A 72089-nucleotide genomic window follows, 5' to 3' on the forward strand; every position below is an offset into this window, starting at 1 on the left:
GGTTTACATTGAACAAATGGACTAAACCCACAGACATCTTACAAGATATATCAGAGCTATGTTATTCCCCGATTGCTATATGGAATGGAAATACTCCCTCTTAACCAATGCCAACTTGATATTTTGGCACGTTTTCACACAAAAGCATTGCGAAATATTCAGTCTCTACCTACACGAACAGCCACTGGATCAGTATTTATGCTGTTGGGAGCGCTAACAATTGAGGCAGAAATACATAAAAGGCAACTATAATTTCTATACAGTGTTCTTTCATGCAACAATTCAACAATCCAAGGTTTAGTTGACAGACAAGTCGTTATGAATATTGATAACAATCTCAGCTTCTTCTGTAAGGTCACAGGTGTACTAACTTTATACGATCTGCCAAGTATATCTACACTTAGTCAAAATTTACCGTCAAAATTAAAATGGAAAGCAACAGTTAAAATAGCAATTCAGGATTATTGGACTAAAACTCTCATTAAAGAAATAGAAACAAAGTCCTCATTAACATACTTGGACAAAACCATGTTAAGAATTGGGCATACACATCCGGTTTGGACAAGTCTTTCCTCAACTGTATCAGATGTTAAAAAGGGAGCGATAAAAGTTCGTCTATTAACTGGGACTTATATTCTTGAATCTCACAGATCTAAATTTAGTGGTGGCAAGGAATCGGCATTATGTAAATGCTGTGGAACATCAGATGAAGATATAATTCATTTCCTTCTATTGTGTCCGGCTCTACACAAGCAGAGAAAAGAAACATTTAGCAAACTCAAGTCTTATGTGATCTCAGTCATTGGCACGAAATATTGGTCTGAGAATTTTAAAGGACATTTGGATCTGATAAAACTTATTGTTGACAGCTCTTTTCTGCTGCCAATGCTTAGAAATAGGACTGAACTGGACAAAATTCATCGATTGGCTACGGACATGTGTTATAGGCTCCATGCTCAGCGTATATGGAAATTACAAGGAAAATAATATCTCTATACTCAAAGATAAATATGTATAGGCAATACATTCAGTGCAATAAGGAAAGATATGAAATGAACATTATGTACATATGCGTATAGGTAGAGGCAGGGTGTCCTGCTTTCCATTGTATAAAGCACCATATATTTTTAGATTTTAGTTGTGTACAGTAAATCTTAGTAAATGTTGATAGGGCTTAGATATTTTTACCTTTTATTGCGTAAACTTTTTTATCAGTCCTTACATATTTTTGACTTTATCTAATAGGGCCTAGATATTTTTACCTTTTATTGCGTAAATTATTTTGTCAGTCCTTAAATATTTTAGATTATCCGTGTACAGTGAATTTAGAATTTTAAGGTAGTTGGGAAATTTTTTTTTTTAGTGTATAAATTTTAATTAACTCCCGTCTGGATGATATCTGATGAGGAGGTGTTCCATAACTGGAAGGATTTACGTATAGAAGAAGAAGAAGGGAAAAACTAAGAGTAACAGCACAAAAAGCAAAAATAAAACTATTCTGAAATGGGAGGAAACAAACATTGAAAACTACCAACAGAAAGTAAATCAAGTAAGGAAGAAGAATGAAATGCAAAACGAAACTGATGTAGAACAACAAGCAATTAATATCATAGACATTCTACAAGAAGCTACTGAAATGAGTGTTGTCAAGAAAATAGTGGCCTTGAAAGGACCAAAGTGGAAAGCCTCACCAAAAGTAAAGGAATGTATAGAAAAGAACAAAAAAGCATTCTATGCATGGAAGCAGAAAGATAGACCAAAGAATGAAGGAAATACAGAATATCAAGAAATGAAAAAACATAAAAGAGAGCTAAGGAAACAAATAAGAAAAGAAGATCATAATGATAAACAAAACTTTTATAACAAGCTTGTGAATAAACCTGATCCAAAAGCCTTTCATAGACTGATCAGGAGAAACAAGCATGAATCCAAAGATGCAAACTCCAAAGTCATTTAGAATGAGAAGGAAGAAGAAATCATGAATCCAGAAGAACAGTCACGTATATTTGCAGACTACTACGAAAAGCTAGCAGTTCCATCAAAGGAGGAGCACTATGACGAAGAATACTTAGGAGGATAGCAAGCACAAGCTGGAGCTAATGAACAACATTATGAAACATCAAATAGATACCTGTAATATTACAACATTTAGTGAGGAGGAAATAATAAAAGCTGTAGGCAAGCTCAACCCAGGAAAAACAGCAGATGAATACTCACTCACAGCAGAACATTTCATCTATGCAGATAAAAGCATAAGCCAAAATATAGTGTCTCTATTTAACAACATAATGCTTACTGGAGAAATACCTAAAGTGTTCAAAACAGGAATTTTGACACCGGTACACAAAAAAGGAAAGGACTCCACCCTACCAACACATTACAGGGGAATAACTGTTACATCAGCCCTAGGGAAAGTATTTGAATATGCCTTACTTGACAAAATGATAGATCTCAACAATAACTAATCCGAGCTACAATTCGGATTCACTCAAGGACTATCTCCAATTATGGCAGCATTAATAGTGTCAGAGGGCATAGTCCATGCAAAGCAACAACACCTGAACCTGTTCTTAGCTACACTTGACAGTCAGAAAGCATTTGATGTGGTCCACCACATGATTCTCATGGAAAAACTATTCTATGAACTACCACCAGACATCTGGAGAGTGGTTCAAGATTTATATACCAATATGTCATCAAAAATTAAGTGGAACAGCCATCTAAGCAAGCAATTCTCAATAAAACAAGGAGTAAGACAAGGGGGAGTTTTATCAACCCATTTATACAAGCTATATATAAATGAACTACCTGAGGAGCTAGAAAGAAGAGGTTTAGGATTAGATATAGGTCTTGATTACTGTGGAAGTCCATTATGTGCTGATGCCATTGTTTTAATGACAACAGATGAAACAGAAATTCAGGCAATGCTAAATATTGCCTACAAATTTTCCTGTCAGCATCGATACAATATTCATCCAGAAAAGAGTACACTTATCAAAACAGAGAGGATAAAAACAACCAAACAACAACATCCTATAACTCTGGGAGAAAAACCAATAAAAGAAGACCAACAGACAACCCATCTTGGCATCATCAGAGCTAGTAAGAACGAAACAAAACTAAATATTCAAGAGCATATCAGTGTAGCCAGACGGACACTATATACTCTAATTCCTGTTGGACTGAATGGACAAGAAGGACTAAACCCTATTACAGCATACAAGATATATCAAGCCTATGTACTCCCAAGACTACTATATGAATTAGAAGTACTGTCACTAAATATCACCCAAATGTCAGAGCTGAAGCAATTCCACCTCAAAACTCTCAGATGCTTCCAATCATTACCAATTAGGACATCTAGTGCAGCAGTTCTCATGCTAATTGGAGCCCTTCCAATTGAGGCAGAGTTACACAAAAGACAGTTGAGTCTTTTGTATTCCATACTAGCATCAGAAAATACAAAACTGAAAAGTGTAATGGAAAGACGGATGACCATTAATGCAGGGAATGCTGATAGCTTCTTTTCAAGAGTACAAGAAATCCTGAATTTCTACAATCTACCTTCAATAGCAGAATTCAAAGAACATCTGCTCTCAAAAATTCAGTGGAAAAAAGATACTAACAGGAGCATTGCTGAGAAATGGATAAACCTCCTACAAAAAGAATGGAAGAAAAATCTACACTGAAACATTGTAACATCCAAAGCCTTAAGATACATGGAGTCCATCCAGTATGGAGAACATTACCACCAGTAAGATACGAGGTCAAAAAGGCAAATATTAAAGCTAGGTTACTGACAGGAATATACCTTTTACAAGAACATATTCAAAGGTTTAATGGAAATAGTGATGATCAAAAATGCCTGCTTTGTCAAATAGAACAGGAAGACTTAAAACATTTCTTACTCAGATGCCCAGCATTAAATGAACAACGTCAAAAAGTGTTTCCTGCACTGAAACAAGCTATTATATGCAATATAGGCCAGAATAAATGGCAAGAGAACTTCGATGGAAACAAAGAACTATTAATGCAAGTAATTATTGACTCAACCAAAGTACGGGAAAATATTCAAATTCTCAATGAAGAAATTTCAACAGAGATAGAAAGAATAAGCAGAAAACTGTTCTATGACCTCCATTGTGGCAGAACATTATTACACAAAAGGATGGCAGTATCAAAGCAGTCTGAGGCAAAAGACCCCGGGTGCAATGTCTAAATAACCATTAATTTATCAATTAACTTTTACCCCCCCCAAAAAAAAAAAAAAAAAATGAGTTGATTAATTATCAGACATATATATCCTAAATGGAAGCCTAAGAGTAAACATAAATGGACAATGTAACACAAAAAGAGGAATATTCCTTATTTTATTTTTTAAAAGGCCTTAATTGGTAATGATTCAGATCAAATATTTTAGATTTTATAAAAGTTTTATGATTCCATATAATCAACCTCTATTTTAACTGTCGAACAACTAGTTAAATAGAAATAAACTGATATAAATTCTACAGTAACATAACAGTTAATTTTAACTTTAGTGATGTAAATAGAAATGCTAAATCCCAGACCATTAATAGCAATCTATATTTTTTATCTTTTTATTTTTTTCTGTCAATAAATAAATAAACTATGTCCTTTTACCTCTCAACAGTAAATCTATTTCACTCCTTTTTAATCTGTGCGTTTTAAGATATTATGACTACATTATTATATGCTTAATGTACATAGAATAGTAGGTGTAAATATTTTTATGTTAGCTTTAACATTAATAAACGGTTTTAAGACAACGATAATCTTTTAAGGATTGTATATATTTTAACCTAATCTGCTCCATATTTTTAAACAGTAATATAGAAATAAGGGATTTCTTTTTACCGTGTGACACGGGTGCTCCGTTGCGGAGGAATACTTAGAGAAGAAGATCTGTATCTGTATTTCCCACTTGTGTAATTATGATGGGTACGTCACAGATTCCTTTCGGCTATTATGTGACGGGTTGGTAAAATTGGTATTTTAAAAACATTTCAAATAATGTTCTGTTAATATAATGTTTTAAAGAAATATCCAAACGATATTTTTCAAACAATTTGCATACACGTTGATGATAAAACAAAAACATAAAATTTAATCAAATGACAGAAATTTTAAAGATTTTTAAATTTGTTTTTGTCGGATACGGAGCATAATGCTTGTTGTCCGGATTTACTGTTCCAGTGCAGTTAGCGGACAGCATTTACCGTACGACTGTTCCCAACGCCTCACAGACAAACGCCGAAGAAATTATGGAACCAGTTACCGGAAGTCTAATTTACCGCCTTTTTGACAAGACAAAGATTCTAAAGAAAATACGCTGAATAAAAGAATTATCTCTATAACGACCATATAACGCTGGTAAGAATAACAAAAAGCATACATTTGCGACCCATTTTATGATTGCTCATGATAATCATGATGATTCGATGAACATTTATCTAGAAATCTAGGATTACAAAAAAGGGGGAGCCGCCTGCATGGCATTTTTACTTTTCACAACAATTTGAAGTTACACGTCTTTATAGTCTTTGCATTTTGTTTTTGGCTTCATATCCCTGAATCCAGCTCATGAAATAATAAAAGAGCGTTTTATAAACACAAATCAGCGGCGGATCCAGAATATTTCATTAGTGGGGCCCACTGACTGACCTAAGAGGGGGACCCGCTCCAGTGATTCCCTATATAAGCAACCAAATTCCCCCCCCCCTTAAATCCGCCTCTGCAAATTGCTAAAGGAAGTCTAGCTTACATGTTTGTGCTCCATTCAGTTCTGCAACCCAAAACAATGGTATCAGGTCTGTTCGCCCTAATGAAATGTAAGCTCTAGTTCTGTTTGCCCTGAGCTCCTTCAATTCGCATGTAGAGTCCATTGCCTTACTAAAAAAAATATAAAAAATCCTATTTGAAAACGTTTTGAATTGCGACCCAGGTTCAGATCGCACTTTGATATTTCCCCAAATTTATAGTTTATAATCAATGCAATTTTAAATTTAAATATTTCGTTTTGTTGGATATTATTCATTTCCTAAACACTATTAGTATTATCTAATTATTTCCATTTGTATACATTCTCCGCCTATTTTGTTCGGCCATATTGAATCTTGATGTGACGTCACAAAAAATAAGAAAAGATTACTCTTATTGGAAAACACGTGTTGGTTTGTTGACGTTGTCTTTTATTTTATTTTCATGACTTCTTTGAATGAAAATATGTTTGATAAACGGAAATAATAATTCTTTCAAACAATTTAAATATTAATCATGAATTAATGTTGTAAAGTCCTAAACACTTGATTCTCACCTAGAAATAAGTAAACAAACCATGCAACCCCTTTATTTTTAAAAAGAGATATCTGTTCTTGTTTTTCGTAGGCGTTCCCCACCTCCAACATGTGAGATTGAAGATATTTTAGTTATCTTTTCTTGATTTCGTGAACAAAATAAGTGGAGAATGTATACAAATGAAAATAATCAAATAATAGTGTTAAGGAATGAATATTCAAACATAAATAGGTACATCATATCCTAGAAAAATATCTAACGAAACAAACTTTTTATATTAACAAGCTATTATTATAAACAATAAAATTTTGGAAAATAAGTGCGACCTGAACCTGGGTCGCAATTCAGAATGACAAATAGATAAATACATTGTATTCCAGTATTCTACTTTATAAAAAAATAAGATGTGGTATGATTGCCAATGAAATGACAATTTATTTACAAATAATTACATTAGATGTATGTTTCGCTTGGCTGCGCGGGATGTATCAAGTTCGCGGTCACGTCCGGTCAGAAGGGGGACGTTAAATCCGATGCCTCGTGTGAAGAGAGTGCCACGCTCTTGCACGTTAAGAACCCTTGCAACAACTCTTTGAGGGGTCCGTAGGTGGCCTGTTGCAAGGCCAAATTTCTGTCCTTATCCAATATACCCTCATTTTACAGTGGCAGTCCAAATTTTCCCAACCATCATCCTAGATGGCCTTTATTACAACAACCTACCTATTGTATTTATTGTTTAACTTGTTCTCGTCCTGAATATGCATGAAATATTTGCCACTGGACGTTAAGCAACCAACAATCAATCAATCAATATTGATTGCATGTCTGATATTTTTAATCCCAACATTATTTGAAGTTGCAATGATTGGTACCAAAACTTACATAGAAGAGCTAACTGATTAATAATTTCTTTTCATATGACACCGCATGATTTCTGCATTATCATGCACAGCAAACTAAGTGTAAGTGTGATGTAGTTGAATTAATAGCATGTAGTTTAGTTTGAGCACATGAACAGTGCAATGTTTTGATAACAGTATATAAAAGGTAGAATAAATGACTAAGAATATATTGAAATGACAATTTATTTACAAATAATTACATTAGATGTATGTTTCACTATGATACGTTATTCTTATTGGCTGCACATCACATGTTATTCCTTAAGCAATTGCATAACTCAGTAAAACTTCATTCATGATAACATCAGGTCCCAAAAAAAGTGCACAGGTGAATTAAAAAAATAATTAATAAAATTCATGTTTTCATGATCTTTGCTAAAGAATGTAGTTATAAGTATTGAATAATTCTTTTTGTAACTTCATAGGGTTGAATGTGTGCACAATATTAGAATGAAGCGCTTCCAGGTTTCATACAAAATGTACTTAGGTCAACGCTTTTAGGTCATGTGCAAGGGGGCATTCCTGTACTACAAATGTACATGTTAAATATCGTGTATCATATGAATTTTAGGCGTACACCATGTACATTCAAGAACTAATAACATATATCTGTTATTTTAAGTATTAAGAGGGGTTGTCATATGCATGTTCATGGTACATTCATGTATCTTTTATTTTTTATTTATTTTTTCAAATTTTTAGAGTTCGTAATGAGTTCAAGTCCAAACCAAAGTAGCTGCATGTAAAAAACGGTTAAAACGTTTGGAGTATAACGGAAAATTGATTTCAGAAAAGAGAAAGGTTCACAAACAAAGCATTTCTAAAAATACTGAAAGCTCAGATGAAGATATAGAGTCATTCAATTCCCATCAAAAGTTGTATGCAAATTCTAAACCTGAGCTAGAGTGTCATTCTGGACAAAAGAAATGTAGGAAGACAATCGCAAATGCTCAATCTGAAACAAACACTGAAACCGATTCTTCTGAAAAGGATTACACACCTTCTTTAGAGGAAAATGAATGGGACATAGTAGATTCAACAGAGAATATGTTACCGATTAGTAAATCTGATACTGATGAAGGTGAAAAATCACTAGCTGATGACTTAAAGACATGGGCAAACCAGTTTGAAGTCAAACAAAACTGTCTTGATGCTCTACTTAGGATTTTAAAGAACAATGGACTTACAGATGAGTTACTTTCTTGTGCACGTACTTTATTGAAAACACCCAGAATAGTGGAATTAAAGACAGTTTCAGAAATGAGCTATTACCATTTTGGACTAAGGAATATGATCGATCATAAAATGAAAAAAATATCGAAATATTTTAATCTTGACCAGGTTCAGAACCTTAATCTTTCTTTTAATATTGATGGCTTGCCATAATTTAAAAGTAGTAATACAAGTGTTTGGCCAATTCTCTGTTTAATTAACAACATCAAAGAAAGTAAAGTGTTCCCCCATCTCATTTGCTTTAGGTACTAGTAAACCTGCAAACCTGGATTTTCTGAATGATACTGTCCGAGATTTATTAGAAATTTGTCGAGATGGATTTGAGTTTGATGGAAGAAATTTTACAGTCTCTATTTCTTGCAGGGTCCGTAGGTGGCCTGTTGTAAGGCAAAATTTCTGTCCCTATCCAATATACCCTCTTTTTCCGGTGGCAGCCCAAATTTCTCCGACCATCATCCCAAATGGCCTCTATTGTATCGACAACCTACCTATTGTATTTATTGTGAACTTGTTCTCGTCCTGAATATGCATGAAATATTTGTCACTGGACGTTAAGCAACCAACAATCAATCAATCAATCCCTGTCTCGCTATGTATTATCTTAATATGTTTGAATATATTGTCCTCTTGTACACAAATAGTGTCTGCGGTTATGAATAAAATCTTGAATCTTATCATTTCTGCAGGGGATAATGATTAATTTTGATGAAATGGTGCACAAAAACTTGACTATACAACATGTATTATTCATAATTAACAAATATTTAAAAAAAAAATGTACGTTTTCGAATATCATAAATATAGTTGTGAAAATGAATGATCAGTCCCTTGCTTTAATGTAAATGAAAAATATTGCTTTAATAGTGCAGAAAATGAATAATATGTCCTCTCAGTTTATAAAAAATAAATTACTCATCAAAAACAACTCCTCCCCCAACCCCCTCCAAAATATCAAATGATCGTCCCCGTGAGTAAGAAAAGCTGTTTTTGTATGTTTGCTGTTTTCGTGATATGAAACTTCTTAGTTCTGAATATCAAAGGAAAAATGAGAAAAAGGACGTACAACACCTTTAGTTTCAAAGTGTCTTTGTTACGAGCGGAAACAAATAACACAAAAACTGTCAGATTAATTTAAGATTTCTTGTAACCTCTAACCAGGTGAGCTAACTTATGATATAACTGTTACATTATTTGTCTATACCAATAGTGATTTAATGCAAATCAAGTCGTCTAGCAGGCTTCCTGATTTTTAGGAAAATTAAAAAAATTATCAAATGCCCATTTGCATTTAGTGAAAGTACATACGAGATCACAATCTTTTTTGGTATATATCTGAGGATACGTCAACGTATATAATATAAAATAACCGACACCTAGTAGAAGTACAATACAATTCATTGTTATCTCAATTCATAAAAATAATATTTCAAATGCATCACTTTCCAGACTCACTTTTCGTATTGAATTTAGTGTCGAAACTTGACTGTTATACTGGATATTGATGACATATTTAAACCAGAAAGTTCTGAATGTTGAAGGGAGATACCCGTTACTCTTATATATGACACTAATCTTCTAAGCGAAACTCTTCCTGAACTTTTTATTTATTTATATTTAAAAGTTTGTGGGAAAAGTTAAGGGAGAGAGAAAAAGGGCGGGAGCAGGGAGAAACTTATTCCCTGTCCAACCCCTCTATACTGTAAACGACAAATTTATTTTTCATTACCTTTAAGAAATATTATTATTTAAGCGATCAGCAAATTACGAATACCTTAATCACCACAAGTATTTTCATTACAACTGTATTTGTACTGATCCTCGGGGCGTCTTAATTGACAAATATAAATTGTTGTTGTTATTGTTTTTAAGGAAATACTCAATGAAAATGATTAGCTATCAAAAGCAACATCACGTAGACATGCGCCGGGAAGTAATCTTCAGTTTATTGATGGTTTTCTATAAGAAAACTACTGTTATGAGTGAACGAAAGGCATAGAGAGGTATTTCTTTTGAATCTTCTGTATCTGTATGATTCTTTGTGATCGTGTAAATATAAGTTACAGCACAGGAAGTGTCTATTATTTTTTTCCCGTCACAAAAGTAATGGCATATAAATTTGTCGTTTATAGTATAACGTTATAATCCTAGATAAATTATAAGACTCAAATATTCCTTCTTGCCATTGGCTGGTAATTAAAGATCTATATTCTAATCTCTCAACAAAAGTGAAATGGCAAGGCGATCTTAGTGAAAAATTTTCGGTCCACCAAGGGTGGGATTTTGTCTACTCATCTCTACGAAATATTTGTACAAGACCTACTTTTAGAACTAGAAAGAAACTCTCTAGGTTTAAATACTGGAAATAGTTTTGTCGGTACTCCTACATGCGCTGATGAGACCTAAAAGTAAATGAAAATGTGATCAGAAAAGCTGTATGGAAACTGTCCAACGGAAAAGCTCCAGACCACCTTGGCTTAACTGCAGAACATCTTAAGTTTGGGGGTGAAACTGCAATCACATATATAACATCTATCATCCTGAACATTATCACATACTGCTATATCCCAGAAAAACCTACAGACAGGCTTGTTAACTCCAGTATTAAAGAAGGACAAAGACTCTAAACTGCCTGGTAACTACAAAGGTATTGCAGTTACTCCAGTACTGAGTAAGATACTTGAAACTGTTCTCCAAGATGACACAAATGATGAACTCAAAGCCACACAAAGTAGATTACAGCGGGGGTTTACAGAAGAGACATCACCCGTTAATGCTGGACTTGTAGTAACAGAAGGGATTAATGAAGCTTGTGACCAAAACATCTCTGTTGGAGTGGTAACCCTGGACGCAGAAAAGGCATTCGATAAACTCGACCACCAAATACTCCTCAGAAAAGTATTCCACTCTGGAATTAAGGATACAAGATGGCTACTCATTAAGCTGTTACAAACAGAAGCTAATACCAAGGTCAAATGGAAAGGCAACCTGAGCAAAATATTCCAGTCCAGACAAGGCATTAGACAGGGAGCAAAACTTTCACCGTCCCTGTACAAAAGATACAACAACCAACTATTACAAACATTACAATTACATGATGCTGGGGCAAGAATTGGAACAACATTTATTGGGGCACCCACAGTAGCTGATGACATCGCTCTGATCTCTTTCAATCCTATAGACCTACAATGCGCACTAAATATAGTGAACGACTCAACCAAAATAGACAAAGTCACAATAAACTCCTCCAAAAGTGATGCAGTGATCTTTAACACCAAAAGAGGAAGAGAGCCACAGGAATGGAAAATTGGAAACGAAACAATAACAGAAGTCCAGGAAACAACTCATATTGGGATAGTGAGAAATGTCAACAAGAAAAATGATATTGAAAGCAGAATAGAAAAAGGGCGACGTACAATGTATGCCTTACTAGGAGCTGGTCTACACGGGAAAAATGGTATCAATCCTGTAGTAACGAATAAAATATTTACAACATTCAGCAGGCCTAGAATAACATATGGACTTGAAGTAGTAAAATTACAGCAGAAAGAACTTAACGCTTTGGAAATCTACGAGCGAAAACTACTGAAACAGATCCAAGGGCTCCCTGACAGATGCGCTAACGTTGCAGTCTATGCTTTACTAGGGACAACTCCAATTACAGTCCATATAGAGCGAAACTCCTTGACCACCTTTTTCAACATTGCTTCACATCCAGAGTTTATAGAACATGAGATTGCCAGACGTCAGTTAGCAATGAAGGATGAAACAAGTAATAGCTGGTTTACACATATAAGGATCATCCTACAGAAATATAGCCTTCCAACAGCATTCGAAACTATGAACTATCCACCAAGTAAAACCCTATGGAAGAAGCAAATCGACTCAGCAATCAACAACTACTGGGAAGAGTACTGGAGAGATGAGATTGAACAGAAAAAATCATTAAAATATCTAAACCTACAAGAACTGGCTACCAAACATCCACACAACATATGGAAAACAACTCAGAACAACATCAGGGACATTTCAAAAGCCACAATCAAAGCTCGACTTCTAACAGGTACCTATACTCTCCAAGCTGATAGAAAAAGATTCAATCAACATGCAGTGTCTGAAACATGCCTTGTCTGAAACATGCCTTCTCTGTAAAACACACACTGAGGACAGATGCCATTTCATCCTTAAATGCACAGTTCTAGAATCACCACGTTCAAAGCATTTAGCTCTACTAAAGCAGCTCTTGGCTAGAAAAATCAGCACCGACACAGCAGAAGAAATATTTAACGACGAAGAGCTTCTCATGCACTGTATTCTGGACTGCTCAATGTTAACCAGAATGGGATATACAGAAATACAAAGTGACATTATCAGAGACATTGAAGAAATCAGCAGAAATTTGATTTATGAATTGCACAATCTTAGGGCAGTGAACCTTAATAAAGTATAATAACAATCTATGAACTTAATATTATGTGAGACAATAGTTTAGACAAAGGAACTTTTTAATGATATATTTGAATTTTTTTTTCCGAACACCACCACCAATCTTTTCGATTGGTAACCATATACCTGTTTACGACAGGGTGCTCCGAAGTCAACGGAGGAATATACCAGCACAACAACAACAACAATATGGCTTTTATTTAAACAAATAGAGACAATCTTCAAATTATGCTCAACGTTTCGGAAAGATATTCCAAACAACATCACTACAAAATTCATCCAACAAAAACAAAAATTGTTACATGTGGAAAGGTAACAAATGCTGATTGGACTCTATACGATACTCCGGTTACAGTATCAAAAGAAGCAACTCATTTGATGTATAACTAGAAGTTCGAAAAAGGAAGGAGAAATAAATGTGGCCACTAGAATAAAGCTCGCAAGACGAACTTTGTATGCATTAATGGGCTCTGGGGTGCATGGAACAAACGGCTTAGATCCAGTAAAATCTTATAAAATCTACACAACATACGTTCTACCAAGACTCCTTTATGGTTTGGAAGCCATTCCTCTAAAAAGGACTAATATATCACAGCTGGAATCTTTTCATCGAAAGAATTTAAGACATTTTCAATAGCTGCAATATATCTTTTAATTGGTGGATTGCCAATAGAAGCTGAACTACACAAAAAGCAACTGTCTTTTCTCCATAATTTACTGTCTTCAAATGTTCAAAGAGATGATATCATCACCAGACAAATGTCGGTCAACACTGACAACCCGAACAGCTTCTTCTCAACATTTCGATAAATCCTGTTAAAGTATGGACTGCCTCCAATTATTCTTCTCCAAGAAACTCTTCCCTCAAAATTGAAATGGAAATCTCTTGTAACGAAGCATCTGAACACATACTGGCAAAATACATTAAGGGACAACGCAGAATCTTAATTAACTCTAAAACATATGGATACTAGACATCTTCTTGTTGGCAAAAATCATCCAGTATGGACTATATTTGACAAGACAAAAGCCGAAGTTCGGAAAGCTATTATTTAAGCTAGAATAGTTTCAGGAACCTTTATCCTGAATTCTGATCGAGCGAAATTTAATCAAGCACCTTCTTCAGTCTGCCAATTATGTTATCTTTCTAAGGAAAATATCTCTCATTTTCTGCTGGAGTGTCCGATTTTATCAAATACTAGAATTACATACTTTCAACCAATCAAGACCTATGTTACTCAACATACAACAGCTGAAGTCTGGCACAGTGTCTTTCAATCTAAATCAAGTATCATCAGGCAAAATATAGACTGTAGGCATTTCTCACAAACACTAAGAGACAACAAGATAATGAACATGATAGAAACCAAAACAAGGATGTGTTATGAACTGTATATCAAACGCTTAAAATTGCTGGAGGCAATGGATGGTTGACGGTCTGAAACAAACAGTTTTTATTCCGTATAAGTTGTGTTTTAACGTTTATAAAAGACACTCGGATTTTATGTGTAAATAGAACAGTTTTTTTTACTGTGTATTATACTGGTGGATATTAACTTTTAGAATATATATAACATACATATATTTTAATGGGTAAATAGTACTTTTACTATGAGATTATCCTTGGTGTTCCTTATAAAGGAAGCTTATACGGAGAGAAGAAGAAGAAGCATGAAAAATTAAGCAGTGTCGAAAGTGTATACGAGCAGTGTTTTGTCGCTCAGGAATTCCATGATTAAACAAGTAAGCTTTATGCATTTAAAAACAAATGTGGTCACTTGCTCTTATCCCGACTGGCAGTTAAACGTTTGTCGAAATGGGGCGTCCGTTTGGCTGTGCGGAATGTATCGAGTTCACAGTCACGCCCGGTGACATTAAATTGGGACGTTAAATCTGATACCGTGTTTAAAGAGACTGCCATGCAAAATTACCCGAGCCAACGGTTATCCTTATTCTATTGATTTCTAACCTTGTGTTCACCGGAGACTGGCTCTGCCACTTTCACCAGACTGTCGAGCACGCCAGTATCAAGAAGTTTGTGTTTTCTCTTGAGATGGTCCCTCAGACGAGTTTTCTCTTTCCCACACTTTGGACAAATCTTCATTATGAGTACTTCATTCGTTAGTTTTCTATGTTGTGTCATGTGTACTATTGTTTTTCTGTTTGTCTTTTTCATTTTTAGCCATGGCGTTGTCAGTTTGTTTTAGATTTACGAGTTTGACTGTCCCTTTGGTATCTTTCGTCCCTCTTTCATTATGAGTAGTGTAGTATCACTGAACACCCAAAGCCCCTGGAGTGTGGGTGCATAATTATAACCCCCCTTTCAAATGGGGCCATAAATATGAGGGGTTATAAAATATTGGGGTCAAAGTTTTTTTCTTTTTTAAATAAGAGGGGTTATAAATATTTTGAGGTGTAAGTGTAAGCACTTTATAAAATTTCACTTTTAAACACTCTAATAATACACTGATGCAATGCGAACCTTCACACCCTATTTTGAATATCTGTCACTCCTTATAGATTTACACTTAAAAGCATAAGCTACATAAACAGATGTTCCAACACCTGTGTGAACCCCCTCCTATATACGTTTTATCAGAAACAGGCGCCTAAGCAAATGACAAACCCAATCCTTTAAAGGAACGTATTGTATTTTTCTTTCCAAGAAGCACAAGTTAAAACAGATGTCCTAAAACCATAGCAAACCACTCCTAAATACACTGTCAGAAACCAGTGTAAAAGCACACGTTAAAATCATATAAACAGGTGTCTTTAAACACTTATGCAACCACTCCTTAAATATACTACAGGTGTTTAAACATCTACGGAACCCACTCCTTTTAAATGATTCAACACCTGAAGTTGGCCCATCCTTATATACTAAGAAGTATAAATAGTTGTGGGTTCTATTTAAGAAAACAAATAAAATCGTGTAGCGACTAAACTATAATGTAAGTATGATTTTGTAATGTGTCTAGTTGTTTACGTTCGATATTTTCAAGTATGAGCAAATGACTTATTGAAATTAACGTAATGTAATCTTTGAGCAATACATTTCTAGTACTGAATGTGTTATTAAAAACTAGAGGCTCTAAAGAGCCTGTGTCGCTCACCTTGGTCTATGTGAATATTAAACAAAGGACACAGATGGATTCATGACAAAATTGTGTTTTGGTGATAGTGATGTGTTTGTAGATCTTACTTTACTAAACATTCTTGCTGCTTACAATTATCTGTATCTATAATGAACTAGGTCCAGTTAGTTTCAGTGGAAAATGATAGTGAAAATTTACAAATTTTATGAAAATTGTTAAAAATTGACTATAAAGGGCAATAACTCCTAAGGAGGTCAATTGACCATTTTGGTCATATTGACTTATTTGTAAATCTTACTCAGCTGAACAATATTGCTTTTTACAGTTGCTCTCTATCTATATGTAATATTCAAGATATTAACCAAAAACAGCAAAATTTCCTTAAAATTACAAATTCAAGGGCAGCAACCTAACAACGGGTTGTCCGATTCATCTGAAAAATTTAAAGCATATAGATCTTGACCTGAATAACAATTTTATCCTGTCAGATTTGCTGTAAATGTTTTGGTTTTTGAGTTATAAGCCCATACTGCATTTTACCCCAATGTTCTATTTTTAGCCATGGCGGCCATCTTGGATGGTTGGCCGGGTCATCGGACACATTTTTTAAACTAGATACCCCAATGATAATTGTGGTAAAGTTTGGTTAAATTTGGCCCAGTAGTTTCAGAGGAGAAGATTTTTCTAAAAGATTACTAAGATCTACGAAAAATGGTTAAAAATTGACTATAAAGGGCATAACTCCTAAAGGGGTCAACTGACCATGTCGGTCATGTTGACTTATTTGTAAATCTTACTTTGCTTAACATTATTGCTGTTCACAGTTTATCTCTATCTATAATAATATTCAACATATTAACCAAAAACAGCAAAATTTTCTTAAAATTACCAATTCAGGGGGAGCAACCTAACAACGGGTTGTCCGATTTGTCTGAAAATTATGGGCAGATAGATCTTGACCTTAATAACAATATTACCCCATGTCAGATTTGCTCTAAATGCTTTTGTTTTTGAGTTATAAGCCAAAAACTGCATTTTACCCCCTATGTTCTATTTTTAGAGATGGCGGCCATCTTGGATGGTTGGCCGGGTCATCGGACACATTTTTTAAACTAGATACCCCAATGATGACTGTGGCCAAGTTTGGTTAAATTTGGCCCAGCAGTTTCAGAGAAGAAGATTTTTGTAAAAGTTAACGACGACGACGACGGACTACGGACGCCAAGTGATGAGAAAAGCTCACTTGGCCCTTCGGGCCAGGTGAGCTAAAAAACCAATACAAATACAAGTACTAATACTTTATTCATAATGTTATAATGTTCTGCCTTCTTGGCTTTTCTTTCTCCAACTGGAGTATCATACCCTGCAAGATGTGAACAGTATTAGTATGGTTTTCCTCCATTTTCCTTATCACTTCTTGTAATTGTTTTATCTGGGAGGATTTTTCCCCCCAACACATCGGTCTAATACTTTCTGTATGTCTATCCAGTTGTTCTCTGAAAAACAAATATTATAAAAATAAAAAGAACAAAGCAGACATATATAAAACAAACACTGATCCAACAAAACAGTTATATCATTGTCTATTAATTTAAGACAGAAAAAGCATATTGAAGAAATAACACCTTTATCAAAAAATGATTTTTATATATAATTGAGACTATGTATAAAGAAAGATACCTCGATATTTTTTTCCTATAAACAATGTAGTTGTGTGTATCTGTATCGTTGATGGTTACTATATCTTTTCCTTTTAATGCTTCTTTCTCTATTTTTCTCACTGTTACACTCTAACAACGTTCAAAGATAATCATTGATTATCAGCCAGAGAGTTTTTTTTTGTTCAGCGCTTAATCTTAAAGTATCCTACCCCATTTTTTTACTTGAAATAATGATTAAGGTCATATCTCGTGTTAGTTTCATATGTTTTATAAATATACTACGTTATGACATTACATCTTGATTTTTGGTTTGTAAAAAAAATAAAAAATACAATAAAAAAGCAACTTACCTTTTCATCTTCTGGTCATTTTCTTTATCCTCTGTTATTAACTGTCTTTTTACTCCTTTTTTGCTGAATAAAAACAATCATATACAATATATACAAAATTGATTCATTGGTTGTTGGCAAATATTTCATGTATATTAGGTCAAAAATATATTAACAATAAACACAATAGATAGGTTTTGTAATAGGGTGGTCCGCGGGAGATCCAGGTCGGAGAAATTTAGACTACCACGGGAAATCGGAGGGTATATTGCATAGGGACAGAAATTTAGCCTTGCGACAGGTCACATATGGATCCACTGGTAGAGCTGTTGCAAGGTTTCTTAACGTGCAATAAGCGTGACACTTTCTTTACACGAGACATCATATTTTCGGCCCTATTCTGACTCGACGTATCTGCAAATTTGTACATCATATACCGAAAAGTCACATAACTAAAACTTATCTCGGTGATTTCTTTTTTTCTTCAGGTGACAAAAGTAAACTCTCTCTTGAAGAGTCCACCTCATCGAATCTCTTTACACCACTACAAAATTAAACGTCCAGTTCTGAATATCAACGAATGGTTAATTTTTATGTTTATTCTTGGAATGAAAATGAACTAAACAAATTGGTTTTTACATAAATGTTAACAGCACATTCCCAGTTGGGACATAAAAAGGATATTTTTTGTGAAATCAGTCACGAGTTACAAAAAAATAATGTTATTGTCGATACATTCGTGTCCCTACTTCTTAATTTCGTTTAGTTAGGTACAATATTCCTACAAAAAATACAAGAAGAGACAAGGACACTTACGATATTTGTTCTTCTTTAAAGACCGTGCCAAAATGAATGGGGCTACTCTCCTCCCCTCTCTCATCTCCCCCACTCCATGGGAATTCTTGTAAGAATAAATCAGTCTGCGAACTAAAAAGAGATAAATCATTAATGTTTTCTTGTACATAAACTAAAATATGTTATAGGTAATTGAAAGATATCAAACTTCCATTATTCAAATTGATTATTTAAAAGAACTTTAATTGAAAAAAAACATGAATGTTTATGAAATAAATCAAAAACGAAAAAAATCGATGGTAACGATTTTAGAATGAACTTAGAATGTTTATAAATCAAATAATTACTCACTCGGTCCGGTCCAGTTGTATACCGAATTCTCGTCTGGTAACAAATTTGCCATTTTTCTTTTCTTTTGTAAAAAAGTATAAAACATCAGAACTTTCGTAAATTGACACATACGCACACATCTACGTATAAATTTAAAGTTAAAAAATTAATTAGAAATAAAGTTTATTCTAAATTAAGCAAGTCAGTTGTTTAACCACAAAAAATATTTTTGTTTCACATATTCTTATAATTGATTGGAATCAAAACTATTTTGTCTAAAACTGTATCGAAATTGATTTAAAAAAAAAATTAAAACCCTTATTTTAAGACAAAAAAAATAAGTAAAGTTATCAATAAATGCACATACCTTTCTCGGAATCAAGATTTAGCTTTAAGGTGAGTCGAATGTAGTTTGAAATTCTTACTTTTTAACAGTTGTTTTTATATCAAGTTAAGGCCACCTGGTCCTTAATACAGTCTAATTAAATTCCTCTCGTTTTTTCCCCATCATGAAACATCAATCAAAATTGTGATTAACCTAAATTTTGGGAAAAAAACAGATAAAAAAAAATATGTGTAAAAGTTAGATTCGAATAGTTTTTCCGTAAACATATAATTCATTTATTCACTTTTTATTTTTAAAATCATATAATAATAAAAAATAAATAGTAAAAAATGCATGCATCGTGTATCCGTCCTCCCTCGTTATCACATATTGACCGCGAAATACTTATTGACCGCGAAATAAAAATGGCAGGACGTGTGATTTTTTCATTAGGACTATTCATATAGTTAAAGGAAGAGAAATGTGTCCGTGGATTTCGAGTCTGTAATAGAGTATCTGAGACAATGCTGAGATGTGGAAGGATTGTGAGGTGCATCACAGTGCACCACCCCACCACCTTTGTGATATGTCAGTCCCCATCAACTGTAGTAAAATCCACTAGCCCGACGCCCGGGGCTGCAGCATTTAGGCCTCGGGCAACAAAATTTGTAACCCAATATGCCCGACGGACTAGTGACAGAAAATTCTTGGCGTTTCTACAATTGAAAGGGGTAACTCCCCTCATGACCTTTCTATCTTAGTCAATCAGATTCGACTACGTCATCAGAATGTTAACTTATTTTGTACAAGTTTGAAATAGAAATAACTATGAATGGATCCCGAACTTTCAATATCGATGTATCAGTACAGGCTTTAGATGCAACCTGATTGTACCTCCTTCTAAATAATGTATTGCAATATAAATGTGAATCCTTTTTGACAGCAGAAACCTGACTTTTGTCAGAAGTAACTTTTGAAACATGTGCACATGTTATGGACGCCATATTTTTATTGTTTACATACTGTAAAGAAGCCTCCAGAACCATGATCTAAACATAAACAGTCTCCGGAGAACAACTACATAACACTGAAATGTAACACACAGAGAAACAGACCAAGCATCAGACTAATTCCCACGTGAATAACAAATATAACATCAAAACCAAATACATGAATTTGGGATAGATAAGTACCGTGACACGTCTTATCGCAATGTGAATGTACACTAAAAAATAAGAGAAAACAAACGACGCAACGTTAAAATGTAACACACACAGAAACGGACAATATAAACCCTCCAATCCTTTATATACCCCTGTATAGCAGTGTTAAAGGCTTGTATCATGTCGGGATTTGGGAAACTCATTATTACAGAATATTCAGTAAATATTCAATTATCAATCTGCTAATGCCAGTAATTGGATAGTTTTTGCCAAGTTTTGGGTATCCAATTTGCACAAATCTACTGTACATGGATAAAAATTGTTAACTTTGTATAGTTCATCGTTATTGCAGCAGACTCTGAATTTGTGAGGTATACTAGGGCTAGCAGTTCTTCCAACAGGGCTAGTAAAATCGTGCTACCAATTAGCCGTGGGCTAGTGAGCTAATACAAAATTTCTTAACCCCTGAGTACGGGTTGGGTCGGGGGCTGGCATAAGCATCAATGGATGCAAAGTTGAAGGTAAGATTTATTATGAATCTCTGTCTAAATATATATATATATTGTATCTTTTGATGTCTTTAATCATTCCCCCCCTTTTTTTTTTCTTTCTGTTTATTGCATATAGACACAAAAGTATATTTATTTCTCAAAGTATCTTCGAAACCACTGTTAAATTACAACCTAAATACTTCAACGTATGCCCAGAAAATTATACAAAAATATTTATTTTAATTTATTGTTAAATTTACCAACAAAAATCATTTTAAGAACGAGTGTATCCAACAAATAAATTTCATTTGTCATAAAAACGATGATAGAAAATGTCCCAGTCGTAGGTAAACAATTAAAAGTTTTAACAACATCCAAGAAGTGATGACAGCTTATATCAACATCAAAATGAATTTTGAGATGACCCCTTACCGATAAACTTCCGAAGTGTTTAGAGGAGTGGTAAGGGATTTTTATATTTTAATTTATTTTTATTCCTGATTGCTACTATACAAACAAGTTACATAAAAAAAACCTGTATAAACTGAATATACCAGCTAGATTCATAATAAAGAAGCTGTATTTATAAATTGAATATGATACAAGCCTTGTATATACATACAAATTGTTTTGAAACGGCTCCTCGATTTTATTAGAAACATCCGGTTTTTACATCATAACCATCTATATTCGAACAAGTGGAATGTATAGTTAATTCTTACACTTTTCTTAAAACAGTTCTTGGAAAGAAGATAGGTGAAGAGAGAACAGAGGAGATTCTTGTGAAGAATATAACAGAAGAGAGCACAGAGCCAGAGGAGGAAGCACAAGAAGAGGCCACATTTGTCTTCAGGTGGTCTGTGTGGCAACCCCACCTCCATGTGAGGAGAAGGAGACCATTCTTGGTATGTTAATGATGAAGAAAGAATAAATAAAATGTGAAAAGCAAGAACATATACATCTCATCTACAACCATGTTATAAAAAAAGATATATTTCCCGCTACAATTTTATAATCATGTAGGAAAATCCTGAGTGAGACTTTATTATAAAAAATAAGAAAGATGTAGTTAGCGATGAGGGTTCCTGGTGTAACTACAAATGCATTGGATGTTGAAGACAAGACTACTTAAAGTTTTACACATTTTTAGTGGCCTCCTGTTTTTAAATGAATTAATGTTATGTACATCTGTAAAAGTCTCTGATCTAGAAGAAAGTCTTTTATCAGAGACATATATATACACATATGTCTCTAACTTTATATAGATATATCAAATGTGTATGAAAATGTGGTATGAGTGCCAATGAGACAACTCTCCATCCAAGTTACCATTTTTATAAAAGTAAACCGTAATAGGTCAAGGTACAGCCTTCAACACGGAGCATTTGAAATCAAATATCAGAACAAAAAAAACTTATTACACATGAGAGAGTAAAACGTTCATGAGAAAAAAGTTGAAAATCATACACAGTGTTTTTATTTTTAACACAAAACTATTGAGTTTCTCTTATCATAAATATTTTTTTCCCAGATAAACTCATCAGTGCAGTGGCGGGGATAACAGTCACTGTCATAACCATTCTGATTATAAGAGTGGTCAAGAGGAGGCAAAAGGTGGCCAGGAGAAGGGTCTCACTGAGAACACCTCACCGACCCATCATGAGGAGGTGGACCTCCACACCGAACTTGTGATTTTTCATGTTAAATGAAATGTAAATATATTTAGACTTAAAATATAAATTATATCTGTGGTTTTTTTTAACAAACTCTTTTGTGAAATGCAATAAAATAAAGGATGTCTCATATTATTATACTAATGACTGGGTCATTGCATGCAATACCTATAATTTTTTTAATCACAATCATGCCCCCTTGTATAAAAGTAAAAATTTTAAAAAGGGGGGAGACCATCATTTTGGGATTTCTTCCGTTGGTACAGTATCTATTAATATTTTCAAATATATTGATATTCAGATTTTTGATAAAATAAAACATAATAAAAACATTAATATGTATAAATATAAGGGTTAAATGTATGTATATACACTTTTCTTTATATCTTTTTTATATCTTCAATCAAAATTGTTATTACAACCACAGATATAATTTCAATATAGTGTAGAATAGTTTTTTGTATGTACATATTTGTGTGTGTGTGTGTGTGGTTTTGGGTTAAAATATTTGTTTAGGGTTACATTTATAAAGATTAGATGTGGTATGATTGGTAATGAGGGAGCTATTCACCAAGTGAAGGGATCCGATATGTAACTATTGATCAACATATTGTACTGTCTTGAACACTGAACAAATTACAATTGCAATTAGTCCAGTCAATCTAGCATATATTTGACCCTAACCCGAAAGTAATTGCAACAGAAGATATTAAAGTTTTAATCTTTAGTATTATACTCCAAATATACATAGAAAAAAGTCCCAAAAAATCTAACTTGAGGAAGACTAAAAAATTCACCATTTAAAATTCCTATGGAGATTTGCATTGAAAAGGGAGATAACTCTAGCAAAAAAGGCAGAAATATCAATAAAAATTGATACAAAATTATAACTTTACCGCTTCTATTCATCAAAATGTATTGCTTTTTGAATTTTTAGCGGTGTTTAGAGTATAACAAAGAACTCTAAGGGTGTTTTCATATATTTTATCTAGCTATAATCTTGATTTCGTAATTCATTATTTTACCATTTATTGAATATTTCAACATGTCAAGGTAAAGAATCTCAGATTAAATAAAAACGATTAAGCATGTATCCTTTTTTTTGTGGTTTAAAGTTTCTTTAGACTAGTGAGTTGCTGAAAAAATAGAATATACAGATATAAACAATACCAAATTTTCATATTATTTTTTCAAAATGGTTACAAAGCTTCAAATTTGCAATTTCTTTAATGAAAAATGCATGAAAAAAATAAAACTACCCATAAGACTTCGGTTTTGTACATTTCATGGGCAGAAGATTATATAGTTTAGTCATATACAAACTTATAACCCCATCAAAGTATAATACTTTACATAAATTTCAAGAAAAACAACCAAAAACTGACCAAAAAAAGACTAATTTTTGTAAGAGTTATCTCCCCTTCCAATGTTAATTTCCATAGGAAATTAAAAATGCTGATTTTGAGTTTTCCTCAAGTTAGATTTTATGGGACTTTTTTCTGTGCTTATAATGGGCATAATGCTATAGATTAGAACTGAAACATTTTCTGTTGCAATTAGTTTGGGGTTAAATCTTAGTTTGACTGGACTAAATGTACAGAACATCCTTTAGTGTTTTTAATTTGACTATTATTAATTTCAAATATTTAAGTAGAACACAACTGGATTTTTATTTATTATTTTACCAAATATTTTCACACAGGTTCCCCCCTCTTATATTGATACAATTGAACCACTTTTTTACTGTTTTTATTTTAGAAAGTAAACATTGATATCCTTTGAAAAAAGTCCTTCAAATTAATTTTACAGTAAATAATATAAGCAATTTTACTCTGTCATAATGTTACCTTGAATAAATATTTTATCTGTGTGTAATAATGTTGTTTTTATTTTGTGGTAAACGTTTATTTTATTTCATGATTAGAAGCTTTTTATACGACCGCAAAATTTGAAATCTTTTCGTCGTATATTGCTATCACGTTGGCGTCGTCGTCGTCCGAATACTTTTAGTTTTCGCACTCTAACTTTAGTAAAAGTAAATAGAAATCTATGAAATTTTAACACAAGGTTTATGACCACAAAAGGAAGGTTGGAATTGATTTTGGGAGTTTTGGTCCAAATATTTTAGGAATTAGGGGACAAAAAGGGCCCAAATAAGCATTTTCTTGGTTTTCGCACTATAACTTCGGTTTAAGTTAATAGAAATCTATGAAATTTTGACAAATGGTTTATGACCACAAAAGAAAGGTTGGGATTGATTTTGGGAATTTAGGTTTCAACAGTATGGGAATTAGGGGCCAAAAAAGGGCCCAAATAAGCATTATTCTTGGTTTTTGCACAATAACTTTAGTTTAAGTAAATAGAAATCAATGAAATTTAAACACAATGTTTATGCCCACAAAAGGAAGGTTGGTATTGATTTTGGGAGTTTAGGTCCCAACAGTTTAGGAATAAGGGGCCAAAAAGGGACTCAAATAAGCATTTTTCTTGGTTTTCGCACCATAACCTTAATATAAGTAAATAGAAATCCATGAAATTTGAACACAAGGTTTATGACCATAAAAGGAAGGCTGGTATTTATTTTGGGAGTTTTGGTCCCAACAGTTTAGGAATAAGGGGCCCAAAGGGTCCAAAATTGAACTTTGATTGATTTCATCAAAATTGAATAATTGGGGTTCTTTGATATGCCGAATCTAACTGTGTATGTAGATTCTTAACTTTTGGTCCCGTTTTCAAATTGGTCTAAATTAAGGTCCAAAGGGTCCAAAATTAAACTTAGTTTGATTTTGACAAAAAATGAATCGGTTGGGTTCTTTGATTTGCTGAATCTAAAAATGTACTTAGATTCTTGATTATTGGCCCAGTTTTCAAGTTGGTCCAAATCGGGGTCCAAAATTAAACTTTGGTTTGATTTCATCAAAAATTGAATAAATGGGGTTCTTTGATATGCTAAATCTAACTGTGTATGTAGATTCTTCATTTTTGGTCCTTTTTTCAAATTGGTTAACATTAAGTCCAAAGGTAAGTTTAATTTTAACAAAAATTGAAATTTTGGGGTTCTTTGATATGCTGAATCCAAACATGTACTTGTATTATTGAGTATGGGCCCAGTTTTCAAGTTGGTCCAAATCAGGATCCAAAATTATTATATTAAGTATTGTGCTATAGCAAGAAATTTTCCATTGCACAGTATTGCGCAATGGCAAGAAATATCTAATTGCACACTATTGTGAAATAGCATTTTTTTTTTAATTAGAGTTATCTTTCTTTACTTAATCAACTTAAATCTTTGTTATATACAATATACAATGTATATTCACTTTTTACTACCAACTGATAAATTAAAATGATCTTTACCATTCAGTGATAACAAGCAGTTTTTTTTACATCTTAATATTTTATGATGTATCTAAATGAGTAGTTATTGTTGCAAACTCCAGAAATTTGAATTGAGATTAGTTTTGAAATAAGGGAAAGGGGGATGTGATTAAAAAAATTGGGTTCAATTTTTCTCATTTGAAATTTCATAAATAAAAAGAAAATTTCTTCAAACATTTTTTTGAGAGGATTAATATTCAACAGCATAGTGAATTGCTCTAGGAGAAAACAACAATTTTAAGTTCATTAGAACACATTCCTTCTGTGTCAGAAACCTATGCTGTGTCAACTATTTAATCACAATCCAAATTTAGAGCTGAATCCAGCTTGAATGTTGTGTCCATACTTGCCCCAACCGTTCAGGGTTCAACCTCTGCGGTCGTATAAAGCTACGCCCTGCGGAGCATTTGATTTTTTATGTATGAATAAAACAGTATCTGGGTGTACCTTTTTTATGATTAGTTTAGTTAGTATTATATGATGTTATGCTTTGTTATGTGTGATTCAGTACCAGGTGTACTTTTTGTGTTTTATAAATGTTATTGTAGTTGTATTTGTTGTATTATCACATGTTTTATTTAAATGGTTAAAGGAGAGTATTGTGCCAAACATGTGGGGAGGGAGAGATAACTTTGTTTTTCACGGGGGTGTGATACTTTCAAAAATTTTCGAAAAACTAAGGATTTTCTTACCCCAGGAGTAGATTACCTTAGCCGTATTTGGCACAACTTTTTTGGAATTTTAGGTCCTCAATGCTCTTCAACTTTGTATTTATTTGGCTTTTTAACTATTTTGATATGGGCGTCACTCATGAGTCTTATGAAGACGAAACGCGCGTCTGGCGTATAAAATTATAATCCTGGTACTTTTGATAACTATTTACACCACTGGGTCGATGCCACTGCTGGTGGACGTTTCGTCCCCGATGGTATCACATGCCCAGTAGTCAGCACTTCGTTTTGGCATGAATATCAATTATATGGTCATTTTCATAAATTTCTGTTTACAAAACTTAAATTTTTTCGAAAAACTAAGGATTTTCTTACCCCAGGAGTAGATTACCTTAGTCGTATTTGGCACAACTTTTTGGAATTTTGGGTCCTCAATGCTCTTCGACTTTGTATTTATTTGGCTTTTTAACTATTTTGATATGAGCGTCACTGATGAGTCTTATGAAGACGAAACGCGCGTCTGGCGTATAAAATTATAATCCTGGTACTTTTGATAACTATTTCAGTAATATACAAATGTGATTTTTTTTTAACAATCAATAAGTATAAAAAGCATAACCCATGTTTTTTTTCTCTCTTTCGCTTATTTCTTATTAAAATATTCTAACATATTAATTTATCTTTACACAACTTAGTTATTTTCTTCATTTTTTTTATTAGACATGATTATACTGATTAATTTTCATTTTGAGTCTTTGTAATGTATTTTTTGTTTTTGTTATATGTAATAAACATATTTTTGAATGTACAAAATGTGATGTTCCATCCCATAAAAAAGAACAGTAACAATTGTATATAACTAAAATCACCAGTTTATTAGTCCATTCATCAGGAAAGTTTATGCTACGTACACATTAATTATCTAAGCGTTATAGGAATTTTTACACCGTGGGATTATAATCATTTAAACAAGCCGAATCACAAAAATCATATGAATCAAAACTTACAGGGCTGAAGAAGATGCCTCATCAAAGATTCTATTTTCATAGAACCCTTTCCCGGTACTGTAAAAATAAAAAAAGAAGTTTTGAATATCTACGATCGGAAAACATACATGTTGAAACATAAGATAAAATGTATGCACATCCTTTTTTTTAAGATAATAAATACAAATTTATCATCCGAAAACGAAAAAAAAAAAACCATAAAAGAATAAATAATGTGTTGCATGTTGAAAAGAAACATTTTCATTCCAAGAATAAACTTGGGAATTGTTGACCAAAAAAAAAACCTCCAATAGTAAGTAAAATGCTGTTCATATTGACATATCAAGTTACAAGAAAAGCAAATGAAACTTACGAAACTTTTGGTTTGAAAGTCGTTCCGAAATGGATGGGACTGCTCTCCACTCCCATCTCCTCAGTCACCAAATCCTGGCATATCCTCGAGAAATCGATTCATTTGAGAACTGTAAGGAATAAGAAGATAAATCATTCATCTTTATCGTTCACACTTACTGTAAACCGGGAAATTTTCGCGCCGTCTTTATTTCGCGATTTACTTACACGATCCTAATTCGCTCCGTTTTGAATTCGCGATTTTCCAGTGGCCTCGATAAATATTTTCATAAATGATTTGGAAAGTGAACAGCTTTACATATATCTTAAATTAAAATGATAAAATCAATCAGAAATCTTCTGTTTTCGGTTCATTAATGTTAAAGAAGATTAAAAGCTAAGCATGTTTCAATGCACGTAAAAACAAATACACAATAATAGAAAAGTAAACCTAATGAAGAATTAATTAAAATAAATAGCTGTCAGGATTATTGCTAATTAATCGATATTTTGATCAATCTGTGTAGTAGATTCAACGAGGTGATATCTTTATTACTGATTGACAGGTGTCGTTAACATAATTTTAATGAGTGTTGTTTACATAGCAATATCCGTAATGTTCGCTTCAGTAATATAACTGATTTGAGTTAAAGACATGACTTTTAACATTGCTTTTCATTAAGAGATACATTTATAATTTAAATTATATAGTTGTCGTCTTTGAAATCAGTGTTATACAGTAGTCCTATAGATATTATATTCATATACATAGATATAAGAAGATGTGGTATGATTGCCAATGAGGCAACTCTCCATCCATGCACAATTAGTAAAAGTTAATGTATTTAAAAGAGTTTTTCCTTGATATTTTCGCGGTCGTTTTATTTCACGTTTCATTTCTTACCGCGTAAATAGCGAAAATAAAACTACCACGAAAATTTCCCTGTTTACAGTATTGAAATATATTTGATAATCCTGGTACCTTTGATATCTAATTATGATATTGAAAAGACAAATTGTTTCAATCGTTCAAAAATTTAAATTGATTATTAATGAGACTTTAGATTGAGTAAAACGAATGTGTGCAAAATAATTTCAACAAAGGAAACGTTTTTTTTTTTAATTTCCGCTCAAAAAATTTCTTGAAAACCAAAATTTAGCAGGTGATTTGAAACATATGCTAAATAAGGGCGATCGAGTTATAGAAAGTAACATGGTTCATTCGGGGTCATTTAATACTGAAACCCTCACCCGTCATTTACTATATGAAACAGAGCAAGAAAACAATATATTTAAAAAAAATACTACAGGTCATATGACTTGAAAATCAATTAACGTATCTTATTCAGAAATATAGACATACTTATAACACTCACCAGCATTCTTCAATTGTAATTTGTGGAATTTTGCGATTTTTGAAACAGCTGAGAGGAGCGGAAAGGGGCACGAATAATAGCTTTATTCCAAAAAGTGAAACTTCTACTGGTTGCAAGGTAGACATAATATACACAAGTGACAGGAAATATACATTACACGATAAAAATGTTAAACATGTCAATTTGATATTTATTGTGACAGATATTGACAAACATTCGTTTATGGGATAATAACCAACTAAAATGTTGACCTCAATTTGGACAATAACCATGTTTGTTAATTTCTAATGTTATACTGATAAAGAAAGGAACGTGGGCGTAACATCAATTGAATGATAGCTATACCAGTGGAATTTCTACTTTGAGACGTCTTGTATTTCTGAATTTGTTAGGCAAGTCACGATTTTGACATTCTTAAGATTTAAAGTAAAATGATTTCTAAACAAGTTAAACAAAAGTAAAGATAGTTAAAGGTGTTCATGAAAAAAGTTTCCTTAAACCATTTAACTGTTTTCTTACAGGGAAATAATTTAAACAAAAATGTTTTTCTTTATTGTTGTTGTAAAAGAGGAACGAAAGATGCCAAAGGGACAGTCAAACTCAGAAATCAAACTGTCAACAACATGGCTAAAATGAAACAGTCATACAATAGTTCACATGAAACACATAGAAAACTAAAGATTAAACAACACGAACCCCACCAAAAACTAGAGGTGATGTGCTCCGGAAGGTTAGCAGATTCTGCTCCACATGTAGCACCCGTCGTGTTGCTTATGTTGATTGATTGATTGTTGGTTGCTTACCGTCCAGTGGCAAATATTTCATGCATATTCAGGACGAGAACAAGTTAACAATAAATACAATAGGTGGGTTGATATAGTAGAGGCCATCTGGGATGATGGTCGGGGAAATTTCAACAGCCACTTGAAAATGAGGGTATAATGGATAGGGACAGAAATTTTGCCTTGCAACAGACCCCTCAATGACTTGTTGCAAGTGTTCTTAACGTGCAAAAAGCGTGGCACTCTCTTTACACGAGGCATCGGATTTAACGTCCCCCTTCTGACCGGACGTGACTGCAAACTTGATACATCCCGCACAGCCAAACGGACGCCCCACTTCGGCAAGCGTTTTACTGCCGGTCGGGAGAAGACCAATTGACCATATTTCTATACCCCAGTCACCCTTGGGGATGCTTATGTTATGTAAAGGTTTTGTAATCGCTTTTAATTTATTTTAGTAAAAGCAGCGAGAAATGGTATATGTATACCCACTCCTTTTGACTTCAGTATTACCTATGTTCGAATAAATTTTGGGACAAACAGGAATACCTATTATAAATGACCTCCTGTATACCCTCGTAGTATTCTCAATCTTCCCGCAAAAGTTGACACACTTTATTGTTGAGTTCTTTGATATACGTCAGAAAGCTGGTTTATAAAATTAGGTATGTCGGTACCAAGCACCTGGTGGGCGCAGGGTAAATCATGTAAAATGAAGGAAGCTGTCAAAATACCTAACATAATAGCCAAACTCATATTAAGTCAACCTGGCCTGAAAGAGTTGAAACCTTTTACCAGTTGTGATTTGTAATAAATTCATACAGAAATCACCGTTTTTATAATTCTTTCTTTAGGACATCAGGGTAAAACGAGTGACGTCTTTAAACCGCCGCCCGACAGCATATGGCCAAATTGGCAATACTAATGTATGTTTGATTGATTGAATGTTGGTTGCTTAACGTCCAGTGGCAAATATTTCATGCATATTCAGGACGAGAACAAGTTAACAATAAATACTATAGGTAGGTTGTTATAATAGATGATGGTCGGGGAAATTTGGACTGCCACTGGAAAATGAGGGTATATTGGATAGAGACAGAAATTTTGCCTTGCAACAGGTCACCTACGGACCCCTGAAAGAGTTGTTGCAAGGGTTCTTAACGTGCAAAGAGCGTGGCACTCTCTTTACACGAGGCATCGGATTTAACGTCCCCCTTCTGACCGGACGTGACTGCGAACTTAATACATCCCGCACAGCCAAACGGACGCCCCACTTCGGCAAGCGTTTTACTGCTGGTCGGAAGAAGACCAAGTGACCATTTTTCTATACCCCAGTCACGTGCACCCTTGGGGGTGTATATTTGAACAGCAATCTGTACAAACTTACAGTAAAAGAAAAATTATTCCAAACCATGAGGAAGGGACAATATTTCAGGATCAAAGGACACACGATCAACAACCAAAATCTGTTCATTAACACAGATTATGCCACAGTAAGTAATATTACACTTAGGTTATAGATGTCTGGACATCTACTATCATAAATGTCAGATGTATAAAGACTATTTTCAAAACTTACTACGTACTATATTTGACCTTAAGATTTATTTATTCAAGCTTCATTGGCGAGCCTTGTGTATACGCACGTAACGCACATCTGGTGTACAAAGTTGTAATCTAGGTACTACTATCATCATAAGATAATTACTATATATATATTATGTAAATGTTGCAAAAAAGAATTTCAGTAAAAATCTCTGGTTTTGAAACAGCTACTGGCACTGAAAAGAAACACATGACCTATATTTACGTACACAAGTTGGTTTCGAATTGGACAATTGGTCGCCAAAAACCCGTATACACATAATTGCCCATCCCTTCCAACCGTGATATATCGTTTTGACAATAAATATAATTTGATTTTTTTTAAACTTTACTTTTTTAATTTTTGAATACAAGAACCAGATGCTCCGCAGGGCGCAGCTTTATACGACCACAGAGGTTGAACCCTGAACAGTTGGGGCAAGTATGGACACAACATTCAAGCTGGATTCAGCTCTAAATTTGGATTGTGATTAAATAGTTGACACAGCATAGGTTTCTGACACAGAATGAATGTGGTCTAATGAAGTTAACATTTTTGTTTTGTCTTTGAGCAATTCACTATGCTGTTGAATATTAATCCTCTCAAAAAAGTTTGAGAAATTTTCTTTTTATTTATGAAATTTCAAATGAGAAAAATTGAACACCCCCGAATTTTTTTTTTTCCACATCCCCCTTTCCTTTACTCATTTAAATACATCATAAAATATTAAAATGTAAAAATACTGCTTGTTATCACTGAATGGTAAAGATTTAATTAATCAAAAATCTAAGTAGATATAGGAAGATGTGGTGTGAGTGCCAATGAGACAACTCTCCAGCCAAATAACAATTTAAAAATTAAACCATTATAGGTTAAAGTACGGCCTTCAACACGGAGCCTTGGCTCACACCGAACAACAAGCTATAAAGGGCCCAAAAATTACTAGTGTAAAACCATTCAAACGGGAAAACCAACGGTCTAATCTATATAAACAAAACGAGAAACACGTATATATTACATAAACAAACGACAACTACTGTACATCAGATTCCTGACTTAGGACAGGTGCAAACATTTGCAGCGGGATTAAACGTTTTAATGGATCCAAACCTTCTCCCTTTTTCTGAAACAATAGCATAACATCACAACACAGAAAAACATACGATAAAATATCAATTGGCAGACTTAACTCAATCAAAAAACGTATGATTACACAATGAACGAATAAATTTGATCTGCGATATCTGAATACAAACGCACAGTTAATTAAATATTAGAGACAAACATTCATGACCAAAAGGCTAACAAACAAATTCAAATACATGTTTGGATTCAGCATATCAAAGAACCCCAAGAATTCAATTTTTGTTAAAATAATACCAAGTTTAATTTTGGACCAATTTTGGACTCTTTGGACTTTAATGTAGAACAATTTGAAAACAGGACCTTGTGTTTAAATTTCATAGATTTCTACTCACTTATACTAAAGTAATGGTGCGAAAACCAAGAAAAATGCTTGTGTGGGGCCCTTTTTGACTCCTAATTCCTAAACTGTTCGGACCTCAACTCCCAATATCAATACCGACCTTCCTTTTGTGGTCATAAACCTTGTGTTTTCATTGATCTCAATTTATTTAAACTAAATTTATTGTGCAAAAACCAAGAATAATGCTTATTTTGGCCCCTATTTCCTAAACCTTTTGAACCAAAACTCCCAAAATCAATCCCAACCTTCCTTTTGTGGCCATAAACCTTGTGTCAAAATTTCATAGATTTCTACTTACTTAAACTAAAGTTATTGTGCGAAAACCAAGAAAATGCTTATTTGGGCCCATTCCTAAAATGTTGGGAAAAAAACTTCTATTCACTTTTACTAAAGTTAGAGTGCAAAAACTAAAAGTATCCGGACGACACCAACGTGATAGCAATATACGACGAACAAAATTTCAATTTTTGCGGTCGTATAAAAATTCTATGAATTATTTATCTATTTATTGTTTGCACAATTTAGTAATAATGACACATTTATTCTAAAAACAGTTGTTGGCATGACACGGGTTATGTTCTTCTCATATATGTTATGATGGTATGCGTATAAAAATTCTATGAATTATTTATCTATTTATTGTTTGCACAATTTAGTAATAATGACACATTTATTCTAAAAACAGTTGTTGGCATGACACGGGTTATGTTCTTCTCATATATGTTATGATGGTATGATACTAAACCCCTAACGGGAAGGATTGTGCCTGATGTTCATATGATGAAATCATAATCTTTCAGTCAGTCTAATTGAAGTCGGGACCTGGCATGTCAGTTAACTGCTAGTAGTCTGTTGTTATTTATGTATAATTGTCATTTTGTTTATTTTCTTTGGTTACATCTTCTGACATCAGACTCGGACTTCTCTTGAACTGAAATTTAATGTGCGTATTGTTATGCGTTTACTTTTCTACATTGGTTAGAGGTATAGGGGGAGGGTTGAGATCTCACAAACATGTTTAACCCCGCCGCATTTTTGCGCATGTCCCAAGTCGGGGCCTCTGGCCTTTGTTAGTCTTGTATTATTTTAATTTTAGTTTCTTGAGTACAATTTGGAAATTAGTATGGCGTTCATTATCACTGAACTAGTATATATTTGTTTAGGGGCCAGCTGAAGGACGCCTCCGGGTGCGGGAATTTCTCGCTACATTGAAGACCTGTTGGTGACCTTCTGCTGTTGTTTTTTATTTGGTCGGGTTGTTGTCTCTTTGACACATTCCCCATTTCCATTCTCAATTTTATGTAAAGTTGATCATGCGTTTCTGTATCTTTTATTTTTAAATCGAATTCCAGATTATGGAAATAGACCCATTTGAAGTGGACGAGACCCACATTAAGGCGCTTATTGGGGGATGTCGACAAAAAAAATTTGTTGCTCCAAGACCAACTAGTTGCCATTTAAGGCTCATTGGTTAACATTGCTTTTCATTAAGAGATACCTTTATAATTTAAATTATATAGTTGTCGTCTTTGAAATCAGTGTTATACAGTAGTCCTATATATATTCTATTCATATACATAGATATATGAAGATGTGGTATGAGTGCCAATGAGGCAATTCTCCATCCATGCACAATTTTTAAAAGCTAATGTATTTAAAAGAGTTTTTCCTTGATATTTTCGCGGTCGTTTTATTTTCACGTTTCATTTCTTACCGCGAAAATAGCGACAATAAAACTACCGCGAAAATTTCCCTGTTTACAGTATTGAAATATAATTGATAATCCTGGTACCTTTGATATCTAATTATGATATTGAAAAGACAAATTGTTTCAATCGTTCAAAAATTTAAATTGATTATTAATTGGACTTTAGATTGAGGTTCGTGTTGTTTATTCTTTAGTTTTCTATGTTGTGTCATGTGTACTATTGTTTTTCTGTTTGTTTTTTTTTATCATTTTTAGCCATGGCGTTGTCAGTTTGACTGTCCCTTTGGTATCTTTCGTCCCTCTTTTAAAGTAAGTATCGTAATAAATTTGATATATCTGTAGTTTATAAACCACCAATTAATCATTCGTTTTTTAACTAATTGATATTTTATTTTAAGACATGATATTTAAATAAGTAGTTGATATCTTGATTCTCTGGATATCTTAGTAACCGCGACTTTTTAGATCTGTACGAATTCGATAAATACCCTACCATATTCGTTCATTTGTTTATGGTTTATATTTTTTTGTATCGATCTGATGGATCAAATATTTTTCGATTGTTTCTATAGCACTTTTGTTGTCCTGTTTATCACTGTATCGTGCGTGAGAGGTGTTGGGAGGTTGAGCGCCCGCAAACATGGTTAGCCCCACCATATTCATTAATCAGTAGCATGTACTTCGATGGTTGTCGTTGGTTGATTGGTTTCTCATAGTATAAGTATTTACTTGAAACGGACTTCCGATTATTATTATCAAGATACTGCTTGAATACTTACAACTTCGTATCAAGTATGCCATTTTTGCACGTATCTTAATCATTTCTTATTATTAAATCTTTCAATTTTTTTAGTATATATTTGTTTAGGGGCCAGCTGAAGGACGCCTCCGGGTGCGGGAATTTCTCGCTACATTGAAGACCTGTTGGTGACCTTCTGCTGTTGTTTTTTATTTGGTCGGGTTGTTGTCTCTTTGACACATTCCCCATTTCCATTCTCAATTTTATGTAAAGTTGATCATGCGTTTCTGTATCTTTTATTTTTAAATCGAATTCCAGATTATGGAAATAGACCCATTTGAAGTGGACGAGACCCACATTAAGGCGCTTATTGGGGGATGTTGACAAAAAAAAATTGTTGCTCCAAGACCAACTAGTTGCCATTTCAGGCAATGAAAATATAGATTTTTCCGTTGATCCAACTGCCAAAGTAAGTGCATACATGTTGATATTCCTAATTTTGATCATGCACTTCTTGTTTTTGTCACACGGAAATACTATTATGATTCAGTTGCAATACTGGTTTAAAATAATCCATCAGTTGTATCCCCATAAGAGAAATTGGTTATTTCTAAATATTACAAAGGATGAAACATATAGGCGAGGGATACCTGATGAGAATAAGTTTGGTTTTCAAGACCATAACTGAAACACAAATTCTTTTTTTAGAAAACTCACAAAAGATATAACAAAAAGTATGAGTTTATAGAAAAATATGGAAATAAATGCAGAAGAATGTATACCATAACCGGAAATATTTATCATACACTCAGCTAATCAGCTCTTATAATTATTTTAAAAGTATGCACATAGAAAATTGAATTACAAACAAAGGATTATGATAAGATATACTGAACCCGATTGATTTTAAAAGATCAAACAAGATGAGAGATTCGTGCTCTATATAGCCTCTTGTTCAATAATATTTAACTTTAAGAAACAAAAAGTCCTGAATCCCATAAACAATAAAGATTAACAACTGTTATCTAAAGGAACCAACTGAAACACCAGAACGTCCAGAGGAAACATCAGATCAACAAACTGAAGCACAAGAACAACCACAGGAAACACAAAAACAACAAATTGAAGCACAAGAACAACCAGAGGAAACGCTAAAACAACAAATTGAAGCACAAGAACAACCAGACGAAACACAAAAACAACAAACTGAAGCACAAGAACAACCAGAGGAAACACAAGAACAACAAATAGAAGCACGAGAACCAGAGGAAACACAAGAACAACAAACTGAAGCACAAGAACAACCAGAGGAAACACATGAACAACCAAAGGAAACACAAGAACAACAAACTGAAGCACAAGAACAATCAGAGGAAACACAAGAACAAACTAAAACATTTAACATTATTGTAAGCAACTGTAATTCCTCGTTCCCTATCTTGAGTCATGTTAGTGATATTGTTTTATCTGTGTAACATGATGAACTCATTGCACTTATATTACATAACATAAATAACCTTTGACCGTTTTCCTTACCTGACATGGACTTTGGATCTATTTACGAAATATATTTCATGTTCTTGATTGTGGCGAGATTTTCTCACAGTTTTCTAGGATCTACGGACTTCTGGTGTGAGAAGCTCCTGTCAAGGCCCCCGACAGGATGGTTATGCTGGCCTTGAACTATATAAGTAATGAGCAATGCCATATTAAATACATTGGCCGAACTTTGATTTCAATGTTGCACTAGTAGAAACTAGTAAATGCCCTCCGTGGCAACTTCTCAAACCAAAACTGATTTTTTTTTATCTCCGTAAGTACAAAAAAATAGAGGCTCTTAAGAGCTTATAACGCTCACCTTGGTCTATAGTATATGAAAAACAGACCAAAACACAAAAACTTAACTTTAACCACTGAACCATGAAGATGAGGTCAAGGTCAGACTACACCTGCCAGTTGGACATCTTACAGTCCTTCCATTCACCGAATATACTAGACCTATTCCTTATAGTATCTAAGATATGGACTTGACCACCAACACTTAACCGTGTTCACTGATCCATGAAATGAGGTCGAGGTCAAGTGAAAACTGTCTGACGGGCATGAGGTCCTTGCAAAGTACGCACATACCAAATATAGTTATCCAATTACTTATAATAAGAGAGAATTTAACATTACAAAAAATCTTAACTCTTTTTTCAAGTAGTCACTGAACTATGTAAATGAGGTCAAGGACATTGGACATGTGACTGACGGAAAGCTTGTAACAAGAGGCATCTATATACAAAGTATGAAGCATCCAGGTCTTCTACCTTCTAAAATTTAAAGCTTTTAAGTAGTTAGCTAACGCCTCCGCCGCCGGATCACCATCCCTATGTCGAGCTTTCTGCAACAAAAGTTGCAGGCTCGACAAAAATCGTTAAGCTGACAAGAGCAACCTAACTGAATCTGCTCTCATGCGCCGGAAAGTAATCTTCATGATGTTAATGGTTCTTTCAGTAAACTTTATGATAAGGGTGAATATTAGGTAATTTTATTGCAATTTTTAACAATTCAGGAATGTATCTGACTATAAATAATAAACTCATCATAAATATCAGAACTAAATTTAGTATATACGCCAGACGCGCGTTTCGTCTACAAAAGACTCATCATTGACGTTCGAATCCAAAACAGTTAAAAAGGCCAAATAAAGTACGATGTTGAAGAGCATTGAAGACCAAAATTCCTAAAAGTTTTGCCAAATACAGCTAAGGTAGTCTATGCCTGAGGTAGAAAATCCTAAATGTTTCAAAATATTCAAAAAACGATTTTTCTTCACTGTTGATCGTTTTAATGATGAAACTATCAGACTTCAAGTAACAGCACATGAAGTGACAATTTTATTTTTACGTCACACAGGTAATGAAAAAATAATTTGTCGTTTACATTACGAAGAGGTGCAGCTAACGATTTTTCCAATACAGCTCTGATGCGGAGGATTGTAGGATGTAAATGTTAAAACTACTTTTTTAGGTTCTAAAACGGAGTACATATACACGAAATACTGAAACATACAACTCAGTTATTACAAAATCGTCTAAAGAAATAATGACCAGAAACTTTGCCCGACATCTGTGGATATACGTAGCAGCAGTTGCGGGGTTCACAATAAACCCCAGTGCGATGTAATTCTTCTTGCCATTTTTTTTTTTATTTAGTTGAACAACTAAAATCCAGTAATTCAATGGATGAAGCACATCACTTTATCCTTTTTCACACTTCTGAATAGTATACATCTCTTTTCCAAATTATAGGCTTTGTTTTTCAAGATGTGCGCATTCTACTGCCATAAAGCTGCGTCTCTTAAAGCCATATTTATGCCCCACCTACGATAGTAAAGTCTATGCCTGAGGGAAAAGAAGGGGGGGGGGGGGTCCGGGTCCGTAGGTGGCCTGTTGCAAGGCAAAATTTATGTCCCTGTCCTACATATCCTGATTTTCAAGATGCAGTCCAAATTTCCCCGACTATCATCCCAGATGGCTTCTTTTGTATCAACCCACTTATTGTAATTATTGTGAACTTGTTCTCGTCCTGAATTAGCAAGAAATATTTCCCACTGGACGTTAAGCAACAAACAATCAATCAAGCCTTATTTTCTTTAGTTGTGATGCAGTCACAATATCGTTACCCTGGTTAAGGAAATGTCTTTATCCAGACTTCAGTGTTGTAGCAATACGATCACCTGGACCATCCTGTGCTTCACAACAGTTATTTGAGGTAATTTCTTCGATATGGAACAGTGCACTTATTGTTTTATTGCTTTTATAACATCCTGCATTGTCGAACCATAAATGCAATCCATCTATCTTTGTCTAAAATCACTGGGATGATGTGATATTTGATTTTGAAATGTGTGGACAAATCCAAAACTTTTAAAATAATTTCCTATTTGGGGAAACACAATTCTAATGTGCAAATTATTACCCCTCTTAGCAGTCCAGTTGTTTCGATACTCACAGTACCTACTGGGTAGATATTTCATTGCCCAACCAAAGTCTAGGGACACCTCTGAAGTTGACATATTTTCTAATAGTTAAGATGCATCACCATCTTGATTCCTAGATCTTACAAAGTGTTGCTGATGACCGCCTGATTGACTTTGTAATAGTTTCTTTTTCAATCTTTTCTTAGATTCTTGACCTAGTTGCATTGATAAAGGGATCAAAATGGGGTTAACATGTTAACAACACCTCAGCTTTAGCGAAAACAGTTAACACCAATTTTTACTTGATATCAGATGACAGTGGTGTTAAAATTTCAATAACATTTAAAAACCATATTGAACAATTTTAAGATCTGAAAAGGTATTTTGATTGTTCTGATTGATAATGGGAACTTTTATATCAAAACGGCGGGTGTACATGTGCAACCTTTAAAAACACAAGAGTTCGTTAATCTTCATTCCAGTTTTAATGTACTTGTATACATAACGAGTTCTGAAAAAAAATCCGGAGTTTACCGAGGTCTCAATTTTCTCAACCCCTCTGTATTTTGAGCATAGTAAGCGAAAGAATAAAGTATTTTTGTCGTTTTTCAAATACACAGATTGACGTCTCTTCGTTTTGTGTAGAAAATTCAGATTGAACACAGTGACTCTTATAAGTGAAAACCATGTGTGTGTGACTTGGGCGCAACTGGCTGTGAAATGTTTTGTCCCGTCATAGGCAAATTGGTTGAAAGTATGAAAGAAAACACATCACGCACTTGGTCCTCTGGAAGACGATTGGTAGAATGGGGAGCTCTTTTGGACATTTTAGAGTTCTGCAAACAGTGCAAAATGGGTCTTTATCTGCCAACCGATGAATTTGTGAAAAGGGAAATGAAATGCGTTTTTTTTCTGGGTACATGTATGTTCAACTTTGTACTTGTTTTGCTTTATAAATATATTGATATGAGCGTCACCGACGAGTCTTATGTAGACGAAACGCGCGTCTGGCGTACTAAATTATAATCCTGGTACCTTTGATAACTATTCAATGTTGTCCATGCATGGAGTTTGACTCATCAGATAATATTCCACGGTAAAAAGTATATTGTGAAGAAAACACTGATATCCCATTAGGTAAGAATACAACCAATAAGATTCAAGTAGCCTATTCCTTCTGCTGTTGTTTGTTTATCTGCTCTCGCCGCGATATAGCCTTTTTGTGCTAATGCGGCGCAAATCAACCAACAATCAATCAATCAATCAAACGGTGTATTTCAGATTTTGCTCTATATAGTCCAGCTGATTGGTGCATTTTTTCAAAATAATTGTGGGTTTGATGATAAAAGCATGTAACTTTGCACCATGGTAGATCTATATATGGTAGTCAGTTTCAGCTATTGATCCACCCTGAAAAATCGAATACGGTGGCCACATTTAAGAAGGCTGACAATCAGTTAACTGTTTTAAATTACAGCAAATAACATTCAACGTTTAAAGTAAGTCATGGTGGTATATAAACGTTAAGCAAATTAAATGGTGGACATTTCAAAATGACCGCCAAAAATGTAAAAAATAAATAAAAAAATGACTCTGTTGATATTCATTTCGAATTGCTATTTGCAGTTAATACTTCGTTCTAAGGATTGTGTCTCCATAATCCATGGCTTGCACGATATTTTAATCAAATATCCCTTAAATGGAAACATTCGATCGTTTTCGTGACGCCTTTGTGATTTGTTCAACTGTGTACCATCTAAATCACAAATGATGATTTAAATAAATAAGAAGTGGTATGATTGCTTATGAGACAAATCTCAACAAGAGACCAAATATCACAAAAATAAACTATAAGTCATCAGACGGCCTTCAACTATGAGTAAAGCCCATATACCACATGTTCGACCCCCTCTTGTCCGATTCATAGTACATGTATTTTTTTCCCAAAGAAAATTTGTCAATGCTGTGTGATTTGATCCTTATTTTTTCATATGTGATGTCTACAAATGAGTTTTTAAAGCAGTTGTTGACATGTTATGTTCTTCTCATATATGTTATAATGGTATGATACTAAACCCCTAATGGGAAGGGTTGTTTCATTTCATTTCAAACTTTCACATTTGATAAAATTTAAGATAACAAAATTAAAAAGATGTTGGTATACTTAACATATACCAACATGTTTCTAATTTGACTTATCAAGCTATTTAACCAATAACACCTGCTGACCCTCCTTGAACACTTTAGATTATCCCCTTGTTCTATAAAAGGGTTTCCTCAAGGGTGACTGGGGTATAGAAGTATGGTCACTTGGTCTTCTCCCGACCGGCAGTAAAACGCTTGCCGAAGTGGGGCGTCCGTTTGGCTGTGCGGGATGTATCAAGTTCGCAGTCACGTCCGGTCAGAAGGGGGACGTTACATCCGATGTCTCGTGTAAAGAGAGAGCCACGCTTTTAGCACGTAAAGACCCTTGTAACAACTCTTTGAGGGGTCCGTAGGTGGCCTGTTGCAAGGCAACATTTCTGTCCCTATCCAATATACCTTCCTTTTCCGGTGGCAGTCAAAATTTCTCCGACCATCATCCCACGCCCAGATGGCCTCTATTGTATCAACCTACCTATTGTATTTATTGTGAACTTGTTCTCGTCCTGAATATGCATGAAATATTTGCCACTGGACGTTAAGCGACCAACAATCAATCAATATAAAAGGGTTCGATCCCCAAGGGTGACTGGGGTATAGAAATATGGTCACTTGGTCTTCTCCCGACCGGCAGTAAAACGCTTGCCGAAGAGGGGCGTCCGTTTGGCTGTGCGGGATGTATCAAGTTCGCAGTCACGTCCGGTCAGAAGGGGGACGTTAAATCCGATGCCTCGTGTAAAGAGAGAGCCACGCTTTTAGCACGTAAAGACCCTTGTAACAACTCTTTGAGGGGTCCGTAGGTGACCTGTTGCAAGGCAACATTTCTGTCCCTATCCAATATACCTTCCTTTTCCGGTGGCAGTCAAAATTTCTCCGACCATCATCCCATGCCCCAGATGGCCTCTATTGTATCAACCTACCTATTGTATTCATTGTGAACTTGTTCTCGTCCTGAATATGCATGAAATATTTGCCACTGGACGTTAAGCAACCATCAATCAATCAATACAAAAAAGGGTTCATGTTGCTCATGGTGCCTTCCTCATCTTCTTTAAGGTGGTACTCTGTAAAATCAGAATGACGTTGTGTTGTTAAGGGAATATTAAGCTTCTCATTGCTCAAAATAAGTGTTCGTCAAACTGCTATATAACCAGTGTATTTTTTTCTGATTAAACGGTTGGTTCAAATTTTTGGAAAATTTTATATTTTTTTCAAAAGGTCAAAGTGAATGCTTTGCCAAAATTTTATGAAAATTAAACGAGCCAAACTATTTTTAGTGAAAGTGTTGGGTACCACCTTTACATTTAAACAACAACATATTTTCACAGCGGTTTTCAAAAATGGTTGCCAAGTACCCTTTTAGTCTTTGCACAACTCTTCACCACATTTGAAAAAGAACAGTCTATAAAATCATAATCCTCCCACATTTGTTTCTACCGCTAGAGTATCTTTCAACCTTATTGCATGAGCTCATGAAAAATGCTGCTACCTTAGTGATAAATATCCAATAGGGTATATATCCATTTCTGTCAAAGACTTCCTATTTATGTGCTGTATTTGTACGTTATTATTAATAACATTAATACTGTGCAGTTGAGTCGTCAACTAGGAAGCAAATACTGGATAATGGCAAGTGATAAATATACCGAAGATCGTTAAGAACAGCCTATAGAAAGAATAGTGAACTGTCTGATAAGAATATAGAACCAGACAGAAAGAATAAAAGGTTACAGAAGAGAATAGAGCGTTTGATTAAAAAGAAACCTTCAATGATGTTAATATCTACAGATGCGGAGGCAGCAGACATTTCCAGTATGGATAATGAGAAGGGCACTTCTGCTGAAAACGATAAAAATAATTTTCAAAACTGCAAACAGGGAAACGGGAACGTCAGATCAGCACAAAAACTGCAATGGATGCTGCAACAAAATGGATTGAAGAACATGTCACTAATGTAAGCATGGAAACAAATGTTGAGATAACATTAATAGCAGTGCCATGAACAATTTCCCTGGTTATATATTGTTAAACGTATATCAACACTGTGAGCTGATTTCACAAATCAATGTACAAGATCGTTCAAAATGGACAGAAGCAGGATATTAGATGTGCTATGGCATCGAATTCAAAGATGCATAGGTCCTGCTGTACAGTGGCCTAGGTCGACGTCATTTATTCTGGACCGAGAAGTTGCAGTATAGTGATAGAATTAACATTTCAACTTCTGTGTATGTGAACTCTCTTCCATTTGCCTTATTTTATCAATGGATTATAATGATAGGACTATGTGAAAATACGGAAGCCGTTCGACATTTTAGCGCATTGTTTAAGCTATACAATAGATACCAATCAAGACAGTTTGCATGGAATGTAGAGAGAAACGCTATGAACATGTAGATGGAACAGAGAAGGTTTTGGGGTGAGTATGTATATTATAGTAACACAGTATTTTATTTCAGTATCATATACTTTAACATTATTTGTTTATGTTGAACATGGGACGCAAACTGTTGAAATTATCGGTACAAGTGCTTACATGTTTTACTTATATCGCATTGCTATACACCCCGTATAAATACGCCGTTGTAAGATATTCAAGCGCAGAATGATCTTATTTTTTTTAAATGATGAAAACTAAACTACTTAAAAGTTTCAGATATGATAGATTAAAAGAATATTTCGGATTTAATTAAATGAAAGAGAGATTGGGAAAGTATAGATGTGAATACACATCGTGTTATAAATAAATGCTTCGTTTTAAAACCAAAAATACCGTATTAATTACCGTAAACTCGACTTTGAATAGATGTTTATAACCAAGTTGAAACTTAATTTGCATATCCAAAAATAGTTTTTTTTTATTGTTTAAAGCCTCAAGTTTGAGTGTTCGGTCACCAGAGTTAACTCACTTAGGCTTTTTTGGTACAAATGTTTTCATTTTCGTTATGATAATGGCTGAAGGAGGAGCGAAAAAAGATAAAACAAAGATATTCAAAATGTTAGTAACTTTAATAATAGGAAATTAGGGGATGGCATCTGATTTCACTAATCCTTGGACCTTTTCTGATCTTTGTAGCACTCCCCAATGGTGACTGGGGGCACTCCCCAATGGTGACTGGGGAATAGAAATATGGACAATTGGTCTTCTCCCGACCGGCAGTAAAACGCTTGCCGAAGTGGGGCGTCTGTTTGGCTGTGCGGGGTGTATCAAATTCGCAGTCACGTCCGGTCAGAAGAGGGACGTTAAATCCGATGCCTCGTGTTAAGAGAGTGCCACGCTCTTTGCACGTTAAGAACCCTTGCAACAACTCTTTTGAGACAACTCTTTGAGGGGTCCGTAGATGGCCTGTTCCAAGGCAAAATTCTGCCCTTATCCAATATACCCTTATTTTCCAGTGGCAGTTCAATTTCCCCTACCATCATCCCAGATGGCCTCTATTATATCAACCTACCTATTGTATTTTTTGTGAACTTGTTCTCGTCCTGAATATGCATGAAATATTTGCCACTGGACGTTAAGCAACCAACAATCAATCAATCTTTTTAGCAAAGATGATAAGTTTGTTAACAATTGGCTAAGGCAAGCAAATCTCCTAGCAGAATATGACTGCATGAAATGTAGTAAGCCATGCAGGATAGGTGACTGAAAGGACAAACAAGGAAGTCAGAGCTTCCGATGCCTACAGAATAAAAACCATGAATACTCGGTTTTTACCCATTCATATTTCAGCAAATCCCATGCAGACTGTAGGGATGTCTTGCAATTTATTGGGGGATATCTTGAAAGAAATTCATTACATTTGTGTTTTGTAAACGCCGGTATTTCTTATAATACTACTGCAGTGTTTTGGGCAAAACAGTTGAGACATATTTACTACCACTGGGTCGATGCATCTGCTGGTGGACTATTAGTCCCCGAGGGTATCACCAGCCTAGTAGCCAGTATTTCGGTACTGGCATGAAAATACGGATTTATTGTGTTATTAAAATTTACTGTTACAAAATATAAGAAACAATACATGTCTCTTCAGTGATGCTCGTGGCCAAAATATTTGAAATCCAAAGCTTATATAAAAGATGAAGTGCTATAATCCAAAAGGTCCAAAAAGTTTAGCCAAATCCGTGAAAGGAATCAGAGCTTTGCATGAGGGAGATACATTCCTTAATTTATAATAATTTCTTATATTTTGTAACAGTAAATTTTTATAACACAATAAATCCGTATTTTCATGCCAGTACCGAAATACTGGCTACTAGGCTGGTGATACCCTCGGGGACTAATAGTCCACCAGCAGATGCATCGACCCAGTGGTAGTAATAAAGTTAACGGTACCAATTTTCTTGCACCAGATGCGCATTTCGACAATACATGTCTCTTCAGTGATGCTCGTGGCCAAAATATTTGAAATCCAAAGCTTATATAAAAGATGAAGAGCTATAATCCAAAAGGTCCAAAAAGTTTAGCCAAATCCGTGAAAGGAATCAGAGCTTTGCATGAGGGAGATACATTCCTTAATTTATAATAATTTCTTATATTTTGTAACAGTAAATTTTAATAACACAATAAATCCGTATTTTCATGCCAGTACCGAAATACTGGCTACTGGGCTGGTGATACCCTCGGGGACTAATAGTCCACCAGCAGAGGCATCGACCCAGTGGTAGTAATAAAGTTAACGGTACCAATTTTCTTGCACCAGATGCGCATTTCGACAATACATTTCTCTCCAGTGATGCTCGTGGCCAAAATATTTGAAATCCAAAGCTTATATAAAAGATGAAGAGCTATAATCCAAGTGTTTCATTCATACCTTTATCCATAGTTTGTGTAGCAATCTGCAGTTTTTCAAAGTTTTGCATAGCATGTACATTCTCATTCAAATCTTCTAAAAATTTTATTTGTATATAATAAATTTGCTTTAGTCAAGAGTTTTAGTATATTGAAGGATCTTTTGTCATATTTTAAAATATGCTTTAAATTGTAAACATTTTTCGAATTAGCTCTCACCGCGATATAGCCTTTTTGTGATAATGCGGCGTAAAGCAAACAACAATCAATCAATCAATCTAAAACGCTGGTATCATTTATATGGCTCATTTGTGTATCAGATAGAGGAATGCTTTTATTGTTATCAACATTTAATTCATACGTTAAAAGAGGTCTTCTTGTTTTAATTTCCTTTTGAGGCTTTGATGGAAATCTTGTTGGTAATGATTGGTCTGTGAATAAACCCTCAAAATGTTTACTGCAAATTCTTGAACTACCATTTACCACGAAATTAGCCCTTACATTATTTACTCTGGTTATCCATTGCCTCTTGACGTGAGATTTCTTTTCTGACATTGGAAATCTGTGGAGAATCACCTTGAGCCATTTTCTGAAACAGTGTCTGATGTATTGTGACAAAGTGGGACACAGCAATACTTTTTTTCCCATACTGCCAAAAAAAAGGATGGATATTTATAAATTAGATATACAGGTAGATAAAGTCGTCATAGATAGCAGGACTACGTTAGTATATAAGCCAGACGCTCGAATCCAAAAAAAGTTAAAAGGCCAAATAAAGTACGAAGTTGAAGAGCATTGAGGACCAAAATTCCTAAATGTTTTGCCACAGACAGCTCAGGTATTCTTTGCCTGAGGTAGAAAAGTCTTTGTATGTCAAAATAATCAAAAAATTGTAAACAGTAAACCATTGTGCTAATACGACCACTCTCAGTCCAAGTAATAATTTAGAAAAGTAAACCACGGCCATGATAATTTAAGGTAGTCTTCAATACGGAGCATATACTCGCACCTAGTAGCAAGTTATAAAGGGCTTAAAAATACTAGTGTTAAACCATTCGAATGGGAAAACCAATGGTCTAATCTCTATAATAAAAAGTAAAAACACAAAAATACTGAACTCCGAGGAAAATTCAAAAAGGAAAATCAAAATCAAGAGTCCAAACACATAAAACGAATGGATAACAACTGTCATATTCCTGACTTGGTACAGGCATTTTCTAATGTAGAAAATGGTGGATTGAACCTGGTTTTATAGCTAGCTAAACCTCTCACTTTTATGACAGTCGCATCAAATTCCATTACATTGTCAACGATGCATGAACAAAACAAACATACTCAAAGAGTAAAAATGTCCAAAATAGGGTTACAACAGTCAATATTGTGTTATCATCTTAATATCACTACATAAACAACAAATGTAACAAAGAAGCACAAAAAGACGTACATCAAATTTTACATTCTCATTTTGCTTTTCTTTTACGGCTGAATTTAACTATGTAAAGTCAACCCATAAATGAAAGAAGGTTTTCATTACTGGTGTAAAATTGCGCGTTTGAAATTTGCACAGGTAGACATAAAAATAATTTTGTCGTATGACGGCATACATAAATGCAGACTCACGTAAAGTAGATATAACAAAAACAGACTTAACAGTAAAAATAATAAATAAAATAATGGTGTAGTTCAAAGTATGACGGGATACATAAGTACAGTTTCACGTCAAATACGGTTGAATTTATCTATGTAAAGTCTACCAATAAATGATAGAAGGTTTTCATTACTGGTGTAAAATTGCGCGTTAGAAATTCGCACAGGTAGACAAAATAATTTTGTCGTATTGACGGCATACATAAATGCAGACTCACGTAAAGTAGATATAACAAAAACCAGACTTTAGACTTTACAGTAATTGTCTATGGCTTGCCTTAATTTATTATATGTTTTTGGATAACTTTGTGTCACTGATGCTTTTAAATGTGGAAGAAGTCCATTTAAGGCAAGATCAACGATTGTGCTTTCTCCTAATTATTTATTCATAACAAGTCTTTGCACTTTTGTTAGGTAATCATTACCATTTTTCTCTAGGTAACTGTTGCAATTTGTATACTAACTTATTTGACTTATTGTTCGAAAATCGTAGCAATAATGCTGCTTTAAGTGCTGCCATATCATTTCTAACTTCTTGATCACTTGGTCTTTTCCCGACCGGCAGTAAAACGCTAGCCGAAGTGGGGCGTCCGTTTGGCTGTGCGGGATGTATCAAGTTCGCAGTCACGTCCGGTCAGAAGGGGGACGTTAAATCCGATGCCTCGTGTAAAGAGAGTGCCACGCTCTTTGCACGTTAAGAACCCTTGCAACAACTCTTTGAGGGGTCCGTAGGTGGCCTGTTGCAAGGCAAAATTTCTGTCCTTATCCAATATACCCTCCTTTTCCGGTGGCAGTCCAAATTTCTCCGACCATCATCCCAAATGGCCTCTATTGTATCAACCTACCTATTGTATTTATTGTGAACTTATTCTCGTCCTGAATATGCATGAAATATTTGCCACTGGACGTTAAGCAACCAACAATCAATCAATCAATCAATCTAACTTCTGGAGCAAGGAATAATTTAAAAGATTCGAATCAATACCACCATTCTACAGGCATGTTATTGAATTCATTATAGAATTTTGGAAGGGCAACATCTCAAGACGCCATTATATCTGAATCAGTGTTTGTTTCTATATTGTTTATAAGATTTTCTGGTTCTATGATTTCGTTAACATTTTCTAATGGTTGATTATTTAGGTTTTTTAATAGCCTGCTGAACATGTATTATTACATCAATATGATCTGGTGTACCTATATTAATTAATTTTGGTGCGCCTGAATCATTACTTGAATTGCTTATCAAACCTATATGATTCGGTTCGTCTTCTGTTGGTATTGTATCTCTAATTTCGCAAGTGGCGGCAAAGGATCTTGTATTTGGGTAGAAGTTCAAAGGCGTTGATCCTCTCTTCTTCGACTCTGCACTCCCTGGCATCGGTAGAGACGGGAAATTTCTGGGTTCCACCAAGCTGTGAACGAGGTTTTGGGTGTGTTCTGCCGGTTATGACAACTGAATGTAGGGACGATGTTCTTGTTTGCATGTTTGCTGATGTTCTGCTGCTTGCGGGACTGTAAGAATACAACTTTATTCAGGGCTGGTCGAAATGAAACTAATACAATACAATACATAATGTTCGACATATTCACATACATAACATCATATATAAACGTCTTGTCTTTAATTAACTAATCCCCAGTTATCCCACTGTAAAATAATAAAAACACCCCAAAACATGTTCACTTTAACCAAGAAGGTGGAAATCTAGCTCACACATATATTATTAGAATAATGTTGCCTGGATGTTATGGAGTGCCTAGGGCAAACTATTTAATGTCATTGCCTTGTAAACAATTAAAATAAAAAGAACTTGCTATATACATGTTTAACTAGAAGAACCGAGGGCTATTTAATGTCTGAAAGTAAATCATATCTGAACGCCCCACTTTTTTCCTCAACTTTCACCTATCACTTAATTTACACAAAGTAAAATATAATCATTGGATGTATGCAATTTTCCATGACATATGAAATTGAAATAATAATAATATCTTTGCTATACATTTAAATGCCTGATATGTACATAATAACACATCTTTGTTTTTGTCGCGAAGAATGCGGTTTTCAAGTAATGGGAAATAATTCAATATGCTACAACTAAAGACCAAAAAGGTAAACATACACATTGACGTACCATGATTCAATTAACTGAGTATAATTATGCAATTAATACAGACAAAGAAAATAGTCTTGATATGTGTCGCACAGACATTACAAAAGAAAGCGTAATATATCAAAATAAATAAATTAACGTATTTACATTGGACATAAATTTTGATGCGTAATACTCCTACTGAATGAGAAAAACTCTTTTCTCAAAAGCGTCTTTTTATTTGTTAAAATTAATAACATCTATAAAAACAACGTATTTACAGATCACATTTTCTGGCTTCTTGGACGCCTCATAATAAAATTAAATTTGATGAAATAAAGTCTGTTGGTGGAAAATGTGAGTTTTTTGTTCGATTGTTAGGGGAAATTACATGTCAATACATCTGCAAATTTAAAATGTCATCTCCCTTAATTACAGTCAAGGAGATTGAAAATTGTACGCCTCCTGTCATCCAGTCAGTGCCGTTGATACAAACTAATTATATTTTATAGAATTTTTATTTAATTATTGTTTGCAGAGTCATACATAAATTTAACAGAATAATTATGAGGACTTAGAAATCAAAAACATGCGGATATCCACCAATCACAAAAAGTTATATAGATAGAAGTACAATGTATACTTTTCTTTTATAGGAAAAGAAACTGAAATAAATGGTATAAAACTGGAACTAAAAGATGTAATGATGTGGTTAACGAGATTAACAATAATACCAGCATTCGGAATCCACAAATTAATCGATGTTGATTTTGCAGACAGTACTTTTGTAAATACATGTGCGCTTTGTTTAACGTTCGAGACACAACCAGACTTGTCATCTGAAGATACAGTTTCCTATTATACAGAATTGATAATTAAACATTTACAAATGAATAGTTTATGTCTTTCTTGTTCATTATAAACTTATTGACAAAATTATGAAGGGTTTAATGTTTTTGACCTGTCCATCAGAGAGAATGTCAAATAATTCTATGTTATGATTAAATCATTTGTTACTAAGCAAAATAGCATAACTTCTTCAATTCGTTTTGAAGCCACATTGCATTTAAAAAAGTAAAAAAAATGCATGCTCCCTTAAAAGATATTTATTGACGACTACAAATTAAATCTATTTCCATTGCAGAGAAAAGTTAGTCAAAATGTCACCACATATATAGGTGGGTTACACTACTGCCATTTAAATGCAAAATATATCATGGTGAAGAACACCAAAAAAAACAAAAAAAAAAACGTAGGGCCCCTCCCAGTAGTTCAGAGTAGGAACATAAGAGACGGGCAACTTATGACTTTAATAAGAAAAACCTTTTTTCCCGGCCGAGGAAGAACATTGAAGGCATGGCTTCAAACATGGCCTTTGCATTTGGCAATGTAAAAGGAATAGAGACAACTGATATTTCAGATATGTTGTTTATGCCTAAACCCCACCCATATTTATATTCTGTCCAAAGAAAAGGGTAATTAGATTTTTATTTACTTGTAATTACCAAATACAAAACATTTGGAAACGGAGAGACCAACTTAGATATTTATGAATTGTAACAAAAGGGTCCATACACTTTTTGTAATCTCTTTTTTTTCAAACATTACATGGCGGGGTTTAATCACGCCAGGTATCCAAATATTCGGAACCGGAGCCGACACAACAAACGCGGACACTGGTGTTATGGTAAACATAACCTATGGTATGTAATTAAATGGGCAACAAAGAACCGCAGGCAATTGATATATAGAACGCGGAGCTTCACTTGCTAACGGAGAGCATTCTAGTTGGCAAATAAAGCTCTGCGTTCTAGATGTAGCAGTCAAGAAAAGCCCACACATATATGGCAGTATTATAATGGGTACAAACTGCATAAAAACAAGAGTTGATAAATTGACAAAAATAAAAACCCTATTTTTTTTCTGTTTAGACAAGACAGGAATACCTTTTGTTCAAGATGAAATTGTCCGTTGTATAAAAGTTGGGACCATCAAAGCTTTTTTACAGGGGTACATCAACAAAACTTCAGCTGGAGCATCATCCCAAAAACGTAAAATAAAGAAAACGGGCAAAATGTTATCATATGAAGTTGAAGAACAGGAAAATGAAAATAACTATTCTGCTGAGACGAAGGAAAATTTCCCTGCAACGACTAACAAGACCATGAAGACACCAACACAAATAAAAAAGGCAAATCAACTTAGATTAAAGCAGTACCTCCTGCAGCAATATTAATGGAAACACAGAATATGCAGGCGGTTGAATATTTCAAGGAGAAACAAATAATGGTAGTTTGTACAGTATTACAGATATTTTAAATATTGAATTTATTGAAATAAAATAATTTTTTTTTTGTTTCCTAAATTTATATGCATGGCCAAAATTATATACTAGTATATGTTTGTTTATTCCCTCATATGCAGGTTCAAAATAGGAGCCATTGGGACGCATTTAAAATGATGTTTATTTCACCTCCCCCGGGGTTTAGTTTCTGAATTTGACCAGGCGGGCAAGATTTTTTTTAATTGATATAATATATTTATTGTTGAAAACACAAGTTTGTAAAAAATCTGACCAGGACTTTTTTAAGTAAGTGGCTCCCCGTCCCCAAGTTTGGGATTGTGAGTCACACGGCTATTTGTCCCAAAGTTCTGGTTCAACTTACAACTATGATGTAAAAAATGAAAAACAGTTTGAAGAAATCTGAATTTCTTAATTTTCAGAAAAAAATCTTTTTCTTATAATTGATTAATTTATTTTATCATATACTTAGCATTAATTTGATAGCTTTTGCATATGTGTAACGAACGGAAGTACACAAGCCATAATTTACCACCCAGGCTGATAACCCATATCAGGCCGGTCTGATAACCCATATCAGGGGCGTCTCGTGCAAAAACCCATAACAGTGCTTCTCGTGCAAGTTACTTCCGGTGTTTCCGGTATCGGTTGTTTATTTTTCCATTGTGACGCCAGATATTGATGACGACGTCAAAATTTACGGGAACTTTTGTGGGGATAGTTTAGTACTTGCTAACAAATGCCATTGGCAATTATGAATCATTTTATAGTACAACAAACAAGAAGTAGTAATGATCATGAAACTCTTCCAAATATTCAATGTTTCAAAATGCCTCTATAGGAAATGTTACCATACAATGTACATATATATGGAGGTAGTGATGCTGTTAGTTGACAATTATAGTATATTGAATTTATAACTTAACTTCTTAATAAAGTTTTTGACTGTTTAGTTGTTGCATTTGGTTTTTTTTCCTTACATAAAACTATTGTCGGAAGTATATGATAAAGCGATTAATACATGGCCTTTTCCATATCAGCCTGGGTATCATCCCTCGACCCATATCAGCGCATCGACTCCGTCTCGGGCTGATATGGGTGTCTCGGGATGATACCCAGGCTGATATGGAAAAGGCCATGTATTAATCTCTATTTATGTACAAGGTTATATAATCTAGTATAGAAAAATACAAATCTACAATATATTTTAATGGTGTTTTTTACCACTTAAACTTCACTATATGGTGTTCACAATGATGATAAAAGGATCAAAGTCTGTAGAAATCTCTATTACCTTATAAATAAATAAATAAAAAAAAGATAATAAATTAACTTCTGTTATGTACATGGTTTTATAAATATCACAGGGTCAAATATACATTTCTCATAAGGATGTTCACTACTCCATTTTAAAATAACAGACTGTTATATAGTGACAACACATGAAAAAAAAAGAAGTAAAAGACGGAAAACAAAAATGGGTTTTTCTAGATTTTAGCCCTTGATTATTATTGGTGAAAAATAATTATCCTCTATATTTTTCTTGTTCTACCGTTGGCCCTTTCTTATATCAAAACAATGAAAATACAACAAGGATTTTATAAGCTTTACAAAACAGTTCGAATTATGTTATATTTAATTATGGACCGGACGGTTGGGTTCAGTGTCCAAAATTCTCAATTGCACTTTTTTGGAGGATCCTTAATATATATTAGATAATTTCAAAAACAATAGAAGTGAACATCCTTCAATATCTTTTGAAACTCTAACAACATCATTTATCAATATAATCTACATGATTGTCTGAAATATCACATATGTTTAGTGTTCTATATATTATAGTCTAAGTTTTGAAGTAACACCTTTGCTGCTCCCACTGCTGCTTCTTTGTGAATTGGTGAAGGGTTTCTTTTTCACAACTTATGGCAACAATGTTTGTGTTTTCCTTTTCTGTTCACCTTTTTTGGGGTATTTCGGGTAGTGGCTCTTTAGGAATATGAGGTTCTGGTTGTTGTGGATCTTGTTGTTGTTCTACATCATCATCTGTTTCCTCAAGAATGGCTGATCTCTCCCGGTCAAATACAAGCTCATCGTCTGACGGGATGTCTTCTACAACTTCTGCTTCTTTTTTTTTCTTCAACCTGTCCTACTTTTAAAGCCGAAAAATAATTGTAAAATAAGTTTCAATTAAACATAGTTGGAATGCTATATTCCATATGAAATAGGCAAGCAATGCAATTCATTTTAGTCAATGATAACATTGCTTTCACAAATATTACAACATTTGAATTCTTGTTCAACAAGGACTATATTTCAACGCTTAATGGTGAAAGATCTTTTCTAAAAAACAGATACTTTTTTAATTATTTTGAATTTTAAATAACTTTTTCTCCACTCTTTACATAATCCTTTAATACAATAAAATTGAGAATGGAAATGGGGAATGTATCAAAGAGACAACAACCCGACCATAGAAAAAACAACAGCGGAAGGTCACCAACAGGTCTTCAATGTAACGAGAAATTCCCGCACCTGAAGGTGTCCTTCAGCTGGCCCCAAAACAAATATATACTAGTTCAGTGATAATGAACGCCATACTAATTTCCAAATTGTACACGAGAAACTAAAATTAAAATAATACAAGACTTACCAAGATCAGAGGCTCCTGACTTATGCAGGCGCAAAAATGCGGCGGGGTTAAACATGTTTATGAGATCCTCCCCCTCCCCCTATACATCTAGCCAATGTAGAAAAGTAAACGCATAACAATACAAATTTATATGTTTTAACATAATATTTGAAACATTTTAATGACTTACAAATCAGAGGTGTATTGGTCAACTACAATTATCTGGTTTTATGTATGCGTTGAGATTGTTGTGAAATTTGTTATCATATTTTACACTATATGTCAGCTGTGCGGTGAATGGACTAATATCGTATAGGTAAATATTTAGAATTTAGAACAATAATTATCATGACATAGTTCAAATACGAATACTAATCAATTCAGTATTTATCTTCTAACATATTCAATTGAACGATATCAGTGTCAATGTGGAAAGCATTACAATTTTAAAATGTTAAATATGAAAGTGTTATTTTAGTGTTATTTTTGTTTATCTAATAAACTTTAAATAGTTAAGTCATTTTATTGTTTAATGTATTCATAACAAATATAATTTAAAAGAAAGATGATTAACAAAAAAGTTTGGTTTTTATTACAGTCATCTATGTTTTTTCGCCGTTTAGCCAGTCGAATCAAACCGGTTCGAGAGGGTTAGGCCGCGCATGCGTAATGCAGAAATGTTTTTCAAACAAGTGTAATGCCGGTTATCCGACGACTTAGTGGAAGATATTAGCAAACAAAATCAAGGGATTTGTGCAAATGATGATTTAAGCATGGAATTTGGTATAAAGGACGACTAAATGATACTAAAAAAAAATCCGCTGCAGGCCATAAAAAAATCATTTTTTTTCAAGATGGCCACGTCCTTTTTCAAAATGGCTGTAGTTTAAATTTCGAAAATACCTATTTTTCTGGAAAACTATCTTTCTTTGTCATTCTTTTGGTAAAAAAACAATGAGATTCGGTGGTTTCCTTCCTTACATGAAAGATATATTATATAAATGAATATTTGACTTGTTTGGGGTTTTCGCATCCTAAAAAAATAGTTACAGAAATCAAAAATATTTACCATTTCGTTAATGGATTTGTCTATACTAACTGATGATAGTTTTGCCACGTATAATAATGACTGTTATATACTATTACGTCGTCAGATCTCACTTATTCCCTATTGTGACATGACAGACACAGTGATTGATCACTATTCCCCAGTTAAAAAAATAATCTAATCTTTTAAAAAACAATCAGAATGAACTTTATAATGAAGAATAATTGTCATATAAGAGCAAAATTTTGAAAATGATATTTGCTTTACTGTATCTTTCCACATACATGTAGTTGCAATTCAAAAATATAATCGAATTTGATAATTATGTTTATGATAGCAGTTTAAATAAGGAATGTGTCAAAGAAATAACAATTAACTCAACAAGTTCACCTCTGAAGACGATCTATGGCAACACACTTTATCGGTTTTCCCTTATAAATGTGCCAGTGCTCCGTACTCAGGCTTTTTTTTAGTCTCGGACAGGTGAGGATGAGGAATCCACTGGTCAAAATGTCTGGTGTCGAAATCGTCATAAATAAAAAGCAAACTTATGTTTTCGTAATCATCATTACTTTTAATTTATAGAAAACATATATGTTACAACCTTACATTAAAACATAGAAGGAGCAATCGCCCGGTCACTTGATCTATTTTTTTATATAGCCTAGGTGGCCAAATTGAATAGGGGTACATAGAGCAGGCGGTGTTGCCATAGATGACAGAAAAGCATTGGTTCTAGTTCAGCTAGACCATGCTGGATATTCCCATGTCAACAGATCTTGGTAGTTTTAATCACTGTTGGCATATAAAATATATTTTCTACTTATAATGTAGCTCATATCACCATATAATATATTTGAAATTTATATACACTGAGCTGTCTGCAACACAAAATTATTATTTGTATAAAAAAAACTCGTGCCGACCTGGCCATATATATAAAATAATGTGTTCCTTTTTAAGGTTATAATTTTACCTGAGGAGAATTTGCCAAATAATAATGAAAAAATAGAGTGTAGTGAAGTAGCAGTGCCTCGTAAATGGTTAATACAAATACTCGGAGTTTGTAACGTCAAACCCAATTGCTACAGTGTAAAAACGTTTATTGAAGGGTTCTTTGAACCAAAAGAGTTTATTTATTTAGCATCCAAGGCAGTTGCCACAATCCCAGTCATGAAAGCCATATTATAATTGCAATTTCTTTAAACACATGAACCAATTGATAATGTAATCTCCAAGCCAAGACCTTACGTTCCCCCTCTTTTCGCAATAGAGGAGTTATTGAATTCAGCTCTCTGTTCGTTGGTCTGAATTAAGTTTCCAAATCATGACGAGAATGCCTTCATGGATTTTCACAAAACTTACACAGTAAACAGTTTCATGCGTTAGAAAGACACCTTTGATGTTGGGCAAGTTGTATGTCGAAGGTCATGGTAAGGACCCTTTATGACATCCTCAATGTTACATGTATACATAATTGCATCTATATGCTTCTTAATCTTATGGAGAATAGACTTATAAGACTAATTGTTACAGTTAACAGTTAATTATCTTTTATATTTCATTTATTGTTGAATGTTTATTAGGATCACTCATCCATGTGCTCTTTCCAAATTAATATTGAATTGCATATGTTACTAATGTTATTTTCAGAATATGCTACAAATATCTTTTACAAAATATACAAATATCTTTCATAAAAATTGTTTTTGTCATCCAAGATTCTCAATGGGCGCCATTTTATCCGATTGTTACCTGGGATGCAAAAATGGTTGCTGAATGACGTTGTATACTGCTTTTTGTGGCTGTATTTTCGGGTTGTTCCTACTTGATAATGATGTTGAAAATGTTTTTTCGTATATTTGTTCACAAAATATAACATTTAGATTGAAAACATTAAAGAGATACCTACCACATGTATCCTATATTCTTCAAATTTCATTCATTGCATTACTTAATTTGAAACACCATATTACGCTTTCCCTTCAAGAATAAAGGGTTTTAATAACAAAATAATATGTTGACTTACATTTTGGAATTCACAAGTTTTATTCTTAAAAGTGCTCAGTCCAGTTAGTATACAAAGTCCCGATTTTAAAACGGACTTTGTACACCACATTAAGTGCTCATAGATATAACAAAAAATGTGGCTAGAGTAACAATGGGACAACTTTCCATTCATGTCACAATTTGTATAACATGTATAAGTAAAACATTACAGGCTTCTAAGGGCTTCCGAGTATTTGACGTTGGCGTAGTTGATGACGCTAGCTTTTTTTTTAAATTACTATTACCCGCACTCAAAATAAGTATCGTATGTTTTTTTTTAATAATACATATATACATATTAAATCAAATTATTATGATTTTATTTTTTTTATTTTTACAGGTATTATCATTCATGAAGAAATATGCAAAGGATATTTGGACGTTAAGTTTCTTTCTGTGTTATGTTATGCTGCCTGCCTATTTCTTTCATATGTGCGGACCATTTCTATTCGGTTATTGAATAAGTGGGAACATTGATAACATCATTTACAATAGTGTAACTGAAAAAGCCGTTAAAAAATATTTGACCGTTTCGACAATTTCGAAAAATACGCTTTTAAGTTTCAATGGACCAGACAGCCACAATACAGCCAAAAATATTTCAATACTTTCCCATAAAGCTGTTCCACGACTAACAAATCAAGAACTGCGACAGATTTGAGGATGTGGTAATTCTTCTCCCATAGTTGTAAAAAAATACAAACTGATTTTTTTCTGGAACCAAAAGGCTGGCTGCACGTACGTACAGGAAAAGACTTCTTCAGTTTATACAGGGAATTAAAAATACAGAATGGCATGTTCCCGGACGTAATCTTACACAGTTTAAAGATAATGATGTAACAGAGATGATGTTTGACGATTCATGGATAAAAGCAGTATTTGTGAGAGAGCCAGTCTTGTCTGCATTCTTAGAGAAGGGATTAAACTCCGCCCGTATGAGGGACATGTGTCGTAGGCCCGCCGTAAAATCCCTTTCGGAATTCATAACGCTCATTAAAACATGTAAAGAAGTGCACTTGAGTTCGCAGGTAAAGTTATCTATAGTTCGCCTCACAGGAAAATATCTCGACTTTAATCGAATTAGATCTCGGGTTTTGAAAATCCTAAAGTTATGTTGTCCTAAATTGCGATTTTGTGCAAGCATAAATAATGCAACACATCACAACATTCAAGATGTTTTTACAGAAACGTGTTGTTCAACGGGTTATGTCTTATAGCTATCTTGGTCTATGTGACAAAGGACACGTATGGATTCATGACAAAAATGCGTTTGGTGATGTGTTTGTAGATCTTACTTAACTAAACATTCTTGCTGCTTACAATTATCTCTATCTATAATGAACTTGGCCCTGTAGTTTTAGTGGACCATGTTAGTGAGAATTTACAAAGGAAGAGGTCCAGTAAGACCCCTTTTTGGCCTCAAAATATAGCAGTTTTACAAAATGGTTACTTATTCATTGGACAGTAGAATGCTTCTGCTTTATAAATATGGGCTGTTTTTGATACTACGATGAACATATATCGAGTACTAGCACCATTGAGTCATGTTTAAATACTGAAATCTTCACAATTCTAGCATTTTGGTTAAATTTTATACGGTTTCCGAGTAACACGAAAGTGGCCGCATTCGTGTCCATCCAAACTATTAAAATGTAAGTTGTAATAGATGATAAAACAAAACATTTTTCAGAATATTTGGTAGATTTTTCATATTTGAGCTTGAATCGGAGCGTTTTAAATGACTAAATTAGTTAATATCTTTCACATCCATTAATTGAATAACTAAAATAGATATAGGAAGATGTGGTGTGAGTGCCAATGAGACAACTCTCCATCCAAATAACAATTTAAAAATTAAACCATTATAGGTTAAAGTACGGCCTTCAACACGGAGCCTTGGCTCACACCGAACAACAAGCTATAAAGGGCCCCAAAGTTACTAGTGTAAAACCATTCAAACGGGAAAACCAACGGTCTAATCTATATAAACAAAACGAGAAACGAGAAACACGTATATATTACATAAACAAACGACAACTACTGTACATCAGATTCCTGACTTAGGACAGGTGCAAAGATTTGCAGCGGGATTAAACGTTTTAATGGGCCCAAACCTTCTCCCTTTTTCTGAAACAATAGCATAACATCACAACATATAAAAACATACGATAAAATATCAATTAGCAGACTTAACTCAATAAAAATAAAAAAAAATAAACACTTAAGTGTTTAAAAAATGGTCAACATCTTTCGTCAGATGAACCTGAAATTTGAGGCCATAATCGTTCCTTACCGGACCTACTCCTTAATGAAAATTGTTAAAAAAGTACTATAAAGAACAATTACTCCTTACATGTAGTAGGTCAATTGACCATTTCGGTCATGTTGACTTATTTTAAGGTCTTTCTTTGCTGTACATTATTGCTGATTACAGTTTATCTCTATATATTATCATAATCAATATAATAACCAAGAACAGCAAAAATTCCTTAAAATTACCAGTTCAGGGTAGCAACCGGTTATCCGAATCATCTGAAATTTCTAGGATAGATAGATCTTGACCCGACAAACAAATAACTTCTTGTTAGATATTATCTAATTGTTTGGTTGTCGAGTCATAGGCCAAAAACTGCATGTTACCCCTATGTTCTATTTTTAGACATGTCGGCCATCTGTATTGGGTTACCGAGTCACTGGACAGATTTGTTTAACTAGATACCCCAGTCACTGGTATTAAAGAGATAATAGTAACTGCAATTACGATTATCCCAATATGGCGACGGTAGATATAGGTAAAATCTTTACACTCGTTTTTCTTAAATGTAGCATGTATTTGTCAATAGTTACTCAGCTGCAAGGTTTATCTATACCATTTCAACATATTTGAATCGTAACGGTGCACTGGAATTGTCTAAGCGCTGTGAAAATAGCCGTTGAAAAATTCGGGATGATAATCGTAACTCGGAAAAAAGATAATCGTAATTATGTATCTAAAAATAAAAAAGATAATCGTAACTGGAAACTGATTTATTAATATTGACACTAAAAACGTAAATCTGATAGCATATTATGAAATTATGGCGTGGGATTATTTACGAAACCTACCAACATCTTATGACATTTCTTTTTATGCATATATAATTAATAGTTCTTATGAAAACAGCTACATACTAGTATATCATACAATTGGAAGGGTGAACAAGCTTCAAGAAATTTGGAAATTGGAAAACACGAACTTTGTTAATTTACAGAAATTTCCAAACACTAGGTAAGCCACAAAATATGTGAATGAGCGATGGAAATTATGATACATGATAATAATTGTCAGGCGACACGCATGTGTCACCTTATATCAGATTTCTGATTAAGACAGTAAACAAAAATTAATTTCTGAAGTAAATAGTAAATATAGTTAATATTGTTTAAATTCATTTATTGCAGGTGGTTATATGTGCTATTTCTGCCCCCGGTGATTTAATTCTAGAACATACCCTATTATGCCATAACGATTGATTGATTGATTGTTGGTTGCTTAACGTCCAGTGGCAAATATTTCATGCATATTCAGGACGAGAACAAGTTCACAACAAATACAACAGGTAGGTTGATACAATAGAGGCCATTCAGGGACTATGGTCGGAGAAATTTGGACTGCCACCGAAAAAGGAGGGTATATGGATAGGGACGAAAATTTTGCCTTGCAACAGGCCACCTACGGACCCCTCAAAGAGTTGTTGCAAGGGTTCTTAACGTGCAAAGAGCGTGGAACTCTGTTTACACGAGACATCGGATTTAACGTCCCCCTTCTGACCGGACGTGACTGCGAACTTGATACATCCCGCACAGCCAAACGGACGCCCCACTTCGGCAAGCGTTTTACTGCCGGTCGGGAGAAGACCAAGCGACCATATTTCTATACCCCAGTCACCTTTGGGGTTTATGCCATAACGAAGTAGGAAAGACATTTAGTATTCGTCAAAAACCGTTTGACGAGAAATTAGTGGCTACAGTTTTCATGTCACTTCGATCATTTTTCATGGATGATTTCATAACTTAAAAGCTATGATGAACAAGGGAAAACTTTGAAAAGTGTTTTACAGTGTCATTTCGGAGTCTTTTATAGCTGACTATGTGGTAGGGGCTTTGTTCATTGTTGAAGACCGTACGGTGACCTATATTTGTTAATGATGAGTCCTGTCGGTCTCTTGTGGAAAGTTGTCTCATTGGCAAACATACCACATCTTCTTATTTATATTGGCTACTTCATGACTGTCACTGAAATTTCAGTATCTCAGATATAAACTATAAAAAAAATCAAATTTAATTTTGAATTATGATAATATGACATCCTTAAAACATTTAATGCTATATAATTACATTAGATGTATGTTTCATTATAATACGTTATTCTGATTGGCTAAATGCACATCACATGTTATTCCGTAAGCAGTTGCATGAGACAATAACATTTCATTCATGATGACACGAGGTCCCACAATAAAGTGCACAGGTTGACCGTGCGTACATTTTTAGAATGAAGCGCTTCCGCGCTTCATACAAAATGTACTTCGGTCAACGCTTTTACACCCCAATAAATTTACAAAAAGAAGCATTCAATTCTTAAATAAGATAAGAGAAAGATTGGCCCTACATGGGATTCTTTATGTATTATGAAATTAAGTAACGTGGAGTTCATTGACATACATGGATTTGCGTTCTTTTATAGTTTGGCCAAAAGCCCGAAAATCAAGAAATTAAATTGATGTGGCTTTAAATTTTCTTACAAGAAATACTTATTCATTGAATGACTGCAAAATTGAGAATAATTGAAAAAAAACATATTCCGAAAAATAAGAAACAAACTTATTAAAAATTCATATATACTCGGTATATGAAAAATATGCTGCATACATATGCATGGAAGATATTGTAGAGAAGAATATTGAAGGTACTAAACAAGGAACATTTTTGTATTTGCATGCTTGCCATATAATTCGTACTTTTCTATTAAATTACATTTTTAACACACAAAATACCATTGAAATGCTGAAAGACACATTTATTATGTTTCAGTTACTATTATCCGATTAAGAAAATTACGATTATCAAAGAAGAAAAATACCATAGAGTTACGATTATCATCCCGAATTTTTCAACGGCTATTTTCACAGCGCTTAGACAATTCCAGTGCACCGTTACGATTCAAATATGATGTAATGGTATAGATAAACCTTGCAGCTGAGTAACTATTGACAAAAGCATGCTACATGTAAGAAAAATGAGTGTAAAGATTTTACCTATATCTACCGTCGCCATATTGGGATAATCGTAATTGCAGTTACCATTATCTCTTTAATACCAGTGCCAGTGATGATTTTGGTAAAGTGTAGTTTAATTTGGCCGAGTAGTTTCAGGAGAAGATTTTTTAAAAGATTACACAAATTTACGAAAAATGGTTAAAAATTGACTTTAAAGGGCAATAACTCCTACAGGGGTCATGTAGTTTAATGTTTAGATTTTTCTTTGCTGAACATTATTGCTGTTTTGTTTATCTCTATCTATTATAATATTCAAAATAATAACAAAAACACAGCAAAATTTCCTTTAAATTACCAATTCAGGGGCAGTCACCTTACAACCGGTTGTCCAATAGGCTATTTGCCAATTCCCATAATTGACCCTTTTATTAGAGATTCCTAAAAGTTGTCTCCCTTATGAGGGACATTGACTTTCATTTACAATGGAGAGCTAGCAGAAAATGTAAACCAACCTGTGCGTAATGCGAGTAATTTATAAGGGTTCAAATCTTTTAATAACATTAATTTGTTGTTTAACTAAATACTTTTGACATCAGAAATAATATTTCGTGAAAACCGCCGATACATAACTATCAATTCATCATGCGTTGCATCGGCTAAATCCAATTTTGTCCGGTATGGAACCAGTCTACGATTCACAAAGGAAAGTAAATTGTTTAAAAAATGTGAAATAACATAATCAAATAACGGTAATTGGCAAATGAACTATTCATCTGAAAACTTCAGGGCAGATAGATCTAGACCTTATAAAAAATTAACCCCCCTTGTCAAATTAGCTCTATTTGATTGGTTTTAGCGTTGTAAATTAAAAACTGCATGTTACCACTATATTCTATTTAAGTCATGGAGGCTATCTTGTTGGTTGGTTGTCCGGGTCACCGGACATCTTTACTGAACTTGATACCTCAATGATCATTGTGGCCAATGTTGTTAAATTTAGCCTAGTAGTTTCAGAAAAAAGTTCACATAGCCCTTTAAACCAGGTGAGCTAATACTAAAATTAGAGTGAAAAGAAATCGCTCGTGATAAAATTCCATTACGCATTATCGACACGATTTCTATGCATTCAGGAACAATCCACCGATCGATAATTTAACCGATGTTGCATATTTAGTATAATATTACATAATAGTGCTAGCTTTTAAGGTATACGAGAGAAATTTAGTTTATTTCACAGCTTTAGTACAGAAACTACTGTATTGTCGGCGATTAATTACATACCATGATACGTCCCGTCAAATTTTTGATGAAAAGTGTAAGCAAGGGTGTACTGAAAATTCGACAATTTTTGAAAAAAATACCAATGAAAATGCGTGTCCACTATGAAATGTATGGAATTCAAGATTACAAATTTAAAAACCGGTTCTAGACTTCGAGACACAAAAGTTAGGAAGTGAATAAAATTGTGGGACATTATTTTCCTCTATGATTTACAGGAAACTGGACCAAGTAAATGAAAATATTGAAAACCCATTCATTTAGTTTTTCACTTGGTCAACCTGTTTATTGCACGGAGTAGTGAACTGTGTACAAGCACTTGTTACTTGAATTTTCTCTATTTAATATCAAATGGTTGTGAGTGAGGAATCATATCAGTCATCATAATTGGGCTTATCACTGTGCAGATGTATTATCCACAAAGCATGTAGTGCATAAATGATATGTGAAAAAACAACCTCACATTTTATCAAAGGGGTTGAGAAAACACATTCTGCTCCATGTATGTAGCTGTTACCAGTACCAAGGTCCATTTAGTTGTCCTCTTCTATGGTGTTAAACTCTGGTTTTTAAATTGTTTTTTATGTTGCGCCTTGCAGCCCATCTGTTGTTTCAAGTATCTAAAAATGATAAAGAAATTTGAATGCATTTCTTAAGATGGCTGGCTAGGAAATTAATATTTATGAGCTTAAATAAGAAATTGATGGGTTTTTTTTATCTAATTTTAACGTTTTTATACGCCTGTTTAAAAAATCAGGTGAGTGACTTAAGCAAGATGTGGTGAGGGACACAGGCTATAGGGAGCCTCTAGTTGATTATTGGCCTTGGATGACAAAAATATATACAAGACAGTGCACATTTTCAGATCTCTTCATTTCTGTATATTGTAGTTTCATTGAATAAATCAACTTATTATTATAAATATGAAAATAACACCATTTAATTACAAAAGTGAGCACGCGTGCACCTAATATATATATATTTTTTTTAATTTATTAAAAAAAATCTTTATTGGAATATTTGAAATATATTATAATTAAGGGGGTACCCAACACTGTACCCCAAAAAATTCCTGTCGTTTAATTTTTCTTAATTTTTTTTCATTGATAACCTAGGCCAACCTAAACATCTTGTAAAAATTTTAAAAGATTTGAACCATAGGTTTAAAAGATTTGGCAATTCAAATATGGTATCTTTTACATACTAGTATCGGCCAAAATTTGAAGAGGGCGATACATTTCCAGTAGGTCATGACACAGGGACTCGGTTAGCAGATTAAAATTTTGTTAATCAATGTTTTTTATATTTTGTTTTGTATTTCCCGTCTATTTGTATTACTTTATTAACGTATTTGACGATGTCATCGATATTTCTTTGTTTTCCAGCAATTTGCATTTTACTGTCCATATCCGTATACTGAAAAAACCTAAAGGGATCTAAGTCGCCATCTTGGATTGCCTTCCTACTTTGAATACAAAATATTTAAAAATATTAATAAATTACTGTATACCTTACAAATGCACTCATTTTCTTCCTTAATAATTCTTCTATCACATACATATTTTCATTTCCCGATCAACGGAACCCTTACGCAGCTTCGGTTGCATTAAGGCGAAGTGTACGTAATTGCACGCCCCTAGCGGAATACGGGGTTAATAACGTTCGACGTTAGTTACGCAAGTTATCTCCCTTACTCCAAGAAAGGACACACGAAAGAGAAAATACTTCGTGCGGTCTATCATAAATCTATCAAGCACGCCCGTGCTGTCTTAAAAAAACTTAATCATAATCATGAGAAATTATCTGAATTACTCCATTTAAAAATCAAAGCATTCTATTGTTTCGTGCAGCCTGATTTTAATACTAGTTGATTTTTGTTTGTTTCAGACGCATGGGACATGAAAGGCATTTCGTGTAAAAACTTATGATATCAACAGATTGTAAAAACGCCTCACAATAGAATTATAAATAAACATGTGACGATCCTACTTCTATTATTAATTATTTAAATATTAAAATTAAACCTGAATTGACCCAACAATATCGCTTTAAAAGCCGTAGTTTTGAACCAAAAAACACAGTACTCAAAATAAAGTTTTAGGTTACCGAACATTTAATGAATGACATGTGAAATTAATTATTAGATTAACAAAACGTTGACATGTTCGTATTTTGTGCTAATGAAAATTTTAGGACATGTTTTATGTCAATTTAGAAAATAAGACGACACCAAGAGAATATGATTTGACGACTAGTCTAGGGCAACACTTACAAGTCGGAAGAACAAAGACGAATTAACAAATTAGGCCCCAAAAATATACTCATAGTAAACTAAAAAATGATCACTCTAAACATTTATCTTAGAATAAGTAAAAACTATGTCATTCAACTTCCAGTTTTCAACTTTTTATACATATGCAGAAAATAATCAGGTGTCTTCTATTCCGTCCGAAATTTATTGGAAAACTGAATCTAAATTAAGAACCAAATTGAAATTGAAAGTACAAATACACATGATTCATGTATGATAAAAATATAACACGTCATTTCTTCTTTTTCAAATTCCAATTTCGAAGAGATAGCAAAATTTGTTTTCTTTTATTGTGCCTGTGTGCATCATTTCAAATTAAAGAAAAAAAATGTAATTTTGACTGAGTAACGTGTTATTCCTAATAGGTCTCAATTCAAGATTATGAATGAGTAGAAAATATCATTACGGTTAAAGAAAAGAGGCCAGGAAAGTTTTGTGGCACTTGTTACTGTAATTGAATGTTTAGTGGAATAGAGGTGAAATAATTTCAGACTTTTTATATATTTCGATAGCAATTTAAATATTTTTTTTAAGGAAGTCTACTGCAAGGAATGCATATAAACGACCTCAGTGATTATTCAGGAAGATCTCGCTCTCAGTCAGCTTTATGATCTCACTTAGTTCATGATAGATCATAATACAAGAATTGAGAAGCCCGTGGTGTACTAGCAGGGGCGGATCCAGCCATTAAAAGGGGGGGGGGGGGTTCCAACTATATGTCCCAATTCAAATGCATTGATCGGCCCAAAAAGGGGGGTCCAACTCCCGTAAGGATCTGCCAATTACTTGTCCAATAATGTAAGATTTTGTAGTTTCGTATCATTTACTTTCAACATTTTTGTTTATAGGATATTACTTTTCTTATTATAAACATTGACCCCCTAACCCCCCCCCCCCCCCCCCCCCCCCACACACACAAAAAAATGTATCCGATAAAAATCGTTGAATATAAATAATTTCAAACTCCAAAGATTTGTATTATTGGACTAATAGTTTACTGGTTGTTATTCACTTTGGTTCAAGTCTTTTACTTCACAACATGGTATTTGTTTTTCGTAACTATTTTTTTCATGAATAAGGCTGTTGATTGTCTCGTTGGAATTTTTTTGCATTTTTCATATCGGGGTTTTTGTGGCCTACACATTATGTTTTTGTCCCTTTAATTGTTGAAAAGAGTTTGGTTGTTTATAGTTATTGCTTACATCGACTACATTTAACCAGTGGCAGGTAGTTGACTCATTGGATGTCATACCACATCTCCTTATTATTTTATATGAAATAGATAGGAAAGCCGTGCATTTGCATTATGTAGAGGCTATATTCGTACGACACTTTGCTAGGTAATCCCGTGTAGCAATACAGTATGAATAATCTCCGTGCATTACACTGAGTACATTCTTGTAACATTTCATTAGGTAAAATTTAAAGCATCGAACATGATAATTCTCATAAGGTCGCATTCTTATATAATTAATTTTACACCAGTTAATTTAAAGCGTTACTCTATATTCATCGCTATTTAAAGCATTCCCCTACACAAATTTTATTTCATAACAATGCATGGGTATGTTACGGTCGTTATTGCACGGACTAGGTACGTCGATCTCAAAAGAATCACATTTAGTCTAAGGTTTTCATTTTGAATATACATGTATGAAATATCTTCGACTGGTAGTTATACCAAATACTCCGATCTTTTCTAAATTTTTTTAAATGTATAAATAAGCGAGTCCTTCTTTTAAACCTTATTGCGGTCTAAAAAGAATTTCTGAAGATAAAATGAAATGAAGCGCTTTTCTGGATTAACCTAGATACGGGACACTAAAGGCAGAACATTTTAAAGCCACGGATGTATGATAAGAACTAAAATAGTTGAAGAACCATAGTATGCATTATGCTTTTTGTTTAAATCCGTGTTACCCCAAGGGTGACTGGGGAAACGAAATTTGGTCGCTTGGTCTTCTCCCGACCGGCAGTAAAACATTTGCCGAAGAGGAGCGTCCGTTTGGCTGTGCCGGATTTATTAAGCTCGCAGTCACGTCCTGTCAGAATGGGAACGCTAAATCCGATGCCTCGTGTAAAGAGAGTGACACACTCTATGCCCGTTAAAAACCATTGCAACAACTATAATTTAAGGGTTGAATATGTTGACTGTTGCACGCGGCAAAATTTCTGTCCCTATCTAATATACATGTACTCTCATTTTCTAGTGGCACTACAAATTTCCCAGACCATCATCCCGGATGGCCTCTTATGAACAAAACTTCAAAAAAATCCTATTGTATTTATAATTAATTTGTTCTCGTCCTGAACATGCTTTACATATATATATATATTTGCCACTGGACGTTAAGCAACTAATAATCAATCAATCAATTTAAATCCTTAAATGTGGATTTTTAACAAATTATGCATGAAACAAACAAATATTTTCTTATGTTACTGAAACTTCATTCCGCAAACATTACATCATTCTATGTCATTCAGTTAAAGAAAAGGGAAAGTGATCGAGATTGGAAATTTTGTAAAATAAAATATGTTTTGGGAGAGATGCGTCTTTAGCCTGTGTGTAAACATGACTAATGAAATAGGTGAAATAATCTTGGTAGCATTTGAGACGAATTGCATTATCTGCTAGAATGTATATGTTCATTGTGTCTTTTTGTGCCGGGATGTATAAGTACCCGGCCACGTCTTCTTATTTTTACAAGTATTTAAGTCCACTTTTTTTTTTTGAGCCTTTTTCAACTGATTTTTATTGTTCGTTCTTATGTTGTTCTGTTATACCACTGTCTTAGGTTAGGGGGAGGGTTGGGATCCCGCTAACATGTGTAACCCCGCCACATTATTTATGGATGTGCCTGTCCCAAGTCAGGAATCTGTAATTCAGTGGTTTGTTTATGTAAAACATATTTGTTTTTCATTAATTTTTTGACATAAATAGGTCCGTTAGTTTTTCTCGTTTGAATTGTTTTACATTGTCTTATCGGGGCCTTTTATACATTTGTAGCCGACAATGCGGTATGGGCGTTGTTCATTGTTTAAGGCCGTACGGTGACCCATAGTTGTGAATGTTTGTGTCATTTTTTTGTTTTTGTGGATAGTTGTTTCATTGGCAATCATACCACATCTTCTTTTTTATATATGTAATTATAATTATAAACACATGATATCCGGAAAATCGTGATGAATCCTGAAACGTTTACCTTTTTATTGATACTCAACTTTCACATGGTAAAATTATGTGGAATATTGTGTAAATTGATCTTCGTATCATTTTATTGTATACTATCACTATTTCTTAGTAGGGTGTTCGGTGGTAAAAAGACCTACCGCAAAATGACTTGACTATACACGTTTTATTTATAATAAACAAATCATCTAAAAATTGTATGTTTTCGAATATCATAAATATAGTTGTGAAAATGATTAATCAGTCCCTTACTTTCATGAAAATGAACAATCTTGCTTCAATAGTGCAGACAATAAATAAGCTGGGGGCTGTGTTTATGCTGTCTCTCCGGATCTCTACTGGAGAACGTTCCACAAAAATGGAAATGGAGGTCTCCAGTAGATATTCTCGGAAGAAGCAAAAATACACGTCAGAATCAAATATGGCGACCACATTAGTCAAACAAATTAAATTTATGTTGGAGTAGTTTTAGACGATCCGACATCAGAAAGGGAAAGAGATGATGATGACAATCATACCACCGCTCTTATTTTATCAAGTTTACCATTTGGGTGAGTATAACATTGGACAAAAATAACTATAACTCTTTGTTTGGTACTTGTAAAATTAAAATACTACTGACATCCTCCAAAGATGTTTTGTTCAAGGTGCCAAGACAGTAAGAAATAATGTAAGCAAGATGTATTAGGCCTAACAGGAGGCATCTCATTGACTTTTAGTTAGAAAGAAGTATGCAGCACTATCTACTCCCCCAACCTAATCTTAAATCAGTGTGAGTGGTAAAGGCAGGGTGTATGAACACGACAGAACGTGAAATAAAAACAGCAATTCATGTTCAACGAGAAAATAATTTAACGCAAAATACCTTAATTGCATGACTGAACATAACACCACCAAGGATGAATGGCTAATAAAAAAAACGAACATGTTGCACAAGAGTTAACCCTCAACCATCCCCAATGTCACGATTTCACTGTGCTTAAACGGCCGTGGGTAACTTAAGTTACCCACAGCCCAAGATGGCGGACTATAAACTTGTTGAGATGATAGTTGATACGAAATCTACTTTTTGCAACGTTTTTCATGATCTATGTAAATATTGATAGGACTTTTGAATAAAGAAATCACTAACCATCACTTCAAATTTGTTAATTTTGACTTCATTTTAGCGCAAGGCCAACTTTTGAAAAATGCATAAGATGTCCGTAACTTATAAGTAAAAAATAATCAGACTGTCCGTAACTTTATTTTCGGATGTGGGTAACTTTTTTTCAAAATTGTAAAAATTAACAATTTCAACACTTAAAGGACAATAAACACTATCAAACCCCTTATATTATTACATAGATTTATACAATAACAATATGCTTCAAACTAAACAAGAAAAAAAGCAATCCAGAGTGTCACGGAATTTCCGTTAAATTTAACAAAAAAATTATTCCCGGGATAAAACGGGATCTTACGGTACGGCGAAATTTATCTAACATTCTTCTAGTTTTATAGATTGTTCACTGATGAGTCCTTGGTCGGTATGGCCGCGGAAGAATTGATATCCTTTCC

General features: G+C 33.9%; 2 protein-coding genes and 1 long non-coding RNA gene across 3 annotated transcripts; 1 reads left to right on the plus strand and 2 right to left on the minus strand.

The window, feature by feature from the left end:
- Window positions 1-17294: 17294 nt before the first annotated feature.
- Window positions 17295-19179, minus strand: LOC134718028 (uncharacterized). Its single transcript, XM_063580529.1, has 4 exons — window positions 19128-19179; window positions 18798-18948; window positions 18003-18065; window positions 17295-17487 (listed from the first exon to the last, which is right to left on the minus strand). The coding sequence occupies exons 1-4, from the start codon at window positions 19177-19179 to the stop codon at window positions 17295-17297; spliced, it is 459 nt and encodes a 152-aa protein (XP_063436599.1).
- A 274-nt stretch (window positions 19180-19453) lies between these two features.
- On the minus strand, window positions 19454-29657 carry LOC134719697 (uncharacterized). The gene is made up of 4 exons (XR_010107668.1): window positions 29521-29657; window positions 28167-28275; window positions 27815-27871; window positions 19454-19644 (listed from the first exon to the last, which is right to left on the minus strand). It is a non-coding gene; the product is annotated as an uncharacterized LOC134719697 (long non-coding RNA).
- A 2057-nt stretch (window positions 29658-31714) lies between these two features.
- On the plus strand, window positions 31715-37295 carry LOC134718029 (uncharacterized). The gene is made up of 2 exons (XM_063580530.1): window positions 31715-31795; window positions 36852-37295. The coding sequence occupies exons 1-2, from the start codon at window positions 31715-31717 to the stop codon at window positions 37293-37295; spliced, it is 525 nt and encodes a 174-aa protein (XP_063436600.1).
- Window positions 37296-72089: the final 34794 nt, after the last annotated feature.

Source organism: Mytilus trossulus, chromosome 5 (genome assembly GCF_036588685.1).
Source record: "Mytilus trossulus isolate FHL-02 chromosome 5, PNRI_Mtr1.1.1.hap1, whole genome shotgun sequence".
Lineage (NCBI taxonomy): Eukaryota > Metazoa > Mollusca > Bivalvia > Mytilida > Mytilidae > Mytilus > Mytilus trossulus.

Coding starts and splice junctions, on each gene's coding strand:
- LOC134718028 (XM_063580529.1), bottom strand. CDS start 19,179: ATGGCAAATTTGTTACCAGACGAGAATTCGGTATACAACTGGACCGGA. Junction 18,949..19,127: donor ATACAACTGGACCGGACCGA/GTGAGTAATTAT, acceptor AACATATTTTAG/TTTATGTACAAGAAAACATT. Junction 18,066..18,797: donor TTTAAAGAAGAACAAATATC/GTAAGTGTCCTT, acceptor GTTTTTATTCAG/CAAAAAAGGAGTAAAAAGAC.
- LOC134718029 (XM_063580530.1), top strand. CDS start 31,715: ATGAGGAAGGGACAATATTTCAGGATCAAAGGACACACGATCAACAAC. Junction 31,796..36,851: donor TTAACACAGATTATGCCACA/GTAAGTAATATT, acceptor TGTTATCTAAAG/GAACCAACTGAAACACCAGA.